The sequence below is a fragment of the Macaca nemestrina genome, chromosome 11 (genome assembly GCF_043159975.1).
Source record: "Macaca nemestrina isolate mMacNem1 chromosome 11, mMacNem.hap1, whole genome shotgun sequence".
NCBI lineage: Eukaryota > Metazoa > Chordata > Mammalia > Primates > Cercopithecidae > Macaca > Macaca nemestrina.
In genome coordinates, this window is record NC_092135.1 from 109029233 (window position 1) to 109101321 (window position 72089).

The window sequence follows — 72089 nt, forward strand, 5'->3', positions numbered from 1 at the left end:
TTTTTAAGTCAGTGCACAATCTGTTTACATAGTCCCTTGGTCTGATATGAGAACTCTTGCTTCACAGTTCATATCGCGGGGGAATGTTGGTGGAGAGAAAAGAGAATGGGAAATGATATGCTTAGTACTATATATTTTGTTGAATCTAACATGTCATTGATTTATTGAGTCTAACATGTCATGATTATGAGATACACCTTTAATTTATGAACTGCTTTGGAACCATGAAGTATGATATTTATTAATTCAAAATATTACATAGCTAAATGAAAGCTGGACCAATTCCTCTTATTCTATTCTTCTCTGTAGGTAGGGATAGGGGAGGACAAGAGTGGGACCACATAAAGTGACTATTAATCTCTCTATCTTATGCCAAATAAATATTGAGAGTGGCTAGCAATGTGGAAGAGGGGGCAATATAAGCATTTTTCATACTTTTTATTAAAAAGACATCATATGGCTGGGTGCGGTGGCTCACACCTGTAATCCCAGCACTTTGGGAGGCCGAGACGGGCAGATCACGAGGTCAGGAGATCGAGACCATCCTAGCTAGCACAGTGAAACCCTGTCTCTACTAAAAAAAAATACAAAAAACTAGCCGGGCGAGGTGGCGGGCGCCTGTAGGCCCAGCTACTCGGGAGGCTGAGGCAAGAGAATGGTGTAAACCCGGGAGGCAGAGCTTGCAGTGAGCTGAGATCGTGGCACTACATACCAGCCTGGGCGACAGAGCAAGACTCTGTCTCAAAAAAAAAAAAAAAAAAAAAAAAAGGCATCATATGAAAGTGGCAAAAACCTGGTAAGGCTTTTCTGAATAATAGCAATTTTACTATTTTTTTTCCTCAAAGATTTTCTGTATTCTTAGAATATAAACAGTCAATATAGATGGCATTTATTAAGTTTTATCAATTACATGTCACTTTGTGTCATGCTTTTTTCTTCTTAATATTATTTTTTAAATCCTATGGGAAGCAAAAGTATCAGGATGAAGAATAGACTGAGAACCTGAGATGAGCGTGAGGGAATCCAGAGACAGGGAGAAATAGTGTAAAAAGAAGAATCAAAGATATAATTTCTGTTACTGTGGCTCATTACATGCTAGTCAATATCTTTCTTAATTTGTTTAATTTACCAAGTTAAAAGAACAAGTCAATGATACCGTACATAGGAGGATATAATAAAAGTCAGAATAAAGAGGAAGACTGAGTAAGTGGAAGGATTTACCATTGATAGTAGCAGAGACTAATATTTTTAAATGTTTTGCTGCTATGGACATTGGATATACACAACCTAGTAATATTGTCATGATTTTAAAAATAAATCCTGAGTTAGTTTAGCATGCATTATATTTCCAGATCAATGCTAAAGTTTAGGAGAGGAAAGTTCATTACAAAAATTTTTTTAGAGAAAATACGAACTGAATTTGTGTTAGTAGAAAAAGACTAAAGCTGAAAGAACAACATGTGAACCTGGTTAGTAACCCTTTGCTGTATAAGCCAAGACCTCTGAAAACTTTCTTGATGCTTTAGAAGGCAAGAACATTTCACTAAACTTGTTTATAAAATTTACCGTAGGTTGGGGATCTAACTATCATCTGGCAGTTAGGAATCATGTGCTTGACTCTTGACTTGGCATTGCTCAACCGCCTTTACCAGATCACTTCTTTCTTTTCATTTTCTTGAAAAAAAAAAAAAATTAACTTGGCTCCTAGTGGCCTGCAAATGGTTTTAAAGGCCAACCTGCCATACGAACAAGAACCCGCTAAGTGGAGCATAATCTTAAGTTTCCTTTTCATCAATCTGGGGAGGTGTTTGCTCCTACTCTTCTTTCCTTTTTCTTCCCTATTTTTTACCTTTGTATTTTATGTGAGACAATAAGGTTTGCCTTTTAAGTTGAAACTTAGGGAAAAACAAAACAAAGCTTGTTCTCTTTCCTCTTAGGTGTTGATAAGGAACACTACAGATACCAAGAAACTAACATGAATTATTGGCAGAGGATAGTATTTGTAGCTATTGCCAACTTGATGCTTATACCTATGTGGAAATGTGATGATGCTTTTCCTTTCCCTAGATATTACAGAGGACTTGGAGTGCTATTATACAGCTCTCTCTCATCTCTTTATTATCTGAACAGAAAAATCATTTTATTGAATTGTGGTCACACACCTGGCAAAATTTATTTTTTTTCTAGATTACTGGCAGTGAAATGTACTATGAAAAGCAAAGAAGGACAATAGTATAGACAGGACATTCTTTCGCCTGACAGGTTGTGATCCCATCTGGACTGTGGTATATTGATTGCAAAAATAACCCCAATTATTCCCTGTATCCATACCTTTTGTGATGTGTTTGCAACATCTCCCAACAAGGAGGGTATTTCCTCATCCTATGATCTGAGCTGATTTAGTGACTTGATTTGGCCTAAAGAATATGAAGGAAATGCTGGTATGCCAGTTCTGATCAGAACCCTCCGAAGTTTCTATGTGCTACCACTCCCCCTCAGACCCCTACCTCAGCAAAGAAAATAAGCCCTGCTGGAGTACTAGAGGATGAGAAGCCATGAAGAGCAGAGCCCAGAGAGCTGAGATCCTTCTCAACCAGCAGCTTAGGATAAACTGACAACAGAGAATCCAGCATATATCGAATCCCTGAAGTGGTGACACTGAAACTGCGATCCAACAGTTTGAAAGAATAAAATCTCCACTTTTAGGTAGGAAGCTAGAAGAAGTGTTAAGTGTTATCTAAATATTATCATATTTGCAGATAATTTTGGAGAACTTAAACTAAGAAAAGATGGAGATAGGATTTCCTGTCATACTCTATAGGTATCAACAATTTGTTCTTCACAGTTTCGTACTCATTGAACATAATGAAATACCCTGAGCCAACCCACCAGCTGACCCAGATGCATAAACTGGCCAGCCAAACTCAGTGGAGTTTTGCTTAAATCAGCAAAACCTCCTAGTCTATCCGTGGACCCATGAGCTAAAATTAATATTTATTGTTGTATGCCACCAAGGTTTGCAGTTGTCACGCCAGAGTATTGTGGCAAAAGATAAAGATATGGGGTTATTTCTAAATAAAGATTTTCTTCCTTTCTCTTTCCAGTAAACCAATGGGCACTGACATACGGCAGTAGGTTGAGGCATCTACTTTCCCTGCGTTTAATTCAAAGACTTCTAGGAGTTCCCAAGCTGTTGTTTATATTTGTTTCATGTTTGTTGCAACTAGTTTTCCAACTTCTTTTCCTCCCAGTTTGCCACAGAAAAAGAATGATTAAAGAGTCAAGTCTGTATTTGGAATTCTCAGCTTCTTTTAAAATGTATCTTCCCACCAAGGTCCCCCAGCACACCTGCCTCCTCCTTGCAGTCTCTTGTTCACCTGTTCAGAGAACCCACCTCAGTCACTTGAAGGAATAAATGAATGAAAATACATAAAATGTTATGGAAATAGTTGAATTTTAACAGAACCCAAAGCCTTACATTGTTTTTGCCTAAGTTGTAATCTGAGGCCACCTGCAGCAGAATCATCTGAGGGAGATGAAATAAAATGCATATTCTTAGATCACACCCTGGCTTACTGCATCAGAAACAGAATTGGAGCAGAGGCTGATATAGTTATGTTTGGCAGCAATTTTTGTTTGTTTGCTTGTTTCTTTTTTGTTTAGTGTGGTTCTCCACTTGTGAAATTATACAACAGACTCAGATCAACAGTCAGCTTCTCCGTTTAATTGAATGGGAAACTTTCTTTGCAGTCAGAGAGGCATCAAGAGAAACCTCCATGTTTTTCAAATATACAGGTTTATATTTGAATGTAAAATTAGAAGAAATAGAGAGTTATGCCATGACTGGAAGCACTCAGGGAACAAGGATTAGGAAAGCTATTACCAGCAACCCTGTCCTGCAGCCCCTCAGCAGCTAGTTCTTAAGAAATTCACCTGAAAGTTGCTTCAAATGTTACCTCTGACACCAGCACACATATCTGTCCAAATCTGTTTCTGTGAATTAATGGTCTATCCTTATCTTTCACTTTCTAGATTTCATGCAAGTGTCTCTCATTAACCGACTCTAACTTGAGACCAGGTGAAGGGGAATCTGGAAAATGTAGTTCCCAGCTTCTCCCCTGATATGCAGAAATATCTAAGAAGCAGCTTAGGATAAACTGACAACAGAGAATCCAGCATATATCGAATCCCTGAAGTGGTGACACTGAAACTGCGATCCAACAGTTTGAAAGAATAAAATCTCCACTTTTACGTAGGAAGCTAGAGGAAGTGTTAAGTGTTATCTAAATATTATTATATTTGCAGATAATTTTGGAGAACTTAAACTAAGAAAAGATGGAGATAGGATTTCCTGTCATACTCTATAGGTATCAACAATTTGTTCTTCACAGTTTTGTACTCATTGAACATAATGAAATACTTTTTGTAAAATATAAAAAATAAGAATAAAACAATACACTAGAAATAGCCAACAATAAAAGTGACCACGTGTGACTGGTAATGCCCTCTATTGGTGATAGGCAGGTTGCACGGGTTTTAATTCTGCCACTTATTTTTGAACATTGGTAAGTTCAAAGTTCATAAGCAAAGGACAATCTGTATATATGTGTATATATATATGAATTTCCATGTCAAGCAAAAATAAAGGTCAAATGTGTGGCAGGGAATGAAAGCAGCTTATGTTTATTTTGTTTACATAATTTTATTGAATTCTTAAAACAAGACTGTAAAGTGAGTATTGTTTCCATTCTGTACATTTTGGAGCTGAGGGTCAGAGAGAATAAATAGTTACTCCCAAGTCACATATTTTATAAAAGGCACAGCCAGAATTTAAATCTATAGCTTTTGACTCCAAGCTGTGTGCTTTTCCCACGTCATCTCTCTGCTTCCATAAATACAATTTTCCAGCATAAAAAGTCCTCCCTGTTTTGCAGAGAGGATATCATAGCATTATTTTCTGTTTTGCTCTTGTCCTTTCAACCTCCACTGCTGACTCTCATGATGGAAGGGAGGAAGAACATTTGTCTTCTTTATTTTCAGTCTTCCTAGCATCTATTCCTCCTTCTTACCAGCATATCCATTTCTTTCCAGAAGATTTCCACTCTTTTTCTGTGTGTGGTCTTAGTGAAATGTTGCAACTGAGGTTTGCCTCCTACTACTGAAGCTGAAGTGGCAGAATACTTCAGTCCGCCACCCTAGTACAGCTACGGAGTGAACAGGTGACTCAAGATTGGCCAGTCAAATGCTTTCCTCTAGAGCTTTGGAATTTGAGCAGGGGATGGAAAACAAATTTGAAGACCATGTGATTCAATGGCAGACTAGTATTAAAAAAAATCACTATTGAGGGGGCGGAGCAAGATGGCCGAATAGGAACAGCTCCAGTCTCCAACTCCCAGCGCGAGCAACACAAAAGACCGGTGATTTCTGCATTTTCAACTGAGGTACTGGGTTCATCTCACTAGGGAGTGCCAGAAAATCGGTGCTGGTCACTGCTGCAGCCCGACCAGCGAGAGCTGAAGCAGGGCAAGGCATCGCCTCACCTGGGAAGCACAAGGGGAAAGGGAATCCCTTTTCCTAGCCAGGGGAACTGAGACACACAATACCTGGAAAATCGGGTAACTCCCACCCCAATACTGCGCTTTAAGCAAACAGGCACACCTGGAGATCATATCCCACACCTGGCCGGGAGGGTCCCATGCCCACGGAGCCTCCCTCATTGCTAGCACAGCAGTCTGTGATCTACCGGCAAGGCAGCAGCGAGGCTGGGGGAGGGGCACCCACCATTGCTGAGGCTTAAGTAGGTAAACAAACCTGCTGAGAAGCTCGAACTGGGTGGAGCTCACAGCAGCTCAAGGAAACCTGCCTGTCTCTGTAGACTCCACCTCTGGGGACAGAGCACAGATAACAACAAAAGCAGCAGAAACCTCTGCAGACGCAAACGACTCTGTCTGACAGCTTTGAAGAGAGCAGTGGATCTCCCAACACGGAGGTTGAGATCTGAGAAGGGACAGACTGCCTGCTCAAGTGGGTCCCTGATCCCTGAGTAGCCTAACTGGGAGACATCCCCCACTAGGGGCAGTATGACACCCCACACCTCACAGGGTGGAGTACACCCCTGAGAGGAAGCCTCCAAAGCAAGAATCAGACAGGTACACTCGCTGTTCAGCAATATTCTATCTTCTGCAGCCTCTGCTGCTGACACCCAGGCAAACAGGGTCTGGAGTGGACCTCAAGCAATCTCCAACAGACCTACAGCTGAGGGTCCTAACTGTTAGAAGGAAAACTATCAAACAGGAAGGACACCTACACCAAAACCCCATCAGTACGTCACCATCATCAAAGACCAGAGGCAGATAAAACCACAAAGATGGGGAAAAAGCAGGGCAGAAAAGCTGGAAATTCAAAAAATAAGAGCGCATCTCCCCCGGCAAAGGAGCGCAGCTCATCGCCAGCAACGGATCAAAGCTTGACGGAGAATGACTTCGACGAGATGAGAGAAGAAGGCTTCAGTCCATCAAACTTCTCAGAGCTAAAGGAGGAATTACATACCCAGCGCAAAGAAACTAAAAATCTTGAAAAAAAAGTGGAAGAATTGATGGCTAGAGTAATTAATGCAGAGAAGGTCACAAACGAAATGAAAGAGATGATAAACCATGACACGAGAAATACTTGACAAATGCACAAGCTTCAGTAACCGACTCGATCAACTGGAAGAAAGAGTATCAGCGATTGAGGATCAAATGAATGAAATGAAGCGAGAAGAGAAACCAAAAGAAAAAAGAAGAAAAAGAAATGAACAAAGCCTGCAAGAAGTATGGGATTATGTAAAAAGACCAAATCTACGTCTGATTGGGATGCCTGAAAGTGAGGGGGAAAATGGAACCAAGTTGGAAAACACTCTTCAGGATATCATCCAGGAGAACTTCCCCAACCTAGTAGGGCAGGCCAACATTCAAATCCAGGAAATACAGAGAACGCCACAAAGATACTCCTCGAGAAGAGCAACTCCAAGACACATAATTGCCAGATTCACCAAAGTTGAAATGAAGGAAAAAATCTTAAGGGCAGCCAGAGAGAAAGGTCGGGTTACCCACAAAGGGAAGCCCATCAGTCTAACAGCAGATCTCTCGGCAGAAACTCTCCAAGCCAGAAGAGAGTGGGGGCCAATATTCAACATTCTTAAAGAAAAGAATTTTCAACCCAGAATTTCATATCCAGCCAAACTAAGTTTCATAAGTGAAGGAGAAATAAAATCCTTTACAGATAAGCAAATGTTTAGAGATTTTGTCACCACTAGGCCTGCCTTACAAGAGACCCTGAAGGAAGCACTAAACATGGAAAGGAACAACCGGTACCAGCCATTGCAAAAACATGCCAAAATGTAAAGACCATCGAGGCTAGGAAGAAACTGCATCAACTAACGAGCAAAATAACCAGTTAATATCATAATGGCAGGATCAAGTTCACACATAACAATCTTAACCTTAAATGTAAATGGACTAAATGCTCCAATTAAAAGACACAGACTGGCAAACTGGATAAAGAGTCAAGACCCATCAGTCTGCTATATTCAGGAGACCCATCTCACACGCAGAGACATACATAGGCTCAAAATAAAGGGATGGAGGAAGATTTACCAAGCAAATGGAGAACAAAAGAAAGCAGGGGTTGCAATACTAGTCTCTGATAAAATAGACTTTAAACTATCAAAGATCAAAAGAGACAAAGAAGGCCATTACATAATGGTAAAGGGATCAATTCAACAGGAAGAGCTAACTATCCTAAATATATATGCACCCAATACAGGAGCACCCAGATTCATAAAGCAAGTCCTTAGAAACTTACAAAGAGACTTAGACTCCCATACAATAATAATGGGAGACTTCAACACTCCACTGTCAACATTAGACAGATCAACGAGACAGAAAGTTAACAAGGATATCCAGGAATTGAACTCATCTCTGCAGCAAGCAGACCTAATAGACATCTATAGAACTCTCCACCCCAAATCAACAGAATATACATTCTTCTCAGCACCACATCACACTTATTCCAAAATTGACCATATAATTGGAAGTAAAGCACTCCTCAGCAAATGTACAAGAACGGAAATTATAACAAACTGTCTCTCAGACCACAGTGCAATCAAACTAGAACTCAGGACTAAGAAACTCAATCAAAACCGCTCAACTACATGGAAACTGAACAACCTGCTCCTGAATGACTACTGGGTATATAACGAAATGAAGGCAAAAATAAATATGTTCTTTGAAACCAATGAGAACAAAGATACAACATACCAGAATCTCTGGGACACATTTAAAGCAGTGTGTAGAGGGAAATTTATAGCACTAAATGCCCACAAGAGAAAGCAGGAAAGATCTAAAATTGACACTCTAACATCACAATTAAAAGAACTAGAGAAGCAAGAGCAAACACATTCGAAAGCTAGCAGAAGGCAAGAAATAACTAAGATCAGAGCAGAACTGAAGGAGATAGAGACACAAAAAACCCTCCAAAAAATCAATGAATCCAGGAGTTGGTTTTTTGAAAAGATCAACAAAATTGACAGACCACTAGCAAGACTAATAAAGAAGAAAAGAGAGAAGAATCAAATAGATGCAATAAAAAATGATAAAGGGGATATCACCACCGACCCCACAGAAATACAAACTATCATCAGAGAATACTATAAACACCTCTACACAAATAAACTAGAAAATCTAGAAGAAATGGATAATTTCCTGGACACTTACACTCTTCCAAGACTAAACCAGGAAGAAGTTGAATCCCTGAATAGACCAATAGCAGGCTCTGAAATTGAGGCAATAATTAATGGCCTACCAATCAAAAAAAGTCCAGGACCAGACGGATTCACAGCTGAATTCTACCAGAGGTATAAGGAGGAGCTGGTACCATTCCTTCTGAAACTATTCCAATCAATAGAAAAAGAGGGAATCCTCCCTAACTCATTTTATGAGGCCAACATCATCCTGATACCAAAGCCTGGCAGAGACACAACAAAAAAAGAGAATTTTAGACCAATATCCCTGATGAACATCGATGCAAAAATCCTCAATAAAATGCTGGCAAACCGGATTCAGCAGCACATCAAAAAGCTTATCCACCATGATCAAGTGGGCTTCATCCCTGGGATGCAAGGCTGGTTCAACATTCGCAAATCAATAAACATAATCCAGCATATAAACAGAACCAAAGACAAGAACCACATGATTATCTCAATAGATGCAGAAAAGGCTTTTGACAAAATTCAACAGCCCTTCATGCTAAAAACACTCAATAAATTCGGTATTGATGGAACGTACCTCAAAATAATAAGAGCTATTTATGACAAACCCACAGCCAATATCATACTGAATGGGCAAAAACTGGAAAAATTCCCTTTGAAAACTGGCACAAGACAGGGATGCCCTCTCTCACCACTCCTATTCAACATAGTGTTGGAAGTTCTGGCTAGGGCAATCAGGCAAGAGAAAGAAATCAAGGGTATTCAGTTAGGAAAAGAAGAAGTCAAACTGTCCCTCTTTGCAGATGACATGATTGTATATTTAGAAAACCCCATTGTCTCAGCCCAAAATCTTAAGCTGATAAGCAACTTCAGCAGTCTCAGGATACAAAATTAATGTGCAAAAATCACAAGCATTCTTATACACCAGTAACAGACAAACAGAGAGCCAAATCAGGAATGAACTTCCATTCACAATTGCTTCAAAGAGAATAAAATACCTAGGAATCCAACTTACAAGGGATGTAAAGGACCTCTTCAAGGAGAACTACAAACCACTGCTCAGTGAAATAAAAGAGGACACAAACAAATGGAAGAACATACCATGCTCATGGATAGGAAGAATCAATATCATGAAAATGGCCATACTGCCCAAGGTAATTTATAGATTCAATGCCATCCCCATCAAGCTACCAATGAGTTTCTTCACAGAATTGGAAAGAACTGCTTTAAAGTTCATACGGAACCAAAAAAGAGCCCGCATCTCCAAGACAATCCTAAGTCAAAAGAACAAAGCTGGAGGCATCACGCTACCTGACTTCAAACTATACTACAAGGCTACAGTAACCAAAACAGCATGGTACTGGTACCAAAACAGAGATATAGACCAATGGAACAGAACAGAGTCCTCAGAAATAATACCACACATCTACAGCCATCTGATCTTTGACAAACCTGAGAGAAACAAGAAATGGGGAAAGGATTCCCTATTTAATAAATGGTGCTGGGAAAATTGGCTAGCCATAAGTAGAAAGCTGAAACTGGATCCTTTCCTTACTCCTTATACGAAAATTAATTCAAGATGGATTAGAGACTTAAATGTTAGACCTAATACCATAAAAACCCTAGAGGAAAACCTAGGTAGTACCATTCAGGACATAGGCATGGGCAAAGGCTTCATGTCTAAAACACCAAAAGCAATGGCAACAAAAGCCAAAATTGACAAATGGGATCTCATTAAACTAAAGAGCTTCTGCACAGCAAAAGAAGCTACCATCAGAGTGAACAGGCAACCTACAGAATGGGAGAAAATTTTTGCAATCTACTCATCTGACAAAGGGCTAATATCCAGAACCTACAAAGAACTCAAACAAATTTACAAGAAAAAAACAAACAACCCCATTGAAAAGTGGGCAAAGGATATGAACAGACAGTTCTCAAAAGAAGACATTCATACAGCCAACAGACACATGAAAAAATGCTCATCATCACTGGCCATCAGAGAAAGGCAAATCAAAACCACAATGAGATACCATCTCACACCAGTTAGAATGGCAATCATTAAAAAGTCAGGAAACAACAGGTGCTGGAGAGGATGTGGAGAAATAGGAACACTTTTACACTGTTGGTGGGATTGTAAACTAGTTCAACCATTATGGAAAAACAGTATGGCGATTCCTCAAGGATCTAGAACTAGATGTACCATATGACCCAGCCATCCCATTACTGGGGATATACCCAAAGGATTATAAATCATGCTGCTATAAAGAGACATGCACACGTATGTTTATTGCGGCACTATTCACAATAGCAAAGACTTGGAATCAACCCAAATGTCCATCAGTGACAGACTGGATTAAGAAAATGTGGCACATATACAGCATGGAATACTATGCAGCCATAAAAAAGGATGAGTTTGTGTCCTTTGTAGGGACATGGATGCAGCTGGAAACCATCATTCTTAGCAAACTATCACAAGAACAGAAAACCAAACACCGCATGTTCTCACTCATAGGTGGGAACTGAAAAATGAGATCACTTGGACTCGGGAAGGGGGACATCACACACAGGGGCCTATTATGGGGAGGGGGGAGGGGGGAGGGATTGCATTGGGAGTTATACCTGATGTAAATGACAAGTAGTTGGGTGCTGACGAGTTGATGGGTGCAGCACAGCAACATGGCACAAGTATACATATGTAACAAACCTGCACGTTATGCACATGTACCCTAGAACTTAATGTATTAAAAAAAAAAATTAAAAAAAGTCACTATTGTAGATCCTGTTTCATTGCTCATTTAGTTTGTCAATTTTCAAATAACAATAACCTTTTTAGATTACGTGATTGTCAACTGCTACTACCCTTACCTTTCTTTTTAAAGTTGGCTAGATTAAATTTCTGTTACAATTAAGAATCCAAATTAATATAATCATCTGTAATCATGAATACATTCACCTGCTGTAATCCTTTCAAAATATGTAAATGTGGGTATTAAAAATAAATCCAAGATCTGGAAAAAAAATAACTTTGTATTTGATAATTTAGTTGAATTTAATGTACAATAAAGCAGAAATGCTTTTAGTTTCTTGCAGCAGAGAAAATTCCATTGCTTTTTAAAATCCTGGAATAAAATAGAAAAACTCGGAATAAAAAAGATAGCATAGAGGTGGGAATTGTTACTATACAAAATTTATGCCATAAATATGTAAATAATGTACCTCAACTAAGAACTTTCTGGAAGTCTATGCAATAAGAAAACATGGTCAGTTGCATACATCTGAGGATTCCCAAGATAAAAATGCTTTGTAATTACTCCTGTACTGAGTCTACAGAAAGAAAATATAGTTCTTGTGCTCTCATGTTGTAACTGTACAAAATGCAGCAAATAGTATCTAGAAAGGCACCTCTAGAGGAAATACTACCGCTTGGTTCACCAGCTGTTTTTAATAATTTTCCTCAATGTGAGTCAATAGGATCATGCCAAAGTAAGATTCACTGAAAGCAGTTCTGGTGGGGACAAAAATGATATGACTTCAGTATGTAATCCTCTGGATCTTGTTTTTTATTCATGGAGAGATTTTAAATATGGCATATCTCGGGGTTTTTATACTTTATTGTGCTTTGCAGAATTTGTAGTTTTCTTCACAAATCAAAGTTTTGTGGCAACTCTTTGTTAATCAAGTCCATCAGCACCATTTTTTCCAATAATGTGCTCAATTTCTGTATCTGTGTCATATTTTAGTAATCTTTGCAATATTTCAAGCTCTTTTGTGATTATTATACCTGTTATGGTTATCTGTGATCAGTGATCTTTACGGTTACTATTGTAATTGTTTTGGGATGCCATAACCATGCCGACATAGCTAACTTAATAAATGGTGTGGGTGTTGTGATTGCTCCATCAACCAGCCATTTCTTCATCTCTCTTCCTCTTCTTGGGCCTCCCTATTCCCTGAGACACAATAATATTGAAATTAGGCCAATTAATAAGCCTTCTAAGTGTTCAAGGAAAAAAAAAAAAGGAGTAACTTGTCTCTCCTTTTAAATCAAAAGCTAGAAATAATTAGTCTTGTGAGGAAGACATGTTGAAAGTCTAGATAGGCTGAAAGCTAGCCTGCTTGTGCCAAATAGCCAAGTTGTGAATCCAAAGGAAAAGTTCTTGAAGAAAATTAAAAGTATTACTCCAGTGAACACATGAATAAGAAAACAAAACAGCCTTTTTGCTGATGTGGAGATAGTTTTAGTGGTCTGGATAAAAGATCAGCCACAACATTTATGTAAGTCAAAACCTAATCCACAGCAAGACTCTTCAGTTCTATGAAGGATGAGATAAATGAAAAAGCTACAGAAGAAAAGTTTGCAGTCAGCAGAAGTTGGTTCAGGGTTTAAGGAAAGATGTTGTCTCCATAACATAAAAGAGCAAGGAGAAGCTGCAAGAGCTGGTGTAGAAGCTGAAGCAAATTATACAGAAGATCTAGCTAAGATAATTGAGGAACATGGCACACTAAACAGATTTTCAATTTAGATAAAACAGCCTTTTATCAGAAGGAAATGCCATCTGGAACTTTCATAGCTAGAATCAATGCCTGACTTCAAAGCTTCAAAGGACAGGCTGACTTTGTTGTTAGGGGCTGATGCAGCTGGTGCCTTTAAGTTGAAGCCAGTGCTCATTTACCATTTGAAAATCCTAGAGACCTTCATAATTATGCTAAATCTACTCTCCCTGTGCTCTACAAGTGGAACAACAAAACCTGGTTGACATCACATACATTTATTGTATGGTTTACTGAATATTTTAAGCCTATTGTTGAGACCTACATCTCAGAGAAAATATTGCTTCTCATTGATGATGCACCTAGTCACTCAAGGTTTCTGATGGAGATGTACAAGAATATTAATGCTGTTTTCCTGCCTATTAACACAACATCTGTTCTGCAGCTCATGGATCAAGGATAATTTTTAACTTTCAAGTCTTACTATTTAAGAAATGCATTTCATAAGGCTATAGCTGCTGTAGGTAATTCCTTTGATGGATTGGGGCAAAGTAAATTAAAAACCTTGCAGGAAAGATTCACTAGTCTAGATGCCACTAACAACATTCATGATTCATGAAAGAATCATGAAGTCAAAATATCAACATTAACAGGAGTTTGCAAGAAGTTGATTTCAACCCTCATGAATAAATTTTTGATTGGTTCAAGACTTCAGACTGCAGAGGTGGTGGAAACAGAGAACTAGAGTTAGAGATGGAGTCCAATGATGTGACTAAATTGCGGCAATCTCATGATAAAACTTGAATAAATGAGTTGCTTCTTATTGATGAGCAAAAAAAAAAATGGTTTATTTATTGAGATAGAAACTTCTGTTAGGGAAGATGCTGTGAACATTGTTGAAATGACAACAAAAGATTTTAATTGTTATTATTATTATTATTATTATTATTGAGACAGAACCTCACTCTGTTGCACAGATTGGAGTGCAGTGGTGCGATCTCGGCTCACTGTGATCTCCATGTCCCAGATTCAAGCAATTCTCCTGCCTCAGCCTCCCAAGTATCTGGGATTACAGGTGTCCACTACCACACATGGCTAATTTTTGTATTTTTACTAGAGATGGGGTTTCACCATGTTGGCCAGGCTGGTTTCGAACTCCTGACCTCAAGTGATCCACCTACCTTGACCTTTCAAAGTGCTGGGATTACAGGCATGAGCCACCACTCCCAACCAACAACAAAAAATTTTAAAGTGTTGCATAAACTTAGTTGACACAGAAGCACAAGGGTTTGAGAGGAGTGACTTCAATTTGGAAAGAAACTCTGTCAGTAAAATGCTATCAAACAACATTGCATGCTATAGAGAAATCTTTTGTGAAAAGAGGAGTCAGTTGATTCACTCAACTTCATTTTTATCTTATTTTGGGAAATTGCCACAGCTACTCCAATCTTCAGCAACCGCCACCCTGGTCAGTGAGCAGCCAGCCATTGGAGGTAGGACTCTTAACCAGCAAAATCATTATGAATAACTGAAGGCTTGGATGACTGTTAGCATTTTTTAAATTGAAGTATGTACATTGTTTTTACAGATTTTATGCTATTGCACACTTCATATACTACAGTATAATGTAAACATAACTTTTTACTTGAACTTTTAGGTTCAGGGGTACATTTGCAGGTTTATTATATAGGTAAATTTCATGTCATGGAAGCTTGGTGTACATATTATTTCATCACCTGGGTGATAACTATAGTACCTGATAGGTAGTTTTTCAGTCCTCATCCTCATCCCTCCCTCCACCCACAAGTAAGTCCCAGTGTCAGTTGTTCCTTTCTTTGTGTTCATGTGTATTCAATGTTTAACTCCCATTTATAGGTGAGAAAAATGCAGTACTTGGTTTCCTGTTGTTGTGTTAGTTCGCTTAGGTTAATGGCCTCCACCTCCATTCATGCTGCTGCAAAGGATATGATCTCGTTCTTTATTATAGCTGTGTAGTATTCTATGGTGTATAATGTACCACATTTTCTTTTCTTTTATCAGTCTACCATTGATGGCATTTAGGTTGAATCCATGTTTTTGCTATTGTGAGTAGTCTTGCAATGAACATATGCATGCATGTGTCTTTATGGTGGAATGATTTATATTCCTTTGAGTATATGTCCAATAATGGGATTGCTGGGTTGAATTGTAATTCTTCTTTGAGTTATCTGAGAAATCACCAAACTGCTTTCCACAATGACTGAACAAATTTACATTCCCACTAGCAGTGTATAAGCATTCCCTTTTCTCTGAAACCTCACTAGCATTTGTTATTTTATTTTATTTTTATTTTTTAATAATATCCATTCTGACTAGTGTGAGATGGTATCTCTTTGTGGTTTTGATTGGTATTTCTCTAATGATTAGTGACCTTGAGCATTTTTTCATATGATTATTGGCCACATGCATGTCTTCTTTGGAAAAGTGTCTTTTCAAGACCTTTGCCCACTGGTTAATGGGGTTATTTCATGTTTGTTGATTTGTTTAAGTTTCTTATAGATTCTTGATATTAGATCTTTGTCAGATCCATACTTTCCAAACATTTTCTCCCATTCTCTAGGTTGTCTGTTTACTCTATTGATAGTTTCTTTTGCTGTGCAGAAACTCTTTAGTGTAATTAGGTCCCATTTGTCCCTTTATATTTTTGTTGTAATTGCTTTTGGCATCTTTGTCATGAAATCTTTGCCAGGGCCTATGTCCAGAATAGTATTTCCTGGGTTTTCTTCCAGGGTTTTTGTAGTTTGAGGTTTTACATTTAAATCTTTAATCCATTTTGAGTTGATTTTTATATATGGTGTAAGGAAGGAGTCCAGTTTCAGTCTTCTGCATATGGCTAGTCAGTTATCCCAGTACAATTTATTAAATGGCTCCTTTCTCATTTGCTTATTTTTTACCAGGTTTGTTGAAGATCAGATTGTTGTAGGTGTACAGCACTATTTCTGGTCTCTCTAGTCTGTGTCATTGGTGTATGAGTCTGTTTTTGCACTAGTACCATGCTTTTTTGGTTACTGCGGCCTTAGAGTGTAATTTAAATTTGGGTAATGTGATACACCCAGCTTTGTTCTTTTTGCTTAGGATTGCCTTGGCTGTTAGAGAACACAGGTCCTCTATTCATGCAAAAACCAAAAAATTTGTGTGACTCACTCTATTGAGATATTTGCTTTATTGCAGTGGCCTGGAACTGAACTTCCAATATCTCTGAGATATGCTTGTATTTAGAGGAATGGGCAGGTTACTAGCATTCAAGCACCCCTGCAAACACCCATCATTTTTCTAGAGTATTGCTGAGAATTGAGTTCAGGGTTATAACAATTGCTTTCTGGAGAGTTATTCTATGTTGGCTGTGGAGCAGATGGTTACTCCGGCCATTGTTAAAGTGGAGGAAATGAAAAGATGAAGTATAACTGCCATTATACACTGACAACATGATTGTGAATGTAAAAAAATACAAAGAAATTTACAAACTACAAGAACTAATAAATGAATTCAGCCGGGTCACAGGATACAAGATCAGTTATCTTTTTATAAACTAGCAACAAACAATTATACAATACGAGATTTTAAAATAGTATTTATAATTTAACTGACACCATAAAATATCTAAGAATAAAATTAATAAACTATATGCAAGAGTTTTCCACAAACTATAGACAAAATGAATATTGCTCAAATAAATCAAATATCTCAATAAATAGAAAAATATGTCATGTTCATAGAATAAAAGACTCTAAACTGCTAGATTGTATTAGACTGTTCTCATACTGCTATTAAGAAATACCTCAGACTGGGTAATTTATAAAGAAAAGAGGTTTAATTAACTTACAGTGTTATATGGCTGGTGAGGCCTCAGGAAACTTAAAAATCATGCATGAGGGGAAGCAGGCATGTCTTACATGGTGGTAGGTGAGAGAAGAGAAAACTAAAGGGGAAGAGCAGCTTATAAAACCATCAGATCTCATGAGAACTCACTCGCTATCATGAGAACAGCATGAGGGAAACTGCCCCTATGATCCAATCACCTTTCTCCCTTGACACATGAGGATTACAATTTGAGATGAGATTTGGGTGGAGACACAAAGACCAACCATATCATAGATGTAAATTTTCTTCAAATAAAGTCCATGTAATCCCAGCAGATTTGTTGTTAAAGTATACAGGACAATTCCAAAAGTTATATGAGAAGATAAAAGACACAGAGAGGCTACAACCTAACCTCTTAAAACAAACGTCTTACATTTTTGTAAGGAGAAAAGATATATGAAAGGAACAGAAGAAAGTGCAGAAATGGACCTCACATATACAACCTCTTGATCTACACCAGAAGCACCAATGCAATTCAAAGGGAAAATACATATCTTCAAAATAAATGGTATTGGAGTCATGGGATAGTCATAAAAATTATAAATAAATAAATAAACCCTGTATGCTCCTTCACATTACACAGCAAAATTAAGTTGACTTAATTGTAGTAGTTAAAGGTATAATTTTAGCGTAAAACATAAGAGAATATCTTCATGGAATTAGATTGACAAAGATTTCTTATACAAAGCAACAAAATCCCTAGCTATGAAAAGAAAAAATAACCTGGTAAATTGTAATTTACCCAACTTATACATGTTGTCATTAAAAGATACCATTAAGAAAGTAAAAATGTAAGCATTAGACTGGGGAAAATACATGTTAGACAAAGAACTGCATACGTAATATATATTAAACTTACAATATGAAAAAAGACCAAAAATGGCCAAAAGAGAATATCCCAATGGGTAATAAACATATGAAAATGTGCTTAATATAATTAATCAGGAATATATTAATTAAAAGCATAATATACTACTAAACACCCATCAAAATGGCTCAAAGATGTTTGGATAGCAAATTAGCATATTAATAGATGTGCAACGCTATTAGTAGGAAACTGCAAAACAAAAATTACAGTGAAGTACCACTATACACCTGTGAAAATGGGTACAATTAAGATTGGCCATACCAAGTGTTGATAAGGATGTGGAAGAATTGAAACTCTTATACCACAAGTGGTGGAAAAATAAAATGTTACAAGTACTTTAGAATATCATTGGGCAGTTTCTAAGAACATTAAACATATATCTACATTATGACCCAGCTACTGTAATTCTAGGTATATAATGAAGAAAAATAAGTAAAACTGTTTGCGGTCAGTGACAACATATACTCTGGATTACATGATTACACACACACTTATATACATTTGCTTGTACATATAATCTCTCTGTATTTATATAAGGAACTCTTTTACTTCCCTGCATGGGTAGGGGACTGATTGGGAGACAGGATGAGAGAGGAAATATTTTTCCACTGAATATCACTTACCATATTTGAGTTGTGTACTACGTACATGTATTACCCATTTTGAAAATGAACCATTTTTTTTTTTAACTCAATCAGGTCTACTCCAGCACACATATGGAGTCCTATTTTATTATGGTATATTGTTCTACTATTTTATTATTATTGCCATTTATCTGTTGCTGTTCATAATTTATAAATTAAAGTTTATTATATGTATGTATAGGAAAAAACTATATGTAAGGCTTAGGACTATTTATGGTTTCAAGTACCAACTGGAGGTCTTAGAATGTATTTCCTGAAACTATGGGAGGACTACTATAATTCATAACAAAAGAGCCAGTTAGTGGTAAAATACAACAATAGCATTATATCATTAACTTGCTAAGAAGCAAGGTTGAGTAAACTTGGAATGAATATATTAGATTGTATGCTGTAATCGCCATACATTTAGTTGCACATCTTCTATGCTTCTTCCCACAAGTATTTTTTGCAAGGTTCTCCTCCACCTGTTTCTTCATCAAAGTTTAATTTCTTTTTGTTTAAGAGCCCAAGTTATCATTTTTTGCTTTCTTTCTTTTTGTTTTTTTTTTTTATATTTGTTTGTAATGTCTATCTCTTCAATACAAACAACCAGAAGTATCACGATATGATACATATTTTTTAGACTAGACGATCTCAGGCATACAGCAGCATACAATTTATAACCATGACTAAAATTATCCTCAGAAAACAAAAGATATTAACATTGCCTTAAGCCACAGCTATTTGTGTTAATTTATCACAAATTACCCTTGCATATTGCACTTGCAAGAAATAAATGAATTATTTTCATTTGTTCAATATATTTATGACTGTACTGAATACTGTGGGCAACTTCAATGCAACACTAAGTATTTGTGTATCTAAACATAGAAAAGGTACGGTAAAAATATGGTATTATAATCTTACCACTTTCATGTATGTGGTCTGTCATTCACCAAAATGTCATTTGGCATATGACTGGACCTATATTGAGACTACAGACAGCAGCTAGAAAAGTCAGAAGTTTGATTCTAGAATATTGAATTTCCTATTAGAAATGCAAATGGATTGAGTGGAAGTTGAATGGAGATGAAATACAGGTTTGGATTTGAAGGAAAATATATCTGCTGGTGCTACAAATTTGGGAATCATCAATATATAGAAAGTAGGTTATGTTATGTTAAAGCTATGATACAGGATGAAATCACTAAGAGAATAAGAGTAGGTAGAAAACAGTAGGTCCAAGTACTGCACCCTGAAACGTTAAAACACTGAGAGGCAGTAGACATAAAGAGGAGATCGATAAGAAAAGGCAAGAAGAATATGAATAAAGCCCAGGGAGTTTAGCGTCCCAGAAGCCAAATGGAGAAAATATTTCAAGGAAGAGAGAAGAGTCAACTGTGTCAAATGCTTCTGATAAGCAAGAAAAATGAGGAGCTGGCTATTAGATTTTGCAGTGTGGAAGATACTCATGATAACACTTTAGGTGGAGTAGTTTGAAAATCTGATTCAGGTGGTTTTAAGAGAGAATGAGAAAGAAAAATTGGAGACATCAAGTTTATATAAACTATTCCAAGATAATAACATGAGTATATAATGATAATTTCAATCTCAGGTGATAAATTCTTGTTCACAAGAAATAGACCTTTCCTAATATTCCCTATAATTGAACATAGTATTATGTTGAATTAATACACAAAGTTTATTGAAGCATTGTGTGCGATAGTAAAACATTGAATAAACTTGGCTAACAAGTAATTATTGGTCAAATAAAATATGGTTTGCTGAGTATGGTGTGTATAGTATGGAATACTACAAAGCTGTATTGGAGAGAAAATGGTAAATCCTACATGTTTTGACATTGAAATATCTCCAAGATATTTTTGGTGAACAAAGCTCATGATATAGCATCTATAATACAATTCTTATAGTGTGTGTCTGCGTGTGGTTTAATTACTTAGTTGAACTTGACAGACTGCAATCATGAAAAAATTATTTTGGTCAATGCTACTATACTACTGAAGTATCAGAATAGTCTGATTTGGGGGTGTTAAAATATTCAGTGTGATACAAGTCAGAACTTTCATCTCACACCAAATTAAAAGTTGCTCCTGTTCCTCAGCACTCAGCTGCTCAGGGAGGCATGTTCTGCCTTTTCTATTTTTCTCTCTCTCTTTGCCCCACAGCTAGCTGCTGCTTTGACTCCTCCAGCACAGGCATGGAATGGAAAGAAACTCACAAAATCACCCTGACTGATTCTGTTGTACTTTGGTATCAGTGTTCCAAATGCTGGCCTACGTCCAAATGCTGGCTCTTTTCCTCATAAAATGCTCACGTGGCTTCTTCAAAGACTTACCCATTGTGAATCACATATCGCTGTTCTTTGACATAAGCAAGCACTCACTAGTTGGCCTCTGTAACCCCCGACTTTAGCTTCTTCTCTGACACCCCTGCAGCTTCTCTCTTCTGGTTGACCTCTTTCTGGCAGGACATCATGTTAGGGAGTGTTAAACAAGCCAATGTGGTCATACACAATATTTAAGTTCTTTTTGGTAAACCATGGGTGCATCTCCCAAAGAACTGTGAGAACTATCTCTGCTCTGTCCTGCTCTGCTATATCTACCTCTATCTTACTGTACCCTTGCTGTCAGGTTTTACTGAAAATAAGTCACAGAAAAATTACACTAAACACAGATATTTATTAAGCAAATATTCAGAAGCAAGCAACACAAAATAGTTCTTACAAGGTTCTCTGAAAGTTCAATGACGGTCCAGCTCTCTGAACTTTTAAGTGCTCCTAAAAGCATCTTCCTAAAAAGGTGTATTCATGGCAGACAAACTAACATTAAGAAGTAGTTTTCTGTCAATTGTATAGTGGGCATAAGAGAACTAGAGGCCTTCTTAAACCAATGGTTGGACACAGAACTATTTAGGAATAAAGCTGTGAGAATGATCCCTAGAATAAATGAAGAGTTTCATTGACTATTTTATCTGAATTATTAGGGATGTTTCTAAAATATTTTAGCCAATAAATACACCTTGGTTATCTCTCAGAAGCCTCCTGTACTAGTGGATCTCACAGAACCTGGAGAAATATATCCTAAGAGAGAAAAAGACATTCGTTGTCAGAGCCACCTGGTGGCCCCTATGAAACAGCTGTTCTTTATCATGGCAGTGCTCTCCACTTCAGGGACAAAAGGGTGTAGCATGTGGTGGGCTCTGATTGGCACCAGCTCTGCAAATGTGGTTATCATCAAGGAAGACAAACCCAACTTTTTCACTGACCACCACAAGTCTTTCAGAAAATTCAATGAGAAGGGACCACATCACCTGCCTGGAAAAGGGCACCACCTATAGACAGACAGAAGATCCTGCTAGACTTCCTGCACCCGAGGAAATGGCACCCCTCTCCCCATTCTCTACTCTACTCTTTGGAGACCATCACTGCTGTGACCCAGCAGATGTCGGGCTATGTGAAATCTGCGTCATCAACACCCAGTGGTCCCTACACTTGCTGACCAGGCTGCAGGTATTCACCCACCCACCTGCCGGGCTCGTGCAGACCCACTCAGGTGCAGAGCCCCAGCAGGTGCCGGCTGCACAGAGGAAGGAGAGGCAGGAGCTGAGAAGCATTAGCAAGGCTCTGTTAGATGCTCGGTTTGAGAGCATCTGCCTCACCTTCCACAAACTCCTTACTTCTTACCTCACCCCATGTGCTTCTCTGACCTGTACATGGCCTTGCTCAGTGGCCTTCTCTATGCATGTAGACTTCACCCTCTATCTTCACTGCCTGCCCCTGCAGTACCAGGCGCCTCGCAATGGCCAAAGTCTGCACCAGCTTCATGAAGATGCCCTTCCCTGATGGCAATGGGGGAGCGGGAAGAATAACTACCCTAGGTTTACAAAGTGTAAACTAACGAATGGAAACAAAATGTCACTCAGTCATCCTAACTGGCTAGTGGTTTAAGATGACTCCAACCCAGCTCTCTTGCGTAGTGTTGTGAGAAAAGTGTCTCTACCATGTCCTGAAAGCCCGGTCTTCCCCACAACAACTTTCTTGCTCTCTTCTTGCTATCAAAGCAGCTGCAATAAGCCTCTTTCCATCAGACTTTCCCGGAGTGAGCCATGTGAGTCCACCCACTGGGATCCCTAAGTTCCAGGGTACATTGTTCAAATTCTGCCAAGAAATCTGGAAACTTCTGCTCTGGTTCCATGGCCTGCAGCTTAGCAACTATCCAGCCAGGAGGCTCATCAAGAACTAAGTTCTCCTTTGGCAAAAAAAAAAAAAAAAACCTCTTGTTTCACTTAAGATTTTCTTGGAGCTCTCTGGGCTTGAGATGAGGGTGGGGCCTGGGAGCTATAGAAGGTGAGGTGGTGGGTGTTGGAAAGCAGGCCCCTCCTCTCTCCAAGGAATGACAGGGGCAATGGCACAGCCCTTCCTAATGAAAAGTAGGCAATTCTCTTGCTCCTGTGTACCCCAAATCCTCCAGATATGAATTGGGGAACATTTATTGCATGTCCTGAAGATTTTCCAGAACTCTTCTTAGGCATATGAAATTACTGCTCCTATGGGTGTTAGAATTCAGAAAATATTCACATTTAAACTAAAACTCTCAATTAAAATCCAACAAATATATTTTGTGCTAATTTAATAAATACTTATTGGGTGCCTTCTTTATGGCAGTCACTGTTTTTGGCATAGAATGTGTTTAGGATACAGTCTTCAGTGTCCACTAGTTACCCCTAGGGAATGGGTAGTCGTTTCTTTTTTTACCTTTTTCTCTCATACAGTTCTATACTGTGAGAATTTTTTAAACAAAATTCATTTTTTTAAGTTTATAAATTATTTTCAAAATGATAGGAAACCCTTCTGTATTCTTCTCTAAATACATGTTTATAATTTATTTACCCAATATAAAATTCGGTTACTGTATTCTGAAAATTCAGGATGCCAGTCATCTTTCCCTTTAGGTTTATGATATTCTGTGAGCATTGCTTACAAGCTTGAGAGAGAAGTTAAAAAAAAAAAAATCACTGCTGTCCTAGTGATTTGCTCTATTTAGTAAGTGTAAATGCCCCTTTGTAAAGCAGTGATTAAACTTTAGAACTTAAAAGGTCAGATGTAGATTTATGCAAGATAAAACCACGTCTTACTTGCCAGCTCCTTTAAAAATGACATTTCTACCTACCTTGTCCTTCTTTGTGTCCCTAAAAAGATCTCTTTGGGATTTATAATAACCAATTAGAAACATATATCCCAGATCTCCTGAGAGTCTCACTCATCCAGAGCAATTAAATGTTCACTACATTCCCTGAAATAATTAATAAATAATTACTTAAATTTTGATAGTTGCAGGAAGTGGAAAAGAGAGTTCACATCAAATACTACATTGATGTGCTCAACCAAATACTTATGCATTTGTTATTTGTTGCTGTGTAACAAATTACTCCAAAACCCTATTAACTTAAATAACTACTTTTATTTTCTTGTAGTTTTTATGAGTCAGGTGTCTGGATATGGCTTACTGCGGTGCCTTTGTTTTATGATCTCTCATAAGTTTAGAATAAAGATGTTGACTGAGATAGAGTAATCTCAGTGCTCACCAGGGAAGTGTGTTGGGTTGTGCTTGCACTGCTGTAAAGAAATACCTGAGACTGGGTAATTTATTTAACAAAAGAGGTTGAATTAGCTTATGGTTCTGCAGGCTGCACAGGAAATATGGCGCTGGCATCTGCTGAGCTTCTAGTGAAGCCTTGGGAGCTTTCAGTCATGACAGAAGGTGAAGTGGGAACAGGCAGGTCACATGGCAAAAGCAGGAGAAAGAGAGTAGTGGGCAGGTGCCACATACTTTTAAATAACCAGAGTTTGAGAGAATTTACTATTGCAAAGACAGCCCTAAGCCATGGAGGGTTCTACCCCCGTAACTCAAACACCTTACACCAGACTCCACCCCCAGCATTGGGGATTACAATTCTACATGAGATATGGGCAGAGACAAATACTCAAACTGTATCAGGAAGGGTCTGCTTCCAAGCTTAGTCATGTGGTTGCTGGCAGGTTCTCACTAACCACTGTTCAGATAAATCATTTCTGTGCCATGTAGGTCTCTTCATAGGCCTGTTTACAGCATGCAGCTGGATTCCCTAAGTCCAAGAGAGAAGAGAGAGAGGTCACTCAAAAGGAAAGCCACAGTCTTTCCATAACCTAGTCTTGGAATTGATGTCCCATCACTTTATTGTAGTCTGTTAGAAGTGAGTCACTAAATGAGCCCACCTTAAAGGGGAGGAGATTACACAACTGTGTCAATACTAAGAGTCGGAGATCACTTGAGAGCATTCTATAGGTCTGCCTACAACCTTTTTAACCTTTCTATTCTCTTCTCCTACCATCCCCACTCTCCCATGATTCCTACTCTTAGCCAATAACAGTATACCTCTCCTTCTTTTCTTCTTCCACCAGACTATAATTCCTTCTCCTTCCCATTGTAGCATTTCTCCTCAGTTTGAACACCCCTGTTTAAAGAAAGAAAAACCCATTAGTTAAGCAGAATGTAGACACTCCATTGTTTTTTTCGATACGTATCTTAAAGGATCTCAGTAGTATCAATAGAACTATGTAAACTTACTATAATGTTGTACTTAGAATTAATTATTTTATATAATGATATTGCAATTAGGTTTCATTATTATAACATAATTTTAATAGTTTCAATAATCAAATGTATTAGGAAAGAAGCTGTGTTCAATGAAGTCTATATTATTATATTTATAACAAGACTTCTCTTAATGAATTGTGATTCTCAAAAGTTTCGGTTTTTTTTAAAGACAAATTTTATTCAAAATGTGTGTTTGTTTCCAAAGTCTTGTCTTAATATTTGAGTGCTCAGTACAAGTTCAATTACAGAGAAGAGGAAAACAAATCTTTTGACATTTTGGCCAAGAACAGTGTTGGTTATTAAACTCAATCTTACCTTGGAAAAAGCTGCCTTCTCAGAAAAAGTTTTGTTATCTTTTCCTTGTCTGCAGAATCAGTGTCGAATAATGCTATATAGCCTGAGTGCTCAGTGAACAAATGATGCCTCTGAAGAGGTTTCATGGCTTAGTGGCTTTTTCTTTTCACTCTTGATACTGTGATTTTTGCTGTTGTTGTTTTTGGTACTAAGTTAAATTTAAACCCTTTCTGAGTTATCCAAAAATTCCAAAGGGAATAAACTTTATGTAATATCTTTGACGCAAGCTTTTAACTATTTTCAACTTTTCTCTCTAAGGTTTGGAGACAGATTCTTCCTGATCTCTGTAAGAAGAGAAATAATCTAATCAGTCCTCTAACCATCTACAACTTGACTTGATCGTTCTAGGATTGTCTTGTCCAGGAAGATGAAATTTCAAATAACTTTCATTGGTTGTTTAAGATCTTTACGAAAGTCCATTTTTCTGAGCATTAGACTACTCAGTCAGCCTTCATGAAAGGACTCAGGACCATAGCTAGCTCAACCAGACTCATCAAATGACTATTTACTTTTCAAGACAGGGAACGCTGGCCTTACTCTGTCCACAATCCTATATTATTATGTCATGTTTTTTTTTCCCCGCCAGTACAAACAGGCTTTCACGATGAATGAACTACATTAAGCCAGACACCCAAAATCTCATATTTTGTCTTTGTTCTCTCCCTATCTCCAGACACTATTAAGACTCTATTGATGAAATAATATTCTTTAATTTGGTAAGCAATAATCTTTTACTTTTTCTTCCTTTATCAAAGATATAAGAATATACTCAATTTGCATTATTTACAAATGATGAGAGAACCATGTCAAGGAAAACTAAGAAAAATGCCTCAAAAAAAGTACAGCAGTAATATTTATAAAGTTCAGCAGTAATATTTAATATTACCTGAGATGAAATATGAGACAATTTGGAAGTCAGGCAAGCAGAGTGTTGGAGGACTGAGAGCCAAAGCTATGTTGTGTGTGTGTTCTCCTTTCATCAGCTATGTAGCAAGAAAGTAACATAGACTTGTAGAGTTGATTTAAAGAGAGCGGCCGGACACAGTGGCTCACACCTGTAATCCTAGCACTTTGGGAGGCCAAGACAGGTGGATCATAAGGTCAGGAGTTCGGGACCCTGGCCAACATGGTGAAACCCTGTCTCTACTAAAAATACAAAAATTAGCTGGGTGTGGTGGTGGGCACCTGTAATCCCAGCTACTCAGGAGGTCGAGGCAGGAGAATCGCTTGAACCCAGGAGGCAGAGGTTGCAGTGAGCAGAGATCATGCCACTGCAGTGCAGCCTGGGTGACAGAGCAAGGCTCCATCTCAAAAAAAGAAAAAAAAAGAGCTTCTGCACACATGCAAATTCCATGGTCTACAACTAGGGTGTTTGCTTTGCATTGAATGTGAACCTGAATGATAATAACTTCAGGAAATCTCACCAAAATGTTTGCTATCAGAAAGTTAAAAGCATGAAATGTACCACATTGGCCATATTTGTGTTTATAAAAATCAGTGTGGATACAATATACTGTCCCTTTAAGCATGGCTATTGAGTACAAAATCCCTTTCCAGATATAGATATGCATTTTCATTGCTGCAGCATCTCTAACAACTCTGATGATCAATTATCTGTCTTCTTCAATTAGAAAAGAAAGATATCACCCCTGTCCTGTTTGCTAAAGTTGTCCTTGAACACCAAGCTACTGCTCTTCAGAGGTGGTGTTACCATCATTGGATACTTGCCACCTTAGTAACAAACACCCTATCCATTCAGCATCGTGGCACGTGTTTAAACCCAGTGAACTTCATTTATGTTCAAAATAGAAGAGCATTCGAAGTTCTTTTTATAAAATTCTTGGCCTTCCTTGACAAGAAAACAAAGCAATGATAGACTGAATCTCAGGTAACATGAAGTGAGGCTTCAGGAAGCAAGATAAGCAGCAATTGAGTGGTCTCCTCTTAACATTACAGTAAGAAGTAAAAAGAAGTACTTTTAATATTCTTCCCTTTCATTTTTCTTGTTTTCTGAGGCAGAGTCTTGCTCTGTCGCCCAGGCTGGAGTGTAGTGGTGCCATCTCGGCTCACTGCAAGCTCCACTTCCTGGGTTCCCGCCATTCTCCTGCCTCAGCCTCCTGAGTAGCTGGGACTACAGGTGCCCACCATCACGCCTGGCTAATTTTTTGTATTTTTAGTAGAGATGGGGTTTCACTGTATTAGCCAGGATGGTCTCCATCTCCTGACCTCATGATCTGCCCGCCTCGGCCTCCCAAAGTGCTGGGATTACAGGCGTGAGTCATCACGCCCAGCCCTATTCTTCCCTTTCTTTTTGTGTTATTTTATTTTAATAGAAGACTTACAAATAAGGTTATCTACTATTATTTGGTACTATAATATTTAAAGTCCGACTGTGCCATCAATTTGCCATTTTATGAAGTTAAGGAAGTTAAAACATATAACTTGGCAAGTGGGCTGCCAGCAGTCTAGCAACTACCTTTACATCAGCAGTATGAATGTATATGAATCTTTGTTATAGAATTATGGTAATATTATTTTTCTGTTTACCATTTTCATTTGGAATAACATAGATTTTTACCTTTTGATGCCAGTTCAGTTCCTAGAGGTGTCAAAACTATTTCCAATTCACGCATCCATACCAAATGCAATTTCCACATTAAAATACCCATACCTTCATCTATCATAAGATTTAGAGAGATTAAATAAGTCAAAAGAATGCATGTGCATTTTTAAAAGTTGATTTCTGAAAAAGACTTACCTATTCTGATTTTAAAGTAATTGGTTTTTATTTAATTTGTGCGTAGTATACATAGACATTTTTAAAATGTCATAATAATGCAAAAACTATCCTTAATCCCAACATTCCTTTTATGGTACACATAGATATTTCCCATTAGTCTTTTTTGGATATATTTTAGAGAATTACTAAAATACTCACTTCTAAATGAAAATCCTAATGATGTTATTTTCTTGTCAAAGCCGTATCAGTGATCAACTTTCTATTGCTGCATAACAGATCACCCCAAAAATTAGTAGTTAAAAACAATGTATTTGCACATAGGCTCCTCATTTCAGTCTGGGCTCACGTGTGTGATTCTTTAGCAGAAGTCTCCTGGGTTACCTATATAGCTTCAGTCAGGAGACAGAAAAGCTGATAGCTGGTAGTCCTGAATGACCTCATTCATATGTTGAGAGAATCAGCAGGAATAAGTGAAAATAGCTGGAATGACTCTTCACGTGAAGAAGGCAGCATCCTAGAAGGAAAAAGCAAAAACTGCAAGGTTTTTGGTTTTGCTCAGAAGTCATGTGACCTCTTTCTAGGGAACCTGGGTCCAGATAGCTGGATTCCTCACTAGACGCAGGAGGTATCAGTCAGCTCTACCTGGCAAACAGCTGAGAATTGTGGGTGTACCTACATTTTATTTATTTTTTTTATTTTGGGGGGAATACCAAATTTATTTGAAGGAATGGTACAAATCAAAGAACTTAAGTGGATGTTTTGATACAACGTATCTTTGCTTTTGTTTAATTATATTGATTATTCAAAATCATCTCAGATTCAAGAGGTAGTAAAACGTATTCTGTATCTTGATGGAGGAGATTTTCACAATTTGTGGCAGTTTTAAACCCATTACAGTTAGTATCAACAATATTATATATAAAATAAGATTAGAACTTCAGTTGAATATTAATAAAAGTGTGTTTTTAAAACTATTTCTTCTAAAAGGAAGAAGCTAACTTCAATATTATAATTTTATTGCTGGTAAAATATTCAACCCAAATGATAATTATTCATATTTTAATTTGCCTGCAGAATGTCTGATCAGGTGTTAAATACATAGATGTCAGAATAAATATTCAGGATTTCTATTAAAAATTTAAGTAGAACACAACAGGTTTTTATTTTTAACTTTTACAGGGGTACAAATTTGGGTTTGTTACATAGGCAAACCTGTGTCATGGGGTTTGTTGTAAAGATTGTTTTATTACCCAGGTATTAAGCCTAGTACCCATTAGTTATTTTTCCTGATCCTCTTTTTTACAAAGTGTTTAAATAGAGTAAAAAATGATTATTGGCATAGATAACTTATTTTAGAATTTATGATAGTGACAGTGAAGCTGAAATCCGAAAAAGTGACACATGAGTATCTCCTTGAATAAGAAATATAATGCGTGGCCGGGCGCGGTGGCTCAAGCCTGTAATCCCAGCACTTTGGGAGGCCGAGACGGGCGGATCACGAGGTCAGGAGATTGAGACCATCCTGGCTAACACGGTGAAACCCCGTCTCTACTAAAAAATACGAAAAGCTAGGCGGGCGAGGTGGCGGGCACCTGTAGTCCCAGCTACTCGGGAGGCTGAGGCAGGAGAATGGCGTGAACCCGGGAGGCGGAGCTTGCAGTGAGCTGAGATCGGGCCACTGCATTCCAGCCCGGGCAACAGAGCGAGACTCCGTCTCAAAAAAAAAAAAAAAAAAAAAAAAAAAAAAAGAAATATAATGCAAGAAGTTCAGGTAGCCCAAAGTTCTAAGGTTAAATGCTTGGACTAAAGGAAGTGGATGGAAGTGGAACAGAAAAAAGCAGTGCCTAGCATATGCCTACTCTTCTAAGAAACATGGTTACACTTCTGTGTCAGCAAGCACCTAGGTGCAAATTGGATTATTTTCCCTCAGATAAAGTAAACCCTTTCAGTATGTTATCTCTAGAAGCTATATCAAGTGATCCCAAGTTTTAAATTTCCTCCAACTCACCTTCCCTCAAAATAGAGTTCAATCTTAAGGTTAAATTCACTTTATTCTCTAGTATAAACCAACCTCTTATTTTTTTTCCTCTTATTTACTTGTTGATTAATTAATTAATTTTATTTGCTTGTCTGCATTTCATTTTAGAAAGGAAATCCTAAAGCTTCAGTGGTCCAAATAAAGTTAATAAACCCTCTGTTTGCCTGGAAATCTTCAGAACATTTCAAACGTCTTTTTGTTACTACTAAGAAGACACAAATGGTTATATAATCTGAGCCAAAGTAAAAGTGAGAAAATTGTTAGTAATCTTCTGTAATTCCTCCAGTAGTCCATGCCTAAGCATTATACTGAGGATTATTCATTATGAAAAAAATCAAATTCTGTATTTCCCGCCCCACCCCCCCCGGCTTGAGTTTCGGAGTTGCTGGATTTATTCTCAGATTTTCAGTGGAAGCACTTTAGTGATTTCTGCTTTCTTTGCTGCTGTGACCAGATGGAAGCGCTACTTTCTTTTCCAGAAAGTCTATGAACAGGCAGAGTAAAGGTGACAGCTCACATGGAGTAGTGCCAGATGCTCTTGTTTATTCCAGAGAGTTAGGGGATATTTATTGGCATAAGTTCAATGGCTTTTTGGAGGATTTTCAAAAGCATCTCATTTTGGGGGGTGGAAAATCTGCTTCTGTGTGCAGCCCAATAAGGGAAACATAGTTTGCCTACTAGACTTGGCTTCGTTTTCTTGGCTTACATTCTTCCCTCAAAAGACAAGAAGGTTTTTTTCTTTTATTATTATTATTCCAAGAGTATTCATTTCATGGGAATTCAACATTATTGTCTACATGCTCTCCTTAAGAAAATAGGAAATTGGTACCCAAAGCTGTAAATTTGCCATATTTTAATTTTCCCCCTTAGTTTCTAAAACTAAGTCATAATTATGTTGAATGAAAGTAAATGTTACCAAAAATACTGAATGCATGATCATAAATGCCAAGCCTGTTTATTTTACCATAAACTCAAGCTGTGCTAAGATCGGGAAGCATATCTATTCCAGCTTGTTGAATCAGCAAGTGTGTTATACTACCATGGAATAAAACAGTATTGTTAGTTCTTAAGAGCATGGGCTCTGGGTTCCAGGTTCTCAAGCTTATAAGTAATATCACCCTGGCAAAGTTATTTAACTTCTCTGTGCCTCAATTTTCTCCTGTGTGAGATCATCATTGTAATGGTACCCATCTTATAGGACCATTGGGAAGGCCAAGTGAAGTTTTTCATCAAACGTATTTAGAAAAGTGCATGACACATAAGTACTCAATAAATGTTAGTTACTATTGTGCCCACTATCATTATTACTTTCCAATCACTTTATTTTCATCCATTACATTATGAAATGTATATTCTTCTTTCTTGGGAAAGGCTGGTGTTAGGGAAAAATGTGTCAAAATATTCTATTAGAGATGACAAGAAACTGAAAAGATTATCCAAACTCAGCTTTCACAAATAAGCCACAGACAAAATAAATAGAGTTTGTTTGTTTGGGAGCTTTCCCAGGAAACTGACACTAATGTTTCCTTTTTGTCATTTTTTAATGTTAACTTTTAATCACCCTTATAAGCAATAAAACTCACATCTAATTTTATACATATATAGTTTTTCTCATGGCACTATTCACTAATAAGTATCTTTCTACAAAGTTAAAAATTATTTTTTAAAAATGAGAAGACATTTTGTCCATATTTATGTATTGCATTAAATTATAAATTTATTTCCTCATCAAGTATCCCTTCACTTTGGAGTAAAAACAGCTTGAGACATACACACATAGCTATATATAAAATAAGACACTTCATCAGATAAACTATTTTTAAAATATCTCTGTCTCTTAATTCCCAAAGTGTGGGTTTCAAATCCCAGATGACAGTAGAACAAGATCAATGTAATATTTTAAAAGCTAAAATTTAGTTAACTATAGAGCTATTGGTGATATTGGAATTTGCCTAAGTTGGGGTACTTTGTCAAAATGAATCAGATTTTGAATATTTAGAATACTTGTATTACATGAAGGGAACCAATTGATTCGTAAATGGTAAAACGCAGTTGTTAAAAATGTAGCACACTTGGCTGCAAATTGCAATCTGAAAGTATGTGATGCAATCAATTGCTTATATGTAAATCACATTTTTTACTCTCATTAACTGTTTTGGGACAATAATAAATACATCTTGGAAGAATAAACTCAGCATTTGGAGAGAATCTTCAGATCTCAGATGTAGTGACTACAATTATTGATGGTTCCCCTTCTGCATAACTGAATGCGTAAGTCACACCCACATTTGTTCCCAGCTCTGGCCATATGGCAATTCTTCCTGAATGATTTGGCTTCTCCCTTGTCTTTCTCTATCATTACATTATTATGGCTTGATTCCCTTCAACTCTTGCCAGCTGGGAAACAAAAAGTATTATTTTTGCCTCACTTATTATTGATGCCTTTTTGAATATCCACAGTCACCTTAAATATGAACTTCATACTGTTTATATTTACAATTTAAATAATTCAGTTTGAAGAATCTGTCCTATTACATGAATTTAAGAATCCACATTTCTCTAATACATTCAACTTATCAAATGTTTTTAAGGTGGAGGCTGGGGAGTGGAGATTTAAATTCCTTGGGGGTACAAATAATTTTGTGTGTGTGTGTGTGTATATATATATATATATAAATATAAATACATATATAAATATATATAAATATAAATATATATATTATATATATATATAACCTAGAAAACTGTCAATGTCTACTTTAAAGGGCAGTCTTCTGACTAGAAATCACATTTGGGTTGGCTCTTCATTGCCAAAATAATATTCCTATTATGGATGTTTGTGACTCGGTTTCTTTTTACAGCCACATGTAGAAATATATGCCAATAGATTAGGCAAATTGAATATTATAACCTACTTCAGGAAAGGTAATACATACATTTTGCATTTTGTAAATATGAAAGTTTTTTGTTTTTTGTTTTTTCTGAAAATTTTAACCTGAACCCAGGAACAGGAGACTGATGGCTCCCATTGTGAGAGTAAAAAGTCTCTGCTTGTTCATCACAACCAAACCAGCCTTAAACAAACACATTCACATCAGAGAGAACCTTGTGAATACTTTGGGGGAAGGACTTGGAGTGATTCACAGTTTACTGCACTTGGGTCACCTGGATATTACTGATATTTTATCACACAAGGCTGCAGTTGTTCTAGTCTTATCCTCCCACAATCATGTATGAATTCATTTTAAGTTTCCAAATGTGTTCTTTGAAAATAACACCTATTTAAAATAATCACAGGCTCAGGTTTTAAAATTTTGTTTGGGGAATAAGGAAGAGAATGATATAGATTTAGGAAAAAGGAATGCATAAGAAATTATCTTGATTGTCATAAAATATAAATTATGTCATAATTTGTTATCCAAGGGTTCAAAAAAGTAATATTTTTTCTTGGTAATTGAGTCTATACTTATAGAGGTATTTATTTAATAGCTGATTTAGTATAATATTTGTAATATTCTGCCAAAGCCACAGGAAGTCTTTGAATATTCTAATCTATTTCTAAATAGTCTGCAATCAAGAAATGCTTATGGGATAAAATATTGTACTCTTGAAGGATATGTTGAATAAATGTTCTGTGGTAAACCATGGCTTGTCAATAAAGATGTGCACAAAAATAGGTAATCACTATCCTAGATTTTTCAATTATCAAAGCATCTTAACCACTTGAAATAGAAATAAAATGAAAGGACCTACATTTCTACAGTTATCTCATCTAGTAAATGCATGTTTTGTTGTCTAGATTGTAACTTCATGCAAATTGTCAATCTCATCTAAATTTTCACATAATCTGACAGATTGGTAACAATGACAAAGCTCATTATGTAAGTACATATAGCCTTAGCTAGTTGGGCTGATTTTGAGTATATGATATTTTTATTTTTTCATTTTGAGAATTCAAAACACTTTCTTATATACGAAATGTAACTATAATACTTTAATTTTATAATGTTTTTATAATTGAAGGCTAAGTGTGGCTTCTATTTAAAATATGACTTCCTAAATTCTGACATTTTGTTTCTCTTAATTAGGTAACATACAAAACTAGTTATTAGATTTAATCTATAAATAGAATACTGGGCCATAACTGTCTATATATCTCTTTTTCTTCATCTTTAAAATTAAAATTATAATAGCTAACTTGCAATCTGTTTTAAAGATTAAATGCAATGTGTTATATCTGTTTATATAAAGTACATACCAGAATGCCTAGTGCATGAAGGTGGTTGTTATAGTTGTCACCACTGATAAGATCATAGAAAATATTTTTTAAAACCTGATTAATATTTATTTTGTATTAATCGGAGATGCAGGAAACAAATGGTCCAAATGGTCTTTAAGTATGTTTCTTTTTTCTTGTTAGGATCCTTTTGTTTGAAAAAAGAAAAATTCCACTCACATGGCTTAAGAGCCTTCATTATTTCATCAAGCTGATACATTCAACGAAGTACTGGCTTTAGGCATGACTTATTGCAGGAGCTTCAACATTGTCCCTCAACCCTATTATCTCTTATTTCTCTTGACTCTGCTCTCTTCCGTGTTGTCTACATTCTCATTTTCCATACACTAATAAGGCAGCTGCCAACAACACTAGATCGATCTCTTTGTCAGGTTCAAATGATATGAAAAAGAAGGGATACTTCTCTATGTATGTCACATTGGCCACGATTGGACCATTTGTTCAACCTTTAATCATTTATAATGTCTAGAGGAATGTGATACTCAACTGGCCAGGTATGTTTGCAACCCTAGGGACCCAAGGTAAATGGAATGATAGTAAAGCAAGAATGAGTCTTTAGATAAATGTTGTGGTAAGCTTACTCAAAAGAAAAATACATAGATTCAGACCATGTATACAATATGCTGAAAAAATTAGAATGTATTTAAAGAATGCCGCTGACTATTCTTTTCTATTTTGCCAGGTGTCTTTTCTTTTTACCTTTTTAGATATGGGTATATCCCATATCTAGATTTGTTCTCCTGTATGCACACTTCTCTCTCTGATATTTCAGTGGCACTTTTCAGTCTGTCATCTAAGTAGACTCATAAATGTATTTTGAACTCCATTTTTAGTATCAGTTAGCTTTTATTGTACAACATACCCCTCTTAATGATTCTGAAGGCTGGCAACTTTGGCTGGACTCAGCTAATGAGATCCTCTGGTCTTGGCTAAGGTCAATCATACATCTCAGTCAACTTCCACTCTGGTTAAGTTGAAGCACTTTACAGTACGGAACACATAAAAGGAGTCACAAATTATTATGGTTGCCACTGATAATATGTTTTTCCAAATGAGAAAAGGAGTTTCTCTTCCTTTGTCTAAGTACAACTCTCTTTATAAAAGCAAAAGCTTTATATATTTTTTCTGTAGCATCACTATAAATACATAACACCAGTTTCATTACTATAAATATCCTAATAAACTGTGTAATCTAGGGCTACATTGGAATATCATTAACAATATCTTATATTTACTTGCTATGACTGTTGCTGCTGCCTATGCTACTGCTAGTTAAAAACTACATGTTAATCATATCGATATTTTTCAACTATGTGTTGTGTCCTCTGGAAAACACTCGGAACATCTAATACTGCCCAGATGAACAATGTTTTAGATGTTTAAATGTCTGCTTGTAAAAAGACTTCTTTCAGAATATATTTGATTTCGTTCCCCATGCCCAACCATTCTTGGCTATATTTGATCTCAATTTTAACAGTGAACATTCTATCTGTGCTATGATTTGAGTGTTTGTCTTTTTCAAAACTCATGTTGAAACTTAATCCTCTATGAGACAGTGTTGAGAGGTAGAACCCTTACGAGGTGATTAAACCATGGGGGTTCTGCCTTCATGAGTGGGTTAATACATTCATGGATTAATGAATTAATAGATTAATAGATTAGTGAGTTAGCAGGGACTGGGACTGGCGGCTTCATAAGAAGAAGAAGAGAGACCTGAGTTAGTACACTCAGCCCCCTCTCCATAAGATAACCTGAGCTCTTTTGGGACTCTGTAGAGAGTCCATGCCATCAGATGACACTCCTCAATCTTAGATTTTCTGTCCTCCAGAATGTAAGAAATAATATTTTTTTCTTTCTATGTTACCCAGTTTCAAGTATTCTGTTATAAGCAGCAGAAAATGAATAAACACACACATACACACACATGGAAAGAGAGAGGGAAATGGAGAGAGAGATAGAGATATGATGAGACAGTAACGCTAACTCAAAGACTGAAATAATTGGGGAGGAGTTCCAATTTTGGTTTTATTTTTTTGCTCTTACAAGAAAGATTCTGGTTAGTAAATGTATAGGCTAAATGTGAAAGACTAAGTTATCATGTGAATTAAAATCATGCATTATAATCAAATATTTTACCATGGAGTTATTCTTTACCACTATCTTCTCTTTCTATGAAAAAAAGCAAAAATTAAAATGTTTCTAAAACATGAAAATTGTAGCCACAAACTATATGCGTATTAAGTAATGTAGCAAAGCCATTGAATAAAAAAAGATACTGCTATATAGACAGTGTCATACTCTTCTTTCTGGTGTCTATGTAAAGACTTCCATCATATTCTTTGGTACATTTTCTATCTGTAGTCTTGGTTATTAGCTGTAAATGGAGCCATGTCCACCAGTCTAAAGGCATGCATTTATGTTCTTTCCATTTTCGTGGGTGTCACTTGGGTCTCTAAAATTTGAAGTTGTTCTCTGGTATTATCTTGAATCCTGTTCTAATATGTGACCAAAATAATTATCTCAAAATTATGATTCAGGAAATAATTCATCAATTATGATTGAGGAACTGTTAGAAATCTAGAGGTGAGTTGTAAATGAATGTTAATTATAGAAAGTATAGTTGGAATATGCCTACTTTATCTTTGTAGCCCTTCATAACTTTATAATTACTAGTATAAGTAAATAATACTCTTCATTGAATGAATGAATGAGTCAATGGATTAATTGATTAACATTGACCAACTATATTATTTTCTAGAAAATTTAAGTTTATGACAAAGTACCTCCCCACCATATACTAATCATGTAATGTCCGAGGAAGCAGATTTCCACTTTAAAGATTCAGAAAATAAAAAGACAGTTAATTTTAACCATGCAAGGATATTTGAAGAACATCGAGAAGGCCAGTATAGTTGGGATAAAAAGGAGTTAGAGAGGTAAGGAGCATCTAGATTAAGTGCCTTTCAGGGTGTGAAAATGTCTAATGAGTTATTGGAGGTATTGAGAAAAGGAGTGACATAATCTGATCCATGTCATTTTATTACTTTTTAAAGAATATTCTGGCTGTGAGGAGAAAATGAAAGGGGAGGGGAGCAACACTTGAATAGAGGGGTAAGTTAGGAGTGGGGGCCAAGTATTGTCCAGGAAAGAGATGCTAATGGCTTAAAATAGGGCAGAAGCAGTGGAGGTGGTTTAAAGAGTCAAGTCGGTAATTTTTTCAAAAAAGAGAATAAACTAGTCTTGACCAACAGACTCAATGTTGATTGTGCAAGAAAGAGATGAGTCAAGGATGATCAACTAGGATCTTTTTAAAGAAATGGAGAAGACTGGAGAGGATCAAGTTTAAAGAACTTGATCATATATATAACTTCAACAGTTACATTTTGAACCCACTAAATTTGAAAGCCCTATGATAAATAAGATTGGAGCTCTAAGTTTGGGCTATTTCTTCCTAGCTGAGTAAGCAACCTGACATTTTTGTATCTCATTTATATCCTCTACTAAATAGAATTATAATAATAAGATCTACCTCCTAAGGTTCTCATGAGGATTAAATTAGTTAATCCATATAAAAATCTTAGAATAGTTTCCAGCACATTGTAAGCATTTATTGTTATCATTCTAGTAGAAATGTAGCTTGTTATATGAGTGTGGAACTCATTGATAAGCCAGAATTAAAGCTATAGATAGGATGTAAAGCCGTGAGGCAGATAACCCCGTATGTGAGCACATATAGGGCAAAGAAAAACACCAGAAACAGAGCCCTGGGATATTCTTCCAAGTCAGGAAGAGGAAAAAGAGTTAGCAAAGGAGACTCAGAAAGATTGGCCAGGGCAGTTAGAGGAAAACCAGGAGTGTGTGATGTTCTACAAGCCAAGGAAAAGTGTTGTTATAATGAAGGAATAATCATGTCTGTCGGATGGAAATTAATAAATGAACATTGGATTGACTGAAAAGGAAGTTATTGGCAACCTTGTCCCCAGCCTTTAGTACAGTTGTTAAAATAGAAACATGAATATACTGACTTAATGTGAAAATGGCTGAAAAAATGAGTTAGAATAAATTCTTTTTTAGAAGTTTTGCTTTTTGTGGAGCAGATAAGTGTGATAGGATGCTGGAGGTGAATGGAGATTGAGGGTGAATTATGATTCAGATGGGAGACATTTCAGCATGTTTGCAGGTTGATGGGAATAATCTTACCATAGACATTGAGGGAATTCTCCTAGTCTCATTTGTACCGCAACAAATTCGAAATGGAATGAAGACGCATTCGGATAAAGGGAAAATTATCTACCTGCCTCCAAACAGAGAAGCAGCAATTTCCCCCATAGAGAGTAAAAATAAGATTTTGATTATACTACTTTCCATAGTCTATTTGTGTAAACATAAAAAAAAAACCCTTTTATTTTAACATAGAGAATATGGGACTGATACTCTAAGGAGAAGTTTTGTGGTATTACTAAATTGTTTTTTGTCTTTTACAAAAGAGACATATTGATATTTTATTACTGAATTAAAAATAATTTTATTCTCAATTGTGATAAAATAATGTCATGAAGCATATGGGATATCTACATATCATATTACTAATGTTCCTAAGCTCCAAACAGTTAAATTTTTAATGTATTATTATAAGCAGTAAGTTGGTCCATTTATTTCAGGTTCTCCATTCAGTTCCTTCAGTCAAGCTAGATCCAATCTTTCACTGAATATTTATGCATCTTGTTTCTTCTAGACTGAGTTCTCTTTATAGAAGTGATAACTTTCCAGGATCCTTGCAGCCTAAGAATGTATGACTTTACTATCTCTCCAATATCCTTTCCATTTTACATAAAATTAGGTCAAAGAAAATTGTTAATGCTTTCCTGACAACTAACTTCTTTCAAAAGTGTTTCCAGGCTGGGCGCGGTGGCTCATTCCTGGAATCCCAGTACTTTGGAAGCCAAGGCTGGCGGATCACGAGGTCAGGAGATTGAGACCATCCTGGCTAACATGGTGAAACCCCGTCTCTACTAAAAATACAAAAAATTAGCCAGGTGTGGTGGCGGGTGCCTGTAGTCCCAGCTACTTGGGAGGCTGAGGCAGGAGGATGGCATGAACCAGGGAGGCGGAGCTTGTAGTGAGCCGAGACGGCACCACTGCACTCCAGCCTGGGCGATGGAGCGAGACTCCGTCTCAAAAAAAAAAAAAAAAAAAAAAAAAGAGAAATGTTTCTTAAGTTAGTATTAGTCTGTTCTGAGCATTTGTCTTTGCTCCATATTTTCTAATCATTTGCATTTGCAGTAATCAATTTGAGCATTTAATATATGTTAATGGGCTCTTTCTAAGAGCTATATGTTGCTTTCTTATAAATAAATGAATGATTGACTCAAATATTGCCAGAGTGGAGACTCCCCATGTTAAGTTGGTGTTGCTGGTTTATAGGCACAAAATATCTAGAGGGTCCCCATCGTCTAAATTTTTGGACAGAATGCTGTCTTGGGAAGTAGCTTTTTATTACAAGGAGAATTAAGTAAAAATTAAGGATGGCTGTGACCATTATTACCACTGGTAAAAAAAAAATCCTCAAGAATAATTACTTCTCTCAAAGAGCGGCACCCTTCCCATCATTGTGACCACATTCACTCATGTGTTCAGTATTTATTGACCACCTACTGTATTAACACCATATGGGATGCTCAATAAAAAAATTGAAAATTGGAAAACACTCAGTCATGGCTACCAGATAATTGTCTAATGAAAAATAAACACAATGTGCATCTTCGCAGCACTGGTTGATAAGTCCTATAATAATGATGTAAAGTGTTCAATGGGAACAAAAAAGGATGGAGTTTTACATTATAATCGTTATAATGAGTGATGAGGAAAGCAAGCCTTCTTAAGAAAGTTACTATTTTCTCAATTTTGAGGAATTAGATGTTAGTTAGAAAACAAAATAAATCAGAAAGTGAAATCCCTCTATGAGTAATTTTATATTAGATTTAATACACACAAATACGTGTGTATGTGCACGTGTGCATGTGGGATTGTTTGGTGCTTGTGTGTGTATATGTATGTGTGCCTGGGTGTGTGTTTAGTGTGAGGAGAGGCAAGCATGCTGGAGAGGAGGGGAGTGAAAGAAGTAGGAGAGGAGTTTTAGAAGGGGACTTATGTATTGAGCTAAACTTTGTGCATTCCATCCTGAATATTATGGGGAAGGTACCTAAGAATTTTAAAGAGGGTCTGTAGAATCATATTTGCATCTCTGAATGTAGCAGTGGAGGCTACTTTGAAGAAGGTTAGGCATGCATCAGGCACACTGTGGGCCTACAGTATTGTCAGACGTGCAAGGGTGAGGGCCTACATTAAGGCAGTTAAAGGGAACCAGGCATTGTCTATAACACATGCAATTTTTAAATTAATCTTTGTCCTTAGGAGTATAAAAACAAATTGCCTTCTTAATAATAATAATAATAATAAAAAGAGGTCTTCCCTCTCTTCTTTTATAAACTTTATAGTTTTTTTTGTTGTTGTTGTAACTAGTAGGAAGAACAACATAAAATTATTATTTTACAGTTCTGGATGTCAGAAGTCTGAAATGGACATTCCGGGGTAAAACCAAGGTGTCCACAGAGCTGTGTTCCTTCTGGAACTGCTAAGGGACACTCTGTTTCCTTGCCTTTTCCAATTTCTAGAGGCTGACTGTATTCCTTGGCATATGGCTCCTCCTTTTATTGTCTAAATGCTGCTTCTGACATCCTATCTTCTGTCTCTGACTTAGCCCTCTTGTCTCCCTCTTATAAGAATCCTTGTGATTACAATGGTCCATTTGATTTTTGTTATTGTTGTCACACAAAAAAAAACAACAAAACAAACAAAAAAACCACCTTAGACTGGGTAATTTATAAACAATAGAAATTTATTTCTCACAGTTCTGGAGATTGGAAAGTTCAATATCAAGGTGCCAGCAGACTCAGTGTCTGGTGAAGGCTGCTTTCTGCTTCCAAGATGGTGTTTTCTTTCTTGCTGTGTCCTCACATGATGGAAGAGGCAGAAAAACAAAAAAGGGACTAAATCTCTCTCTCAAGGCCCTTTAGAACAGCACTAATCCATCCATGAGGGTGAAGCTCTCATGACCTAATCACCACCTCAGGGCCCCACCTCTTAATACCACCACGTTGGAGGTTAAACTTACAACATGTGAATTTTGGAAGAATGCCCACATTCAAATCATAGCAGCCCCACCCATATAATTAAGCATAATCTCCCCATTTCATAATTTTTGATCATATCCACAAAGTCCTTTTTTCCATGTAACGTAATATATTTATAGGTTCCCAAAATTAAGATATGTAAATCTTAGAAGAGCTTTTATTCTGACTGCCACATAAAATATCTATTAACCTTTGTTTAACTCCTACCTAGCTGTGAAATAGTTCAGTTTCTTTGTATATACAGAACTGTGAAATCACTAGAATCTTACTTCTGCCCCTCTTTAGCCCTATGATATGGTCATTCATTGGTTCAGCATAAGTGAAGAAAAGGCAAAAGCTATTTTTGCTACTATAAATACTCTTAACCTCCTTTTTCCACTCCATGGTAAATATGAGTTGCTGGGTCAGAATATGTTTTATATGAGCAGCTCTCACTTGTATGTATGAGGCAAGTGAAAGATTGGGGTCAAAAGGGGTTTGTTTAAAATATCCTCTTATTGAAATTTGCTCTGCAGATTGCTTCAAATTTAAATTCATGCCAATAAGTGACAATAGATACCAGAAAATGATTCCACTTTTCTCTCATTTTTAAAATAAATTCATATTTAAAGAAAGCTTTAAAATTATTATTATTGCACAATTCTGTCAAGAATGCAGTGAGAATATTCATGTTCTTTATTATCGTCACCTTCTAGATAATAGAGGAATTGAAAAATTGAGATTTTGCCATTTTCAAAGTAGATGCAGAATCAGTGCTAACAGCATGCTGTTTCGTCTGCCAGGGTTCTGCTTTAACGTGTGTGAATCTTTTTTATTCCTTTTTTATTTAACCCCCTCAAAAAAATGTTCTGCACAATCTGATTATGCTGTGTTTACTCCTGACAAATAATCAGAAAGGATTACTTGGACTTTCTTAACCATGAAAGGAAACAAACATTAGCAGTACCCAAAGACATTCACAATCCTACTGAAGAAAAATTACAGATTTGGGCCGTAGCCATTCAAAGTCATTTCTCTCCCTGAGCTCATGTTTATCCGAAAATGAATACAGTTTGGGCATGTTGTCTATGATAAATATGCAACATGTTGTAAGTGATGTTTTAAGGCAGACACTGGTTATGTTTTGGCTTCTCTCAGCGTCTTCCTATTTACTGAAAAGGAAACTCAAACATTTAGGTGCATTGCATGCTTTTGGTTGTTGTTGTTTGTTTCTGGTTTTTATAGTTTTTTTTTTTTTTAGAGAGAAATTGAAGTTTATCATTTTCATACTTGTTGAATAAGAACATTGGATTTATTTTTTTAATTTACCCTTTTGATAAGCCCTCCTTTCAGTACACCTAGGGGAACTGATTTTTAAGATATACAATAAATTTTTTGAATGCTGCTGCCTAGTGTTGAAGTCCATTAGATCCTAAAATCAGGAAACATACATCTGTCATTGGTTTTGAGGAGAGTTTAAAGCATGTTTCTTGGCAAATCATAATTGCACATAACTGCTTATTTCATGCAAATTCTGACACATGTGGGACTATTAATGTGGTAATGCCCTCAATGAAATTGTACAGCTGCTACTAAAGGGCAAAACTGGGAAAGATGCAATGTATTTTAATAATGTGTGTGGACAAGTCAGTGAAGGGAATGATCCTATAGCACTCGTTCAGTTTCACAAAAAAACAGAAGTTCATCTAATCAAAACCCTGACATTTTATTACTTTTTATTTGGAATGAATTATGAATACCTTTAAGCAAACAATTCCGATTTTAAATGTGTTTCACAAAGGTTTTAGAATGCTTATCTCTGGAGCTCTGATTTAATTAACAAACCTTTCTACATTTCTATAGTCGTTGTGGCATTATGGTGAAATTAACACTGGTTTCCATGTTATATTGTGCTTTCTGAAACATTTATCTACAATCAGAGTAGTTGCATCTAAACTTGTCTATCACTGTATTTTTATTTTATGGTTGCTGCCTTAGCATTAGAACAAAAAAGATCACGCGCGTGTGTGTGTGCGTGTGTGTGTTTAAACATGTTCAAATACTGTAGTGTTAAGTTTGCCGAGTTAGTCCACTGCTAAGATGATAACTAGAATAACTGCTGTAGATAAGATAGAAATACATTTCTCTTTCAGTAACTGTCTAAACTGAAGCAGTGCGTAGCTGGATTGGTAGCTGCAATGCTGGCGACCTAAGTTCTTTTTCTCTTGTTCTGCCATCCTCAACATGCAACTTCCATTTTGTGGTTAAAATGGCTTCTCTAAGCAGTAACAGCAAGGAGAGAAAAGGGTCAGGGAGGGTGCAAAATTTCCCTTTAAACATATGGCCAAGAAGTTGCTCGTATCATTTACTCTTCCCTCCCATTAACAAGAAGTTAATCATTTGACCACATCTAACTACAAGGAAGACTGGGAAAGACTGGGAAATTCTAAAATTAGAATTTCTAATACTAAAGAAGGGAAGAATGGGTATTGGTATTCAATCAGCAGCCTCTGCCATACACTCTAGCATTGGTTTGGAGTGCTTTCAAAATTACTATATATAGGAGATTCAAAGACATAGTAGCACACCAGTGAACAGTTTTTTCATTGCTAAATGGGGCTGCTTTTCTTCCTTGTTGCCTTCCTTCCTTCCTTCCTCCTTTTTCCTCTCCTTCCTCCAATTCATTTCCTGTATTTCGTTCTTTTAGCAGCTTCTATGTGTCAGAGATTGTCCTATGCACTAAAGTTCAGAATTGAAAAAGGCGTTTTCTCTCTCTCTCACTTAATCATATAGGGGAAAGCAATATACCAGCAAGATGGTGAGTGCTATTTTAACAGTGTGCTGTAGGGACAGAAAAGAAAATTGTCCTAGGTAGGTCAGGAAGTCACCAATAGGTGACATTTGAATTTGATCTTCAGAATGCTTCTCGATGCTTTGACCTGTTCCTTCTCTCTGTTTTGTTCAGCTCCAATCCTATCTAAAGACTTTATTGAAGGCCAGGCGTGGTGCCTCAAGCCTGTAATCCCAGCATTTTGGGAGGCCAAGGCGGGCGGATCACAAGGTCCGGAGTTCAAGACCAGCCTGGCCAGCATGGTAAAACCCCGTCTCTACTAAAAATACAAAAATTAGCTGGATGTGGTGGCGGGTGCCTGTAATCCCAGCTACTCGGGAGGCTGAGGCAGGAGAATCGCTTGAACCCAGGAGGTGGAGGTTACAGTGAGCCAAGATTGCGCCACTGCACTCCAGCTTGGGTGACAGAGTAAAACTCCATCTCAGAAAAAAAAAAAAAAAAAAAAAGACTTTGTTGATAGCTAGGGTGTCGAAGTCTGGTATTGTAGACACTAAGACTGCTCACCATTATTTCCAATTCATCTCCTTCCATGCATAAACTAAGAGTGCACTTACTCACTCAAAGTTAGAAGTAGCCATGTGACTTGCTTTGGCTAAAGATACATGAGCACAAGTGAGAAATATTACTTATGAGTGAATGCATTTAAAAGTTGGTGTGCTAGCGTTCGTTGTATTTCTCTTTCCAGCTGCAATGATAGTGGAAGCATAGTTTGATATGGAGATACAGAACTGAGCTATCACATGCAGATCAGCTATACTGGAGAACTGCCCAGACCTGAAGTACACTCCCAGAAAGATAAATTTTTGCTGCTTTAAGACATAGAGATTTGTGAGCTATTTGTTAAGCAAAAAAACCTAGCTTCCTGTTAACTATATAATAACTAATTCTTCCTTCAGTCCACTCCTCTCACATGTTCTTTCTTTCATATTCACACTCTTATCTAAGAACAAAATGATAGTGATGATGTATGATCAAGGGTAGAACATTAGAAAGTTCTGAATTTTCCTCAATGAAATTAATTCCTAATTATTTTTAGATAGTATTTTTATTAAACATTTTTTTCTTTGTATACTTCATTGGGGTTCATTTTAGACTGGTAGAGTTTGATTTATTCTCTTTAAAAAGACCCCAAAAATTATCAGTTCAATAAGAAAGCAAAATACTGGGAATTCACTGAAAACACAAGCTTTTAAGAGTGAAATAACAAAATAGATCCATTTTATTTTTTGCTAAAATAGGCATCTCTGTATTTATACAATTTAATATAATCAATTTGTAATAAAAATCTATTGAGATATAATATCTTTTGCAATTTTCATCCTGTATGGCATAGTTTTCTCTTTTACCTGCATAGAGGATATTAGAACATATAATTATCAAAACATGGCCTAGCAGAAATATATATCAGGCAGGGAACAGTAGGGAAACGTGCCCTTGGTAATTGACCATGAGAAACTGATCCAACTTCACCTGATGTATTAGTAAGCCTTGAGGAATGTGCTAGAGCTATTACCAGTGTGAGCACGCAGAGACTAAAGGAATCTCAAAACCAGTCAGAGAAGTCAGGAGGGTATTAATGATAAAAAAGCAGAGAGAATGGTAAAGAGGACTTGAAGGGGTCTTCACCAAGTCGATATGTATCATGGGATGCTCTGTAGGGATTTAGCTAATGATGCTTGTCCCTCTCAAAGAATATAGCTCTCTTGTTTTCTACAGTCATGCTCAGAGTTAAATATTTATCTGTTTTTCTTACATTAAAAGTACTTGTGTGATTTTCTTGTATTTGTTGGTATGTTTTAATCAATCACCATTCACCCTACTTAACATTACCTTCACAAAGTCTCATATTACAAAAGTCAGCAAACCTATATAAAATTGAATGTATGGAAACTTATCCTTTTTAAATATTAGGTATGTGCATATAATACTATGAATTTAAACACATAAATTGTCTACCCAATTTACTAAAAGTATTTAACTTATAAAAACTAAAATATGTATGTCTGTCATTGTTATTATTGGTTTAAAATGTTCACAGTTAAGCAATGCAAAAGGATAAACTATGAAAATTCACCAGTGAAACAGTATATATAAAATTTAGGATAGTGTTTGATTTAGGATGGGATATGGTAGAAAAGGAGATGTGATTAGGGAGAAGGATTTTCAACTTTCATAAAGTTTTATTTCTCAAGCTGGACTGAGGATTGATTGGTACATGGATTTTGTCATAACATTTACACAATTTTGAGTGTCTGAAATATTTTATAATAATTTTTCAAATCTCATACTCTCTCAAACCCCCTTTCCCTGTTTCATTTTTCCAAAAGTTTCAGGAGTTTTAAAAAATGAAGATAGTAAATCTCTTTTTAAAAATATTTGTTCCAATCATTCATTTTTTTTGCTCTGATTGAATCCATGTGTTCCCTCATGGTTTCAGCTACTTCTGAACCCATTTGATGACTTTTGACATAAATGCATTAGTACACTTGTATAAATACATTTCTTGTTGACTATCAAGAAAATTTCTTTATTTTGATATAGTGAAATTAAAAGACAAGTTACAGAATTATACTGATATAATTATATATATATTATATATAATTAATATAATATAAATGGCTTACACTTGGGATTTTAGATTTTAGACTTTAAGTTTTATATAATATAGATTTCTATAAAAATTAGAATGATTATAATTCTATATTATATAGAATTATGTATTATAATCTATATTATATAATATCAGTATTATATAATATATAAAATTATATAGATAGGATTGTACATTTTTCCTTTTTACAGGTAATTTTGGAAGAAAGTAGTGATATGAGGTTTGGGGGCCTGAATTTTCCAAATAAATGCAATAACTGCATTTTACTTTGTCATTATAGATCAAAACAATGATATCACTAGTTTAGGAGGATGTAGTTTTGATTTTCATTTTACTGTTTTTATCTGTTCATCTGCTCTCGTCAACTGAGAAGCCATATAATAGGTTATGTTTTCTGATGACAGAGATTACCTCAGTTAAATTTTTCCTGTGGGCTAAGATAAATGGGTCATGTTTTGAATATTTATGAAAAATCTGTGCAGACAGTGGATATTTTAAGTGTATTTTCTTGTATTAAATTGTGATTTATAATGTCTTATTAATATGGAAAAGTGATCTGTTATTTCCATCGAACCATGTTTGTTTCTCAGGTGCTGCCCTGACTTGCTCTTTTTACAGATTTTTGTACCCTCAGTGTGTGTACCTCTCTAACTTCAGGGCTTTCTTTGTAAAAGAAGGGTCAGAACTTGTCACAGAGTCACAAAACATGTCAGATTTCAGGCCATTTCTCTGAGCTTGTGTGGGTGCAAAGCATGCACATTTGCATGGTGACCTTTGCAAAACCAAACAGAGAAGGTGATGTGAGGGTCATTTCCTAAGCCCAGCTAATGAACTGATTATCCCCAAATGCCTGGTAGTCTGCATAACAATGAAGAGTGGAAAGTTCACTTCAAATCCAGAGGGACACAATAAATCTCGGAAGTAGAATTTTTAATAAACCAATTGTATATTAGCATCAGTATTTTAATTATTTGCTACTGGACCACCCAATGCCTAGAGATCAAATTGTTTACTAGAAAGAGGTATTGTCTTGCTTTCCAATACACTTTAATCTCTAATTTTTAATTATTTTGTTGTCCCTGAAGTATTGTTCTTCAAAAAGTCCCCTTTTTTTTGGATGAAGGTGGGGTATGATTAACAAACATTTTCCAGAACATTGCTAGAAAGAAAATTTGCAGGCATTTTCGGTTAAGCTTTATTTTTTCTCTAGGGCTAATTGGTATATAAACAAATTACGGCTATGTTTATTATTATTCTCTCCCCATATGTATAATTTCTACACAAGCATGTGGTATAATATTTCCAAATAGGTATCATTGTTATAATTAGTTACAATGAAAATGATGTTAACAATATTTCATTAGGTAAATCCTCCCTGTCAGAGCAGTTTTAAAAGAGGAGAAATGGCTTACACTTGGGATTTTAGATTTTACACTTCAAGTTTTAAATTTGTGTATGCCTCTATGTTTGTTAAAGGTAATGTCTGAACCAGAGATACGAATATGTAATAGAGGGGACACCATTTTATATCCATGGCTACTTGATGTTGATGTTCACTGACTGATTAATGTTGAATAATGTTAATATTAACAGATTTTCCATTTGTTTTCCAGGCAACTTTTTTCCATCAATTTCTCCATTAACTAGCTGTTTCATTCAAATATCAGTCAATCTGGCCTAGTTGTAGCATTATTGATAAAGATTTCATGTATTTGCTATCTGTGTTCCAAATCTTATTCTTTGAAAAATCAATAAATAAAAGGGTATGGCACTCAGGGGCCCCTAGTATTACATTTATTTAGTATTCAAGCATATGGAGGAGATGACAATAGTCTTACAACTTTGAAAAAGTAGACTTATTCTCCTTTTAAAAACTTTGCTGATACCTAGTCTGTATTTCCCTGAATCTCTTCTCTATGGCGTCTGGTCTATGTCATCTTTCTCTGCCTGCATCTTGAATTTCAATGTTCAATGAAATTGTCTCCATGATACCCCTTTTTTCTTCCCAATTTGCATTATCTTTGGGCATTCTCATCTACTCTCTCTTCAAGTGATATCACCCATATATATATCACAACCCTGTCTTTCAAATGTTGACCAATGTTTTAAATTCTATTAGCTACTTCCAACTATCACAGGTATTCTAAATTCATGTGTCTAAAACTGGGTCCATTATGTTCGTTCTCAGAGCCTCTTCTCCTTTTATTCTAATGGAATAGTCAATACTCACCTAGTAAATTAGGTAGAAAATTGTCTTTACCTTTCTTTACCACTTCCCCAGGATCCTATAAGTCATCAAGTATTGTTTATTCAACCCAAGAAACAGCACCTGAATTTGTATTCTGTTCTGCATTTGATAACCACTAAATTAATTTTCTCCCTCATTATTTCTAAGTATGTTATCTTAAGGACATCCTCTATAGTCTATCCTTTAAATCCATCCTTAATTGATGTGAAACAGAAATAGATTTCTGTTTATTTGAAATTGCTTATATCACTTCTTTTTCCTAATTAAATACCAGTGATAATTCACATTAAATCCTTGGCCAATGAGAAAAATTCCAAACTCCTTAGCTTGCTCAAACTATCACATCATGCATTTCCAGACTTGTTCCCTGTGACTTTCCCCACTCATCTATGCTGGTCACCTAGACAAAACAACTTTGACAAAGAACAGTTTCTGCATAAAATACTTCCCAAGCTGCATTTCGTGAGCAGAATGATCTTTTTCTGAGTGCTCCATTGTCTTTTGGACAATATATAGTTCAGTATACTTGCCTAATGAAAGATTTAGAACCCTAAATTTCCCATTAAACATGGCTCTAAGAGCATATCACAAGTTATGATGTTACATTTTTATTATCTTTTGATAAACATATTTTTAATCTTCCATTGTGATTACTTTTGACACATGCATTATGTAGAAGTGTGGAAATATACTACATACCTGGTAAATATTTAAGAATTTTCAATTATACATTTTAGAATTAATTCCTAGCTTAGCTCTCCTGGGGTCAGGGAAAGTACTTTGAATAACTTAAGTTTTTGTGGTCAAATATTTTAATACACAATTCTGGTAAATGTTTTATGTGATCTTGGAAAGAGTGCATATTCCTATGATGTTAATCATACCATTTTAGACACTTCATACAGGTCAAGTTAATTGTGCTATTCATATATTCATATACTTACTGATTGTTTTATCAGTTACAGGAAGAGGTATATTAAAATGACATTCTATATTTGTGTATATCAATTTGTCATTTTAGATCTATCAGTTTTTGCTTTATTTTGAGGCTAGATTAAATAGAACATACAAATATATTTCTTAGAAATGTTTCTTGCCTTAAAATTCATGTGTTCTTATATTAGTACAGCACCTCCAGATTGCTTTTGGTTTGTATTTGCAAGGTATATCTTTTTCTAATCTTTTACATTCAAGGTATCTATGTCCTCACATTAAGGGATGTCTATTTGGAAGTAGTGTATAGTTGAATCATCTTTTGAACTCCAACTTGAATATCTTTGTATCTTAATTGAAATGTTTATACTGTGTACCTTCATTATACCATGGATGTATCTGTTTATATCTACCATCTCACTATTTGCTCTCCACTGGTTCCACCTGTTCTAGTCTTCTTTTTCTTTACTTTTGAGCCTTCTTGTGGATTAATCAATTATTTTCAGTTATTGCAAATGTTTCCTCTATTAGCTTGTATTTACATTTTTTTCTTCCTTTAACTATTAACCTAGAAATCACAGCATATTTTTTCCTTATAATAGAGCATATTTACAATTTTCCAGATAATGTTAGACTCTTAGTAGAGTTCCATCTTTTAAAATTCTTCTTCCTTTGATATTATTTTTGTCATACATTTAATTCTACCTATAATTTAATCCCATAAGATATTATTATTTTGTTTTTATGGTCAAGATTTGTTTAAATGTATCTACATATTTATTGGTACTTTCTATTGCTTTTCATTCTTTCTCCGTTTCTTATTTTTTATATATAGTTCATTTTCCTTTTAAAGGAAAGGACTACATTCCCCTTGGTATTGTTTATATTGGAGGTCTCCTAGTTCAAATTATCACATTTTTCTGAAAATGTCTATATTTTGCTTTTTGGCTACTGTGATGGTTAATACTGAGTGTCAACTTGATTGGATTGTAATATGCAAAGTATTAATCCTGTGTGTCTGTTAGAGTATTATCAAAGGAGATTAACATTTGAGTCAGTGGGTTGGGGAAGGCAGACTCACCCTTAATCTGGATGGACACCATCTAATCAACTGCCAGCAAATATAAAACAGGCAGGAAGAAATATGAAGTTTCTTGTTTCTCAGCCTACAGCTGGCCTACTGTGTGATGTTGTGATCCTGTGAGTTAATACTACTTAATAAACTACCCCTTATATTTATATCCCCTTTATGTATTATATATAAAGGGGAGTTTACATATAAGGGGTTCTCTAGAGGGACAGAACTAATAAGATATATATATTATGTTATATATAAAATATATAATATATTATGTTATATATAAAATAATATATAATGTATATCTTTTATGTTATATATAAAATAAGATATATAATATATAACTTATATGTTATGTATAAAATAAGATATTGTGTCTTATATATAATAAGATATATAATATATTATATATCTTAATATTATATAAGATATATATTATATATAAAATAAGATATATATTAATCTTAGATAATATATCTTATGTAGATATATGTTATATATAATTATTACATACAAGATATATAAGATATATAATTATATATTATATATAAAATAAGATATCTTATATATTATATATAAAATAAGATATAATATATAATATATATACGACCCACAACCCACACTGCCATCAGCCTTTCCACCTTTGTCTGAGGAGATAAACCCTCGCTGCCTGAGGCAACAGTTATGACCTGCCTGAGGCAGTTGCCAGGCAAGATAACGTTGATTCTTCTCAGGAGCCACACACAACACCCTTGTTTGCTTCTAGACCTGTAACTACACTAAAGTCCCTATGGTCCCCTAGAGGCGAGTTTCAGAGTGTGACCCATGTGGAGGTACGCTACATTCCAAAAGAACTGCCTGAATTTTCTAATTTATAGAAACAAATCTGGAGAACAGGCACAGGAATAGATATTAAGGATGTGAGATAATGGTGGAAGGAACATAAATTTGGGTTAGGCTGAATATATTGATTTAGACCCACTAAGTAGGGATTCTGCATTTAATGTTACAGCTTGGGAAGTTAAAAAAGGTTCTAATAATGCATTTGCTTGGTTAGCTGAAATATAGATTAAAAGATGGCCCACTGTGACCAACCTGGAGATGCCTGATCTCCCTTGGGTTAATATAGAAGAAAGGATCCAAAACCTTAAGGAGATAGGGATAGTGAAGTAGATTAGTCACTTTAGACCTACTCATCCCAGCTGGGAGGGTCCAGAAGATATACCCATGACCAATGCTTTGTGAAATAGGTTTGTGAGGGTAGCACCTATATTTTTTAAGAGCTCTATAATTGCTCTTTTCTGTACATCAGATCTAACAGTGGAAACCACAGTCACTCAACTACAAAATTTAAATACAGTGAGAATAATTGGATTCTGAGGTTTTCATAGATTAATCAGCTGTAAATCTGAATTCCACTATTACATGGAGAAAGTGCTATGGCTTAAAAATTCTGATAGAAGAATGCTTTCCTTATCTCGAGCCAAGGCTTTTGATAGTGACAGGAGGCAGACACATCCTAGGCAGACAGGGACAGGTTCCTGGTAAAACCCTGCCATGAAGCTGAAGAGTTGAAAACCTAGCTTCAAGTCCTGGGGTAAATCCATGGACTGGATTGAGAATGTCTCTTCCTGTTTGGCACACTTTCCTCTGATGGATACCCACCCTTCACATATTTTACATATACCTACTCTTCCCTGATTGTTTTGTTACACTGTCATGTCAACCTTTGAGTGGAGCCTTTGTTTTAGCCTTTTTTTTGCATACTCACAAACCAAGCAGCACACACCCCCCATTCTGAGCACATAAAAGTCCCAGGCTCAGCCACACTGGGGGAAGAAACCAATCGACTTCAGAAGAAACCAATCGAGGGTTGACCAATAGACAACCCTCATGTCCCCTCTCTGCTGAGAGTTCAATAGAATTCTTCTCTGTTTTTCTCACCCTTCAGTTGTCAGTGTATCCTCATTCTTCTTGGATGTGGAACAAGAACTTGAGACCCACTGAACATGAGTACAAAGAAAGCAGTAACACTGTGGCCCTCTGATCTCTGTGAGTGGAGGGCAGCTGCCCTGTGTGATGGGAAGCAGCAGTAGGGCCGAGCCAGCCCCAGAGCTGTGGCCCACAGTAGGGTAACGGGGCTGACAGAGCCTGGGCAGGGGCATTGACAGACAGAGGTCTCTGGCTGGCAAAGTGACTGAGAAAAATCCTTCGTCATTTCAATAGTAAGTTTTCTGGTCACCTTTTGGAAAGCAAGTAATTTTAATTTTTTAAAACTTTTTACTAAAAGGAGCTCTTTAACAGATTCAGATATATTCAGTGGTCTTGGTTTCAACTTTGCAACTAATATAGAGAGTTCTCATTCCCCTAGCCTACACCTATGTGTTACTCACATCAGCAAATGTCCTCAAGGCAGATGCCTGGAAAACTAACCCTAATCACTGTTGTTTCCCGTTACGTTTTCATGTATTTGTTTCCATATTATTAAAATATCAGATATACATTTCAAAAAATATTTGGAAGGCCTGATGTAGTATTTCCAGGTGCTTATTATAAAAGAATTTTTCAGGCTATCTAATTTACCACATTATAAAAATAGATTGATTTCCAACATTTCACATTGATATTTTTATCTGTTTACAGATCTGTCTTTTCTAGAGGGATAATAAATTTCCTGAAGGCAGAAAGGGTATGGTATTCATTGTTACATATCCCGAACCTAGCATGTGTCTGATTAATATATAGTAAATGCTAAATAAATGATTGTTGAATTAATGTCTCCTTTCTTAAGATAGATATCTTTTTAGTCTCATGTTATAAATTATGTCATAATATATTAAGAATGAAAGCCTATATAGTTATATTTTGATGACTGATGTCATTATTTTTATCTAACAGCTGTTAGATAATCAATATAGATTTATTCTTCTATCATTTCATGTTAACATCATACTTTTTAAATATCAGTGATTATATCTTGTATATCATAATCATTAATATTTTATGTCAATCACAATAAAACACAAGTAATTCTATATGTCAAAACTAAAGCAAATCAATAGTACAAATTTAATCATTCTCAGTTATTTCAATACTCCAGTTTCTTTGAAAGAAACAATTATCTATGGAGCATTTATCTAAGTACCTTGCCACTGTAATTAAACATACATTTAAAAAATATTTTTAATAATAGAAAAAAAGGCTAATCTTCCTCATATAAAGTGAAGAATTATAATGGAAATATAAAAACACTTAATAAATATAATTTTTATAGTCATGATGGAACATTTACAAAGGAAAGAAAGCTAAGTATAGAGAATGGACTACACGTCATTATTAGTGGGGTTCTTTTTTATAGTCTATTCCTTTGCACGGTTTTGGACATTTTTCTAAATTTTTCTATTTCTCTTATTTATGAAATTGGGAAGATCTTTCTTGACGAAGAAAGATGCAAAAGACAACAAATAGAATTATCATAAAACAAAATACCGAGGCTACACCAGTGCCTACTGGAATACAGTATAACTAATTTTAGATTTAACTCCCCTCTAAATTCTACAAATTTGGGCAGATTTTTAATATGCCTCAAAGTTCTCTTTTTGTTGAGTAATATCAAGTTAGGTTACATCTATTGTCATGATAGACTCACTGAGATTATTGGTTCTCTTTAATTATAAAGTCCCCTTAGAGGGGAAAACAGAAATTTAGGTGAATTATCAGTGTCTGAAGTGTTGGGTACAACAATAATACAAAATGACATGCTCAGGACTGTTGATTCATTTCAAAGAATGTTTGGCATTTTTTCTCTGCAATTGAAATTTGAAAGTAATTAATCACTTAGGCTAGAAATAGAGATTCCAATTATTCAAAAATCCTTATTGGGCACATGCTGTGTTCTTGGTCCATAACACAGAACATAACAAACAACTTCCACTCAAATGTACAAACAAACAATTCTATTTTGTCATTGGAACCCAGGCATATATAAATAGGCATATTTGCTGGGCCCCAAAGAAAGTGAATTATGAATGGAAATCGTCCTATGAGAAGAAATTGACCATATGTGAAAAATGGAACACAAGGTCTGTTATAATGAGTTAAATTGATGCAGAGAATTAATTACTTCAGTGAAAGTAACTGGATCCGGGTAAAGCATGACTTTTATCAGGTAAAATCCTTTGTGATTTGGAAACTAAAGTAGCATGTGGCACCTGAAATAAAAGGAGCTGTCTTACTAAACTTTAAAACGTTTTAGGAGTCTGAACCCCTCCTCACACCAGTAACTGCGAATAACAAATAGAGGGGAGGAAGTCATTCATCTTCTTCCCAAGATACTGCAAAACTTATGTATCAGTTTAATAATTGAAAACACTGGTACCTCTAGTAATAGTTCCTTAAATAAAACCAAAGTCAGTGGAAGTAATGATGGTGGTTCTGAGTCAGGTCATCAGCAAATGGCAGCATGTGTTGATTTTTATATGCAAATAAGATATCCTTTCCAGGAAACTTGAAAAACCTAGCGCAGACAATGAAGTTGATAATAAACAATTTGTTGTTATGCATTTAAAGCCTAGGAACAATGGTAATGTGGACATCGAGTTATAAGAGGCTTCATATTTACCCAAATTCTGTTAAGGCCAGGATACATTTGAATTGCATATATGACCTGCCTGATTTTCATCTCACTCCTGATGATGAACATCTATTGCACACAATAGTTGGTTATAAAATAATCCTTTGCATACAGCAGCAAAGTGTTCCTATAGCTATATTAAAAGAGCTGAATCAAAATACTCTCTATGTAAGGATCTTGCGGCGATATATTCAGCCGTGGTATGCATAAGAAGACACTTCATAGGAAACATGACATTGAGCAATCTTTTGAAAAATATGAGCATTCTTACTACTTCCTTTTATCCAAGAAGAAGTCAAGTTTTATTAAAGAGACAGTATAATATGCAAGCTGTGTGTGTGTGTGTGTGTGTGTATATGTGTGTGTATATATATATATGTGACACTATGCTATGCAAGATATATGTATATATACACACACATATATACACACAAACATATATAAAACAGGTTAAGACTACGTTGGCATATTACTTTAGAATAAAAACTGAGGAGGACACAATTTACAGTAAACCCAATCACATATACAAATTAATGAACATATTAAACACCAATTTTGATAAATATGGTTTTCTCATAATTGTTTGGCATATACATCAGTGATACTGGTGTTTGTTTTTTGATGGTTTCCTAAATACATCAAAAAATGAGACTACTGTGCTTCCCCGTTTACCACCTACAGTAAAATACTATCTTACAAATAAAGGTCTGCAAAATTGACAGTGGTGTGCAAATCCTCATTTAACTATTGTATCCATGAGTGTTAATTAAAGATTCTCTTAGAAAGAGGTTCAAGATTAGAATATTATTATCTTTTCAAATTAATTTTTTCAAATACAAAAAGACAAAATTGTATAAATAGACATAAAGGAAAAATATTTACTCTTAGTCTACTCTAGCATTCCATACCCTGGCACTACTGACATTTATGTCTAGATGCCATTTTCTTGTTGAGGGACTAGCTACCCTTTGCATTTCTAATATGTTTTGCAGCATCAATGGCCTCAACCAACTAAATACCAATAGCATTCTTTCCCCATTTGTGATCAACAAAACTGTCTCCAGACATTGTGAAATGTCCCGAGGGAAATATTGCTTCTAATTAAGAGCCCTTATTTAGTTTTACCTTTCCCACCCACCAATTGACAGTCCCCTCAGAAAATTACCTTTATTAATTCTGAGTATGCTTTTAGAGTTTCCTCATGTAAAAATCTTTTTTTTCTTTTTCTTTTACATGTTCTCATCCTTGTTTTGTCATTTAAAGATTTCTGGCACATTTTACAAATTTAGGGGATTATCATAATTTTTAGTCTTTTAATGAACACTTGGATTGCTTCCAATTCTTTTGTTATAAATGTCTTAAAATGGATAAATTTATACCTCCATCATTTATATGTGTACAAGTAATAGTAAAATAAATTCATAGTAGTGTATATATATACACACACTATTTACATACTATTTAATACTATATATTTACACTGTCGTCAACATTATAGTTTCACTAAAAATAGTATTTATATGTTAGCTGTAATTCTTGTTCTCTATTTTGCTTTGCTTGATTGGCAGGATAAAAAGGCTTAAGATATTGAACTACACTACTGTCATATTCATACTATAGTTTCTTTTATAAAATTTAAACTTGGGCCAGGCGCGGTGGCTCACATCTGTAATCCCAGCACTTTGGGAGGCTGAGGTGGGCAGTTCACGAGATCAGGAGTTCGAGACCAGCCTGGCCAACATGGTGAAACCCTGTCTCTAGTAAAAGATACAAAAAGTTAGCCAGGCGTGATGGTGCGCGCCTGTAATCCCAGCTACTCAGGAGATAGAGACAAGAGAATTGCTTGAACCTGGGAGGCAGAGTTTGCAGTGAGCTGAGATTGCACCACTGCACTCCAGCCTGGATGACAGAGCGAGACTCTGTCTCAAGAAAAAAAAAAAAAAAAAAAAAAAGGTGGAAACCAATTAAAGCAATAGTAAAACTTTAGTGAGGTAATTTAGAAAAAGGGTTATTTTTTAGAGAGACAGAGGAAAGTGATAAAGTCTAATGTGCTAACGTCATTGGCCTCTAGAGATGTAGATAAAATATTCTTATATTCTGTATATCCATCAAGAAAGGGTGATAATCCCACTGGTCCTAAGGATTATTAACTACAAGAACAGTTTAAGTATGGAATTTCAGAGTCATAAAGCTAATAAGAATTTCATTGGCTTTCTTAAGCAAGATTAGGGTAACAGAAACTTCTGTGGAGAAGGAAGAAAACCCTGCATGATCATTTTCAATATAAATATGGAACTCGATAGGTGACATCTGTGATACTTTTGGATAAAGTTTAATGAGTCAACAGTATTCATCTACTTAGAGAGGTGATACGTATTATCTTTCATTACCCCTATTGTTTTTAAGTATGATTTTAAAAATGAGCCTAATTGGTCACCATCTGCCCTCATTCAATGAAAATCTACTCATTATAGAAACTGCATACAGACCGCTTCCCTGTATTCATTTGATGCAGAAAGAAGATCATCATGTAGGGGCATCATTTTGAATCTTAATTAACCAAAGATTTAATTTTGTTCAGAAAATGTGAACTCATCAGGTATACGTAAGTGATGCTTGTTAACATCTAGTGCTTTGCCTATTAGAATAAAAGCCATTCTCCTTGTATTTGAATTCAATTATTTACTATGGATGATTTGAAAGGTTTATAATATTGTACTTACTGGAACTCACAGCACCAAAGTATTCATTTTCATGTCCGTAAAATGGAATGCAATTCTTTATATATGATTATGCTCTTTCAAATATCTTCTCCCAGCCAAGACAATATTAAAGTCATCAGGTAGTCAACACGGATGGCATATGAGGAGCTCTAAAACTATGAACATGATGGAGTACTTTTTATGTCTATAAATCTGAAACTACTTAGAAGACTCTAGAATTTATGACTACTTTAGGTATTATAAATTTTTATCAAGTGTGGCCTTTAAAACTAAAGTTTTTATTCATGTTAGATGAGATTTTTACACAGCTTATCTTGCCTAAAACCAACTTTCCATATGAACATTGATTGCCAGATACCAGCTTATTTGATAATCATATGTCCTAAAAAGCCATCGCTTTGAGCTTAGTTCAAGAATAAGTGGAATTGATTAGTAAACACTTGCTAAATGACTCCCATGGGAGAGGAGAAAGAAAAGATGCGGCAACTTAAGATCTTTTCCTCTCTGAACCTCGATGGCTTTAACTTTCAGTATGTCTCTCCAAATCGATTCCCTCTGAGATAACATTGTTGGAACACCTTCCTCTTCCAGAAAAGTAGAAACAAAGTAGAGTTGACCTGATGGATAAAAAATTGACCTTTATTAAACAAAAAAAAATTGTATAAATTTTGCTTTATGCATCCTGCTGTATTTCGGCTAGGTCCTGGGGAGTCTTCTTGGCATAGTTTACTTCCTCTCTTAGAAGACACAGCACTTCCTAAATTATGTTTGAATTTAATATCATTTGTTTATCTATTGTTCAGGAATGGGGAAAGATCCTGAGGGGGCTCGTTTTTTTCTAGCAAAGCAGAGTCCTACACCTTCTCTCCAAACAAAAAGAAATAAGCACACACCTTGTACCAACAGAAAAAACACCTCCACATGTCCAAGGGTTCAGGGAGACCTGTAAATCCAAAAAGGTTGAGTGCACGCCCCCATCTCATGTCTGTAAGTCCCACTCTCTAACAATCAGAGATCTCCTTTAATACATAGTCCTGATACAGCCAATTTTCTAGTGTTGATAATTTTATCTTCTCTGAAGCTCTGCTATTATTTACATCAGTTCTAGTTCTGATCCTTAGCTTTTCTTGCCTTCTGGATGTCCGACATGATAGTCTATTTATATGCTCCCAAATTTATCCTTTCTTAGTTTTAATGATATATTCATCCTTAAAATGATGATTAACAGGTCAGGCGCAGGGGCTCACGCCTGTAATCCCAGCACTTTGGGAGGCCGAGGTGGGTAGATCACAAGGTCAAGAGATCGAGACCCTCGTGGCCAACATGGTGAAACCCTGTCTCTACTAAAAATACAAAAACTAGCTGAGCGTGGCGGCATGTGCCTGTAATCCCAGCTACTCAGGAGGCTGAGGCAGGAGAATCAATTGAACCCAGGAGCCGGAGGTTGCAGTGAGCCAAGATTGTGCCACTGCACTCCAGCCTGGCCACAGAGTGAGACTGCATCTTAAAAAAAAATGAAAAAGACGATTAACCTACCTCAATCTTTCATTGCCCTTAAACAATGCACCCATTTTTCAGAGTAGGGGCTATCTAATTTCGTAGTTTTTATAATTATAACTTCATTCTGATCTCTCAAAAAGCAGAGATAGTGCACCTTCCAGCACATTTCCTTTAACTTCTATGCTAGTTAACCACAAATATGAGACTGAACAGTTGCACTGCTACCTTGTGCAAGGGTCTGGTGCTCCTTCAACCACTGGTAATAGTTCCTCTCCTGTCAGCAGTCAGAAGGTGAATCTAACGTGAATCTAACTTCAGAATCCTTCTTAGATTCTACATCCTAGGTAGGATACTCCTGGTATCAAATATCCTAAGTTGGGTTTCCTGGCAAACAGGATCTGAGACAGAGATTTGCATACAAGTGTTATATTGAATAGTGTTCTTGGGAATAACACTTGTGAGGAAGTGAGGGAAGTAGGATTAGAAAGAGGAACAAATGAAACTGTTAAATAATATCAACTGAGAACTCAGCTGATCACACTGGGACCTTTGGAGCTGGTATTTCTTTCTCACTCACACAGACACACACACACACCTCTCTTATGCACACACACATAAGCACACACACAAATCCAAACATATTTATGTTCTACAACTTTCTTGTATTTAAAAAACCATAAGATTCAGAGTCATATTTACTTGTTATTACATGTCTGTCTTTGTCCAAGTTATTCAAAGGAGACTCTCTTTGAGTCTATGTTTTGTGTTTGAAAATTGAAGAGACAGTATATCTCTCATGGAGCAATTGTCAGAAATTGGTGAGATAATGTAAAACATTTGCCTAGAGTGGGATCTCATATATAATACTTGCTTTTAAAAATATTATTTTTCCCACTGTTTCCTCATTTTCCTGTTAATTCTCAGGTCTAGAGATTATTTCCTGTCTACAGTTATTTCTATGCTTTTTTTTTTTTTTTTTTTTTTTGAGACGGAGTCTTGCTCTGTCGCCCAGGCTGGAGTGCAGTGGCGCGATCTCGGCTCACTGCAAGCTCCGCCTCCCGGGTTTAAGCCATTCTCCTGCCTCAGCCTCCCGAGTAGCTGGGACTACAGGCACCCGCCACCATGCCCGGCTAATTTTTTGTATTTTTAGTAGAGACAGGGTTTCACCGTGGTAGCCAGGATGGTCTTGATCTTCTGACCTCGTGATCCACCGGCCTCGGCCTCCCAAAGTGCTGGGATTACAGGCGTGAACCACCGCGCCCTGCCTCTATGCTAGTTTTGATAAAGAATATATATTTGATTTGACAGCTATAAAGTTATATAGCTTTTATTAGTAATATAGCAGCAATTTGAATTAGGTTTTTTGAAAAAAACTAGTCAATAGCTGATCTTGGAAAGTGTATAATTATAATAGCACTTACATATATCATTTGATGAAAAGAGTGAGGTATGCACCTTAACTCTTAAATGAGTAACTGGGAAGTAAACAACCATATCTCAAATGTACTAAAAATTACAATACAGAATGACTATTGCTCTTATGTCCAGCAAACAGTCCTCAATTCTTACTATTTCTGGAGCATTTTCCCCATGACAGATCTATTTTGTGCAATTTGAGAGGGCTGCCTCACAGCCTCCTTTCCCCATCTAATCCCTCCACAGCAGTAAATGTGTAACCCAGGGACAGCCAGTCAGATCCTTTTTTCCCCAAGTGATTGGTTGAGGGACGGTCCATAGCAGGACTAATTAGAGCTTCCTCTAAGATTTATGGTGCTGAAAGAGAAAATGTATCTTATTCTTGGCTCACAAAGCAATAGAAATGTAGACTTGAGGCTATCAGCGACCTTCTTTTCTGCCATGCAGAATAAGCCTATGCAAAGAGGAAATCTATTCAAAGAGGAAAGAATCCATTGTGGAGATGGAAAAAGACTCTGAAAACAATATTCAACATTAAGCTATGACCTACCAGATCCATCTTTGGACTTTTCAGTCGTATGAGCTAAATTCTTCTCCCTTTTAAAAATTATTTTTTAATCTTTTTAATTGACAAATAATAATTGTGTATGTTTATGGGGTACACAGTGATGTTTTGATACATATAATGTATAATGATTAGGTCAGGGTAATTCATATATATATCATCTCAAGCATTTATTATTTCTTGGTGTTAGAAATGTTCAATAGCCTCCTTTTAGAAATTTTAAACTAATACATTACTGTTAACTGTAGACATCTTACAGTGGTACAGGACACTATAACTTATTCCTCCTGTCTGGATGTAAGAACCATTTCAAGCAAGATTTCTGTTACTTTCAACCAAACAAGTCATAATAAAAAATATACAAACTATTATTTAAATATTTTTGAAGCACTATTGACTATATTGGAGAACTTAATTTCTGATTATAAATCATCTGTGTTGCATCTTCATTGCCTAGAATTACGCCTAGCATAGCATAGGCATTCAACAGGCATTAGCGGAATTACATAATTCATAAACCAAAAATTGACCTCAAAATGTGTCACATAATAGTGCTAACGGAAGAGAAAGATGAGAGAGAGAGTGTATGTGTGTATGTGTGTGTATTCACTGGGAGAAAAAGTACAGTAAGGTATAACCATTGTCCCTCTTTTATAAAGTTCATAGCTACTTTCTATTTCCTGAAGCAATTTAAATTTTAAAATTTTAAAGAAATGAAAATGTTTAGGATATGATTACTTAGTTTCATTTCTGGCTCTACCAATGTTTTGATAAATAATATCTCAAATCTCAGTTTCCATACTTTATCAAGAATAGTTGTTTCTGATATTCTTGCCTGAACTGTGCATTTCAGGTTGAATTTAAATAATTTCTGTGCTTTTATAACATAATTTCCAATTCTAAATTTTTAATTCAAAAATAATTTTTGGAAATTAAAAGTCATATAATACTTTGGGGAATAGTGTGGATGGCCACAGGGAATAAGTGAGAAGCGTACTAGCTAGCATCTCTAAAGGCATTAGCAGGGCACTTGAGGAATGAAAGTAGCAGTTATTCTGTAAATATCTAGAATATCTTCATACAAACAACAATTTTTTTTTTTTTTTTTTTTTGAGATGGAGTCTTACTCCGTCACCCACGCTGGAGTGCAGTGGCATGGTCTCGACTCACTGCAACCTCCGCCTCCAGGGTTCAAGCAATTCTCCTGCCTCAGCCTCCCAAGTAGCTGGGATTACAGGCACAGATCTCCATGCCTGGCTAATTTTTTGTATTTTCGTAGACACGGGGTTTCTGTGTTGCCCAGGCTGGTCATTAACATCTGAGCTCAGGCAATCCTCCCGCCTCGGCCTCCTGTGTTGCATATCTGTAAGGTGAAGATTTATTCACTCAAAGATACTTTGTTAGTCATTTAACATAATTACACACTCAAAATATAAATTATTTCAAAAGCAACTTAACGCTTTTAAAGGCTAAGTAAATGTTTTGAGAAATATTCAGATGAGTCCTGCTTGAAAAACTGTATTTATTGTAATTACTACAAAACAACATATGCTTTTAAATAACTTGTTTATTAGGAAAAGCAACTGGTGACTCTCCAGCTCATTCAGAACACTTTTAGGAAAACTGACAGTGATTTGATAAAGAGAGCCCTTGCCACACACTGAACTGGGAATGGGATTGAAAACTGGAATGGGATTTGCCGACTTGGCAATTGTGATTCCATGAACCACTGATAAGTTTTGCATCCATCCCATTTTTCCTTGGTCTTTTCTTTTGCTTTCTTATTTTTTGGTACCTGAAAAGGTCTTTTATTTTCAAATAATAAAGAATGGTTGATGTAATAGCACCTAAAATTTTCAGATTCATCTTAGAGCCTCTCATTAATTTTTTTATTTATTTGACCTTAAGCACAAATAAATATTTTCTGAGAAGAGTTTCTTCTCTTAAGCAGTAATCATGAGAGCTGCTTGAATGTATTGAGGCAACCTACACTGAGGTGATTCTATCCGAATGTAATTGCTGTTTAGTAATCACTTAAAATTTAGTTTTGAGTTACTATAAGAATTTGGGCTTGTATTATTAAAAGCTAAGTAATGGTATGATAATTGGATAATATCTGAATTAAAACTTAATTCTTATGCATATATCAAATGTGCTAATATAATTAATTTATAGTTCATAGTTCATTGATCTTTCATAGGTGAGAACAGGAAAAGAGTTTCCATCAAATAAATACTTAACAAGATTATTTAGATAATTTGAGAAATGAATCCTGGTTATTTTTAACATCTCCGCCAGAAGATGGCCAGAAATTAAGAATTGGTTTGTTTCTAGCTTACTTCTACTAATTAATTTGTACTACAAACCCAATGTAATAGTCAGAAAAGCAAGGCCTGCCCCCAAAGTGGAATATATGTTCTGTTTTCACCTAGGATAATGTCCAATGTGTGCTATCTGTATTTTTTAGAAATCTAGCAAAATAATATTGACCAATGATATTTTACCTAAGAACTTTGTCTTCCTTTATCAAAATAAAGCACTTGAATCAGTATTTATCTCAATATGTGATTCCATATCTCACTCAGTAATTTTGTATTGCTTTTTAACTTTTCAGTTGAAATCATCTACTAAAATGTAGCAATGACATAGTAATGATATCCTGGGTTTCTTTTTTCCATAGAAGCAATTGTTTTTAGTTGCTGATTATATCAAAATCTCATTTCTGAATGCCAGTAGCACTAGTTAATAGCATGGTAAACTTAATAAAAATTTAGCTGTATTACTCAGTAAGAATAAGTGAATACGTTATGCCTTTAGAAATAATATATTTAGGTAAGCAAGCATGCATTTGATTACAGAGTTGGGTGAATTAGTTTTAATATGGATGGCTGCAATGTAACTCCTTTAGGAAAATTTCTGTTCATTGTCTTTAGATATGATTACTAAGAAGCATATAATAATTTATTAACCTGAATAATATAGAGTAGTGTTTCTGTTTCTTCATAAATTTTGGGTTAGATATTAGCTATGAAATACTACATTAGATAGAGTATAGCAGTTTAAAAATTACACTTTGCTTACCTGTGTGGGACACTATTTTGTTTGTTATGTTTGCGATAAACATATGTCTGGAGGTATGCAAGGATGACTTCAACTTCAAATAATCTCACTGCTCTCATGAACAACTGAATATTGTGGAAATACTTGTCTTTCCATTTCTAACTAAGTATTTCTAACTAAAATACTTAGTTTAGGCTGCTGAGTATCTTTCTCCACATCCCGAGAAGTGTGTCCAGCACCACCTTTCATGCCCAACTAAAAGTCACAATGGATGTTTTCAGTATTTGTTCTAGACAAATTGTGGTTAATCAATGCATACGTCCCTCTTTTCCTTCATTTCCTTTTTTGTGGAATCTGATGCCCAATATTATTAACCTAATTTATCAACTGACTACTTTCTAGGCTTTGGGATCTGGCTCTGTTTCTTAACTTCTGTACTTATCTAAGCCCTATATCATTGAGTCTTTGGAAATGATGCCCTTGTTTGGAATAACTTTAGGGCTCAGTGGTGACTCCTCTGAACTGAGGTTTAAGAAAAACTGAAAATATAAAAGGACAAGAATCTTGACGAGGGCCACTAAAACAGAAAAGTTAACCTAGATACACATTGCTTAAGTTGTATCAAAATATTAAGAACAAACTGGTAGTTACTTCTAGAACTACACTCTAGTTATATGTATATTTTTTAAAAACATAGTACTATGTTTATATTTTATCATAGTTAATAAATTACATATAATAATCATAGAGTATAAGCTTAATCTCTTCACCTAAATTTTGGTTTTGCTTAAAGAGTCACTGGTTATAAAGGTCACATTTTGGTATTTCAAAGGAGAGTTACTAGAACAGGAACTTACAACAAACATTTGCCTTGGTTATTCCATTTTCTTCATTAGAAAATACAAATTAAGTATATTTCTTAAATATCTTAAAAATAATGGTCATAAAAAATTATATTGTGTATTGGGATAAGCAAAATGCAAAGGAGACTTAAACCCGTAAAGTTCCAACATTTGGAAAAGAGTACATTGTTACAGCTTCCTTTCAAAGACTTGGTAATTTCTAGTAAAGGTACCACACACTTCTAAGGTTAATACTGAAGCAGTACACTCTCTATCGCCCCCTGGTGGCAACTACTTTGCTTGACAGTACCTCTGTCATGGAGGCTATTAAACCTTTTGGAAGTCACTCCTATGATCAAAAAAAGTCCACTTCTTGGTCCATGGCCTCTTACATGTATATTTAGGAACATATATTCAAGGATGCTCATTGCAATAATTATAATGTCAGAAATCACAATTGAGGGCATTTTACAAACATCAGTAGGCATAAGAAAAAGGAAAGATTTTGATGGAGGCAATTATGTTGCATACATTTTGATTGGAAAATGGAATATTAGTTATAAAGTTCTGTTATCAAGAGCTACTAGAAATGAAGGATGCCTGGCTGGCCCACTGCTTCAGGGAAGGCTTTACCCATGGTGTTGTTACAATCTGATCTCCAGCCTTTAGGTATGCAACCTGAGGACCCCAAGCTGTCAGCCCTCTTAGATGTGATTATGCTCAGAAGAGCTGATTTTCAGTGGCTAATATCACAAAGAAAGGGACAGATAAACAAGAATGCTGATTTATACACCCACAATGATGGAGACATCTAACTGGATAACTAGCACCTGCCATTTCCCCAGATTCTCCCTCCTCAAGCAAATCAACCTAAGGCACCCAAATAAGAGATTAGGTTAGTCTGTGTGAACTGTGTTAGAACAAAGAGTCGTATATTTAGGGATATTTCAATATATGACTCAGAACTAGTTGAGCTTACTTTTTCCTGCTTAAAAGATATTGTCACCTAAGTAATTGATAATAGTTTTTAAAGTTAGCCATCTTTTCCCTTTTCTAAACTAAAGAAGCATTTGCATATTGTATTTGCTTTTTAAAAACAAAAAACAAAATACAAAGTCATGCAGATGACTTCTCTCCTTCTCTTGCTACTTAAAGTTACTATGTATTTATATATTTGAAATTATTCAGCTTTTTCTTTAGCACGGGGTGGGGGATACAGTTGGCTTCAGGATATACTCTCAACAATTTGACTATGCTTGGGAGTGATCTGTAGGCCCATTCAAGCTTCATTTAAAAAACGTATATTCCCAGTTATACTAGGCTTTGACAAGACAAAAACACCCAGTTCTGACTTTCAAAATATACTGTTCAGGGAAAAGAAGAGTAAGCACACAACATTTCTAATTTCCAATGGTAATTGAGATAGGCATTAATATACAATGGTAAAGTAAAAATCAAACAGAAGAAAACAAAACCCCAAAACAGCTGATATTTGGAAAAAGATTTCTAGAGAATAAAGAATTTGAGTTGATCTGAAGACATAGTAGGAATAAGTTCTTTGACTACCAAAGGAATGTGCAGTTAAGATAATGTACAAGGGTACACTGTCCTGATTTACGAGAAACCCTGGTTTTCTTGATTAGAACTTAGAGACATCCTAATCTTGGTTGCCTCTCAATTCGAAACCTCTTAAGCAAACCTGTTTGTTGAGATGGTGAATGCTGTCTTTCATATTTACTAATTTTAATATCAGAGAAGAATTTTTTTCAGCTTCATAGGATAATTTTGAAGGTTAACCTGATTTGGAGTTTTAGTCTATAGTGGAATCATCATAACTAGAACAGCCCATATCTGAATCTCACTGGTTAATTGGGGAGTTTGATATAATTTTGATTCTTAGTTTATTGCCCTATCAAAGCAAATCCTGTATCGTTGGTAACACTGGCCTTCAGGCTATGAAAACCAGAAAAACCCATCATTGGTTTATTCAGTGTTGAGTGTGCATATTTGAAATTTTAATAAAAGTGCCACATTTCTACTGTTTCAAAATCCTTCACTACTAGGGTCAGGGTATTACTTATTTTATGCTTTCTAACATTTTAATGTTGAGCAATGCACAGTATCTCCCTTTCCTTTATCTTCAATTGTCAACTGCAACAACAAAGCCTACTTTTATCATTAGCCTTTTCCCCAAAGTGATTTAATGCAGCTTCAAGGAAAAGCATAAATCCTCGTGATGAAAAGACATTATGCAACTGAGCCTATACCATTCTGCCATATTCTAAATAATACTCATGTCAGAAATTGGTGATGATAAGAATTATAGTCCTTTAGCAAGAAGGGCCTCCCTAAACCAAATATTGCACTGGCCAGGTCACAATAAAATGGGAAGCGGTGCAACAGATTCAGTTCAGCATTCTTTGAAAAGTGCTTGCCACCAATGTTTTGCAGAAAATTTTTAGAAATCTTGGTATCCCAATAACAGTTTGACTTAAGGACTGTTTCTGTGCCATCATTTATTCTACTTTTATCTGCTGCCATCAGGAAAATTCTTACCTGAGAGAAATTTAACAAGGCCAAGAATCTAGGGTAACCTAGTGCCCAGTTAAATGTCTAGACCATAGTAATACTGTAACAAAAATTTTCTTTTTCCCTCCTGAGCACCACCAAATGCCATACTTGTTTAATTGCTCAATGCACATGAAAGGGAGATAATAGTGAGTTCAGTAGAAACAGCAACTACTGACTAAAAATATCACAAAAACATCTTTTGTCCCTTTCGTTCCCCACCCTGCTCTCTCCACCACACTAATAAGAACAGACATAATAATACCTAAGACTTATTGAGCCCTTATTATCTGGCAAAATATTTCTAGACAGTTGGCTGGGTAGCCATCCTCATGCAATACTTGCAATAATGCTATGAAGTAGGTACTATAATTATCCCACTTTTACAGATGAGGAAATTGAGGCATATGGTGCTAAAGGTCTCAGAACCATGTAGTGGTAGAGCCAGGATTCTAACCCAGTACAGACAGGCTCCTGATTACATGCTTATATCACTTCAAAAAGGAATATCCTGGCCTAAGGGAAGAGTAGAAGGAAAGCAAAGGAGTCAAAGAGTGGAGAAATTAGTAAACTGTGTTGTCTTGGGAACAAGAAAAGAGAAAGCATAAGGACAACTTGGGTGGACAGGTGATCAAAATATACTGGATTTCACTGTGGATGCCCCAGGATCAAATAAGTTCCCCTTCTATCAATACCATGACATTATAAAAAAAGCACCTTGTCCACGGAGACTTAGATGCTACTGTTGGGGAGATTAGTTTTCTGACTACCACAGTGCTTGATGTAGAAACACAGTTCAATTGTGGAAGAAAAAGAAGCTGCTTATGGTCAATCTGAGTCTGAAGACTTAGTTTTACTTATTTTCTCCTCAGAGCAACATGGGGCACATTTAATAAATTGGCAAACTAAGTCACAGATGATCAAATGGCTTACCTAAGCCCGCTTAGTCCAGTTTTGTGTCCTTTATTATGTTTATCAAACATGATGTGAAAGGAATTTCCAAAATTAATATTTAAAGGGCTTGCATTTTTTCATGTTTAAAAATGTTTCATTTAATATTGTCTGTAATGGTAAAAGTTATTACACATATTTGTTATACAGCATTTAGAAAATGTGAAAAAAGAAAAATAAAAATTATTATCTATAATTTTACCACCTAGACCTATTTTGAGCATCATGTTAATTTTCTTAGTTTTTATTATTATGTCTTTTATTTTATTTTTTTTTTGAGACAGAGTCTCGCTCTGTTGCCCAGGTTGGAGTGCAGTGGCGTGATCTCAGCTCACTGCAAGCTCTGTCTCCTGGGTTCATGCCATTCTCCTGCCTCAGCCTCCCAAGTAGCTGGGACTACAGGCCCCCGCCACCTCGACCGGCTAGTTTTTTGTATTTTTAGTAGAGACGGTGTTTCATGGTGTTAGCCAGGATGGTCTGGATCTCCTGACCTCGGCCTCCCAAAGTGCTGGGATTACAGGCGTGAGCCACCACGCCCAGCCTTTTATTATATTTTTGTGCATATATGTGAATGTGAGTGATTTTATAACTTGTATATGACCTTTTGAAAACATTTTTATTTTTGTCACCAATACATTGTGAGTATAATCCAAAGACTTTAAATAATCTTCAGATATATACTTCATAGCATTACATTGTAGAAAACACTATAATTTATTTAATCTATTTATATATTTAGATTATTTTCCAGTTAGACTATTACAATAATTAAAATTACAAATCCACAGCTTTAAATAAATTCTTGATTGTTTCTCCAAGAAAAAAAAAAAAACACTTAGAAGGTGAGTTATCAGATTAGGGGCTTAAGCATATGGAAAGTTCTTGATATAACTTGTCAATTGGCCTCCAAAGAGTCTGTACTAGTTTCCACTGCAGTGGCTTTGAATTAATTAAAAAGCATACAAATAAAATTTGTCTCATTCTGGCCTCATTGAAAATAGGTGTTGGGTTCTCCATTAAATTTTATTCTCTCAGCTCTCAAAAATCACCACACAGCTAACTTTAATTGGAACTGGTGCTATGTTGTTCAGCCAATAAGCAAAAGTCTTGCTTTATTATTTAGATTTTAAGCTTTTTGGGCTATGTTATCCTTGGAGAGCTAAAGTAACTTTTATTTTGTTTCTGATTACTACATTTAAATCCTATATTTTCACCTGGCTTGCTGAAATGACCTGATTTAAAAAATAAATGAGTAGCCCTTCAGGGTTCCTATTAAAAAAATGCAGCAAAATAATGCAAGTTCTCTGTATTTATACCAAACAAAACATATATAATGGTTTTATTTATGACCTATTTTACTTTTTGAAACATTTTGGTAAATAGGATACTAATAGAATGAACTGGGGTATATGGTCATAGAACCTGAACATTTATTTCAGCATTTATCTTTGCATTAGCAACAAGAACTAATTTTCCAAATCCTCAACTGTGACGATTAACTCACGATGTTAGGTAGTTCCAATCAGGCTTCTCTATCTTAAATGATTTCCAAGTGTTCTTTCTGTGGATTTTGGAGGCTTTATCAGAAACAGACATAGAAAAACCTGTTAATTATTTCTGACCCTGTGTGAGTTTGTTTTGTTGAGCACAATTAGAGATGATGTGTGTGACTGAGGAAGAGGTGTGATTTCCCTGTAACAAGCTGACCTTTGAAAGGAAAGTACAAAACCTTGAGTCACAAAATGAATGAAAACAACACACATAAACTTCTAGACATTCTTGCAAAACCACAGTCTATTTTCATTCTCAGAATTTCATGGGAACCTCTTTCAAATTTCCACATATAATTTGCAAGTGTTTTATATCCTAGTGGGCAGTATATTTATTTAGAGGTCAGACTTTCATTTAGAGGTCAGGCTTTATATCCTAGTGGGTGGTATATTTCTTTAGAGGTCAGTATAAATTTTTATACTTGGTTTGTATTGACTTATATTATTGGCTCTTCATGTTTTTGTGTTAAAATTATTCAGTTAGTTTTCACCAATATGAATTTAAATACAACCAAATAAGTCAAGGCATATATATAAACATATATGCCTTGTTGTATATTATAATATAATATAAATATAAATATATAATGTATATTATTTAAACATATATATAAACATATATAATATATAAACATATAATATACAGTATATAAAAACACAATATATAAAACA